This window comes from Schistocerca serialis, chromosome 1 (genome assembly GCF_023864345.2).
Source record: "Schistocerca serialis cubense isolate TAMUIC-IGC-003099 chromosome 1, iqSchSeri2.2, whole genome shotgun sequence".
NCBI lineage: Eukaryota > Metazoa > Arthropoda > Insecta > Orthoptera > Acrididae > Schistocerca > Schistocerca serialis.
In genome coordinates, this window is record NC_064638.1 from 571,594,058 (window position 1) to 571,666,146 (window position 72,089).

Consider the following 72,089-nt stretch of genomic DNA (forward strand, 5'->3'; position numbering starts at 1 on the left):
ACGAATATGTACGATTAATATTTTAAATTTGCCAGGAGATGACGAATATTAAACACATTGTGCCAGAAAAATATGCAAGAATTTTGTCGCTAAAAAAATTTCACTGTCTGACAAATCGTTAATTTGCTGCGTATTATAGCTGGAAATTCGACTTTGTTTGGGACACTTTCACATTGGCGAACGGGGAAGGAATTTCGCAATGTCGCTGGAGCATACTTAATTAAAACAGAGACGCTAATATAATCACGTGTGTTACAAATACCTACAAAATAGCGGTGGCTGTCCCTCAATACAAGAAATAGCGGCATCTGAACTGTGACACTTCTCTTTAACAAGTGGAATGCCCATTTATTTCTTGAGCCAAGTCCATTCCGTGTAGTAAAAGCAAAATATTTTGACATTTACGAAACGTGAGTGCAAAATCCACAGTACTTTTGAACGGGATCTGTCTGTGCTAGCGATAGAATGACGTCCGAAATCCGTAACGCATTTACGGGCGAACCTTGCATTGTGTCAATGTCACATTACTCTGGAGGCACAGTTCTGTTCGGAGCATCTGAATGCTTACTCAGGGCTGTTAGCATAGGCTAGATCGGCCCTAAAACTGCGACAGATTAATTACGGTTACTTTCGTTTTTTGCTTCCCATGGATTTGCTGAAGAGATGTCGTAATACTGTTAACTGCTCATTGATGTTTAATGTTACTGAAACGGACTATCGAAAATCTACTTCTGTTATCCACGAATCGCCGCGCGGGGTTGCCGCGTGGTCTCAGGCGTCTTGTCACGGGACGCGCGGCTCCCCCCGTCGGAGGTTCGAGTCCTCCCTCGGGCATGGGTGTATGTGTCGTCCGTAGCGTAAGTTAATTTAAGTTAGATTAAGTCGTGTGTCAGCTTAGGGACCGATGACCTCCGCAGTTTGGTCCCATAAGACCTCACCACAAATTTCCAAGATTTATTAACGATCACTTACCTATAAAACCACCCATCCTCATCTTACGGTCCCAATTTTCGGCGTACTCTGCGTAGTCTTCTTGTGACATATTACACTCACTCCACGTATCCTCCGTTCCTGAAACATAAGACAGTACAAAAACCTCAACAACAGCTGACTAAATTGTACATCACATATAAACAATGGCGAATTTCGCAACTGTTGTTGTAACGTAAACCAGCAGTTCACAACCCTGTCCAAAAAATGAGCAAGATGTGTGAAAATCACACTGCTGTATTCGAAATAATCAAATTCGTAACAGCATTATTTGAATGATACACGCTAAACTAAATAATCGATTATCCGATGCGACGAAAGCAGCCTTTCTCTGATTCTGATCACCATCCGAGCTTGGGTATTCGCAATTGTCTAATAACTATTAGCAATTAGGGTTTCCACTATCAGGATAATTTGAGAGCCACTTCTAGTAAGAGAGTATATGTGCTAGCAGTCTTAGCGGCGTTATTATTGATACAGAAGGAACATCATGCAGTCAACGTGCGGCTAGTCTCAATACTTTGGCCTACATCACCAGCGAATAGGAGTCACCGAACAAACACAACAGTCCCTTTGAACATGTATCTCACTTTGCATTAGCATCTTTCTATAGAGAGCGTATCAACTACCACGGTTCGAGTAACAATAATGCTTAGAAACTAAGGTTATTTCACAGAACACACACTGATACACTGTAGTCTTGCACTGGTAGTTATCGCTTTTCAAGACAGTCACAATGACTGTCCAAGTCTTTGACACAGTGACACATTGAAGTATCGATGCTTATAAAGGAGAAACCTGTCATCAGTTCATGACGCTTTTATGAAATTCATTCGTGAGTTGAGAAGTTTGATAAAAACATTGACCTCCGTGCGTCGATTGAAATTCCATTTTTTTCCCCCTCAGAAAATAAATTCGCGTCCAGTTATGCATAGCAATCGTACTTACAGCTTAGTAAACAGAATTCGAGAATACCAAATATCGCGTCAAATTTGTGACTGGATTCACGAGTTCCTCGCAGGTAGGATTCAACGTAGTTCTTAATGGGACGATATCGTCAGACGTAAAGACAACTTCGGAAACACCACAAATGAGTCTTACGGGGATGTTGCTGTTTACAACAAGCGTAAATGAACTCTAGCGGATAACGTCGGAAGATCTGTGTGGCTGTTTACGGATAATTCTGTTGTCTGTAAAGAAGTTACAAGACCAGAAAACTAGAAAAATGCAGGAAGGTCCGCGCAGGGTCAACGATTGTTGGATAGTTTGGCTCTTGAAACCTCACGGTAAATAAATGTAACGTACTGCGTGTAAACAGGCGAAGAGACCTACATTACAATATTGGTGACAAAATACTACCAAATATGCGCGAATAATCGTCCGGAGTGACCTAAAGTACAATGACCACCTAAAACTAATAGCAGGAGAAAGAGATCCCACGCTGAGATCTACTGGGAAAATACTAAGAGAATGTAGTTCATCCATAAGAGGAGTAGTTTACAAAACACTCGTTCGTCCGCTCCTTGATTATTGCTGTTTAATGAGGGATTCTTACCAGAAGGGTTTAACAGAAACGATCCCGAGAAGTACGGCCCGTTTCTTCACGAATACGTTTAATAACGACAAGAATGTTATGGAGACGTTCATAGAGCTCCAGAGACTGAGACAGAGACCGTGCTTGGCGGAGAAGCAGACTGCTACAATTTCGAGAGAGAAAGTTCCGAGTAGAGGATGATGTTTGGTCTGTGGGGCGCTCAACTGCACGGTCATCAGCGCCCGTACGAAGTCCCAATTTTTACGCAGTCCAATTTTTTTCCCACAGTCCAGTATAGACATTGTCACGAATGATGATGATGATGAAGTGATGAGGACAACACAAACACTCAGTTCCCAGGCAGAGAAACTCCCCAACCCGACCGGGAATCGAGCCAGGACCCCGGGACCCTGAGGCAGCAACGCTAGCCACTAGAGTTCCAAGTAGAGTAAGGCAATAGGTTATTAATTTCTTGCGCATACATCTCGCGAAGTTATTGTGATAGGAAAATCAGAAATTATAACTCGTAGAGAGGCTTACAGAGAGTCGTTCTTTCCACGCAGTATTCGCGAAAGGAACAGGGAAGGGAGGAAGTGAAAGACTCTCCGCCACACACCATTACGTGGCTTGGGGAGCGTGTATATGGACCGTCGTGTCTTCTTCAAAGCTTCTGTACTACAGTCGCCTTATTTCATTTGGGGGAGCACCGGAAAACTTGAACGGGGCTGAGCGGACGGGAATTTGAACGCCGCTCTCTCGAACGAAAGAAGGAAGGAACCAACGAAGACCAGAGTCTTACGCCCCATCTACACTGACCTCATTAGAGACGGAGCACAAGCTCGGAATTGTGCAAAGATGGGAAAGGAGACTGTCAGTGCCTTTTCGATGAAACCATCCTAGCATTCACCTTAATAAATTTAGTAAAATCACGGTGAACCTGATTTGGATTTAGATTGCTGGACTGGAATCCGAGTGCAAGTATTTGCTTTAACCACTTTGTCGTCTCGCTCGGTAAATGCTGTGGTGGCTTCAGGTCTTCCATATTGCTGTCTGATTGTTTCTGTTGTCTTCTAACAAATATGTCATGCAGAACAGCTTCTTTTTTTACCTGCAATTATTGCGAAGCACAACGAAGGGCGAAGGCTCCAATTTCTGCACTTCGTCTTCCCCTATATTTCATTACATGAATACATAAAAGAAGAAAGAAAGTAGTTCAGAATTTAAAGTCCCGTCGACGACAAAATCCTTAGCGGAGTACATGCTCCTATTAGGCAGGAATGGTGACGGAAGTCGGCCATAACCTTTTCGACAGAACCATCCCAGTATTTGTTTTACGCGGCATATGGAAACCAAATATGAGCGTGCGTTCCATTGCTTTACCCAGTAGAACTAACGTATCATCTTATGTAATTCTGGTTCGATCTTTTGATGTCAAGTCGTTATCTTTTAACGACCTTGTCACCGGAGATCTTTATCATACGCTGCGTTACCTTAAAAATGAAAGATCTTAGATAACCGATGGCGTTACGTTTCACGGAATGGTCTGCATTTCCAATTTATTCTCCAACTTTGTACCGAGGTGTTCCTGCGCCCTTGACAGAACTGCCAAAGCGGCCCCTCCCCCCCTCCTCCTTCTCCTCCCCTACTGTAAAACTACCTTTCTGCAAATTTTAGTTTGATATATAACAAAGAACAGACTACATTTCTTCCTCATAAATTTCTAACAATACATAAATTACTAATTAGAAATAAAAGGGTTATAATGAAGAGTTGAGAAATCATTCCTTTTTAGGAACTGTGTTTTTATTACTGCATGATTTTATTTTTATTTCCTTGCTCTGGGGGAAGCAAACTTGTTGATTAAGTGATCGAAATCAAGTTTGGCAGCTATGCCATACTCTATCGACAAGATAGCTAAATGTAACAGTCTGCTGCTCGAACTCAAGTAGTTTTTATCCTCTTTAATTTGCAAAGGCTGCGTTCACTGATACCGTCGTAAATATTCTCAAAGTTATTCCGATGTCTGGGTAAGCATACTACAAAAAAAAAAGGCAAAATGAAAAACGTTCAGTATATTCAAATGGAAATGCTCTTAATTAGCTCTTTCACCTGAAAGTTCAAAGCAGCTGTTTCGGTCCACTAGTTCAGCTGTATCAATAATCTGCTATATTTGGCACGAAAAACAGCCCCACAATTTTCCTAGATAAGATACTCTGTTAAATACTTGGAAGCACACTAGCTCGAACAGTTTCGCGCCAATCCTCAGTTGGCATAAATCGGCTAAGATCGGAAGCCTTCGGTCAAACAGCATGTTTGCTTTAACACCCACGCGCCGACTCTACAGATTTCTATACAGTAGCGAAACAGCAGATAGAACTTTATGACCGAGTAGTGTAGGTAGATGTATGTAACAAGCGCACTGTTGTCACGTAAACGATAAGCTACGTTAGCGATAGACGTCTGTTCGGTAGTAATTGTTTCTTTATTGTGGTACTTGGATGAAACGGCACTGTGGCAACAGAGTGCATTTACAGTCTCTGACCGAGGAAAAGGCTTCTTTTTGTAGGTTGAAAAGAAAAATACCTCTTCCTCTTAATTATTAAGAGTCCTTCTGTATTCCTTTTTTTCTGGTCAGTTTTTGTGCCCCCTCTGTGCCTGCACCGTTACCGAGGACCAATCTTGTCACACCCTCCGTAGACCACACCCTCCATCTCCATCATCAGGGCAATTTCCAGTACCTCCCCCTCCCGGATGTTGAACTTCGCCATGGCATATACCCTTCCCACCAAATGTAACCTGGCCTTGTTCCCCCTCTCTCCAGGGCCCCTTTTTCCTCACCCCTCCTTCTCCCAGAGCGGATTTTCCTCCTTTCCTCCCTGAGTCCTTGCACCCCCTCGTCGGTTGTTTTCCTCTTCTGTCCCTTTCCTTCCCAGCCCTCCTTCGGCACGGCCCCCACCTCATCCCCCTTTCTCACCCCTCCTCCTCGCCTCCTTTTTCCCTTTCATCTTGTCCCCCCCCCCCCCCCCCCGGCAGATCCCCATAGGTTTTTATTCGTTATCAGTGTGCTGCGTTAGTGTTGCGTTTCAGTGGCGTTATACAGTGTCATCTAGTGATGTTGTTTTAATTGTGTGCACAACCTGTTTATTGTCCATGACTGTTCCATGCTATGCCGTCCATCATGTGGCTGTTTTCATCGTTCTACGACTTTTATGCTCTGGCCGTACTTTGCCTGGTGCCTTTTAATCTAGTGTGTTTTTCTCCGATTTACAGTCACCGCTTTGCATGCTTTCTTTTCTTCTGTTCCGCCTTTTTTGTTTCTATATTCGGCCATGTTTTCTTCTTTATATTGTTTTGCATGTCTTCCTGTCTATTTATATCTCTCAGCTGAAGAGCAGCGCTTATGCTGCTACCAGCCCGCACCTGATGGGGAATGGAAATTGCAATAAAGGAAAAAAACAGTGTGTCGTCGATACCAATTATCTGTTATCTTCCACGATTTATGTGACGCCTTTCTTTGCTCATCTGGTTTATCTCCACAGTGTGAGAAGTGGCGGATGAGGGATTTGAAAATTGCAATGTCCTCCTGTGTTAGCTGTGTGACATTGGCTGAGGTCTGTTGCAGGTAGAAGATAAAAGAAATATGAATTTGAGACTTGACACTGTTCCGAGTTAATGATCAGTGATAAAGGTACTAATATTACGTCTGTTTGATAACGTCAAATCCCAAGATAAACGCCAATAATGGCTTCTAAATTATTAGCGTGGGAACAGTTATGATCTGAGCTTATAAATTCTCCAGCAATAAAGTTGAAACAATCATATTCAAGATGTCACGTAGAACTGTCATAGTGTTATCCGTAAACTTGCTTCTACATCTACATCTATGTGTATATGATTATTCTGCAATTCATAATTAAGTGTTCATTGAACCACCTTCAAGTTATTTCCCTGCCGTTCCATTCTCGACTAGCGCGCGGGGAAAACGAATACTTAAATCTTTCCGTACGAGCTCTGATTTTTCATATTTTATGATGATGGTCATTTCTCCCCGTGTAGGTGGCATCAAAAAAATATTTTCATGCTTTGAGGAGAAAGTCGCTGATTTAAATTTAATGATAAGATCCTGCCGCAACGAAAAAAAACCTTTGTTTTAATGATTGCAGTCCCAATTCGCGTATCACATCTGTGGCACTTCCTCCCTTATATCGTGATAATACGAAATGAGCTACCCTTCTTTGTACTATTTCTCTGTCAGTCGCCTTTGACGCGGATGCCATACCGCACAGCAAGGGGGCGGTGAAGCGTAATGTAGGCAGTCTCTTTTGTAGGCTTGTTGCATTTTCTAAGTGTTCTGCCATGAAATAGCAATCTTTGGCTTCCAGAATGAGATTTTCACTCTGCAGCGGAGTGTGCGCTGATATGAAACTTCCTGGCAGATTAAAACTGTGTGCCCGACCGAGACTCGAACTTGGGACCTTTGCCTTTCGCGGGCAAGTGCTCTATCAACTGAGCTACCGAAGCACGACTCACGCCCGGTACTCACAGCTTTACTTCTGCCAGTACCTCGTCTCCTACCTTCCAAACTTTACAGAAGCTCTCCTGCGAACCTTGCAGAACTAGCACTCCTGAAAGAGAGGATATTGCGGAGACATGGCTTAGCCACAGCCTGGGGGATGTTTCCAGAATGAGATTTTCACTCTGCAGCGGAGTGTGCGCTGATATGAAACTCTTTTTCAGGAGTGCTAATTCTGCAAGGTTCGCAGGAGAGCTTCTGTAAAGTTTGGAAGGTAGGAGACGAGGTACCGGCAGAAGTAAAGCTGTGAGTACCGCGCGTGAGTCGTGCTTCGGTAGCTCAGTTGATAGAGCACTTGCCCGCGAAAGGCAAAGGTCCCGAGTTCGAGTCTCGGTCGGGCACACAGTTTTAATCTGCCAGGAAGTTTCATATCAGCGCACACTCCGCTGCAGAGTGAAAATCTCATTCTGGAAACATCCCCAGGCTGTGGCTAAGCCATGTCTCCGCAATATCCTCTCTTTCAGGAGTGCTAGTTCTGCAAGGTTCGCTGGAGAGCTTCTGTAAAGTTTGGAAGGTAGGAGACGAGGTACTGGCAGAAGTAAAGCTGTGAGTACCGGGCGTGAGTCGTGCTTCGGTAGCTCAGTTGATAGAGCACTTGCCCGCGAAAGGCAAAGGTCCCGAGTTCGAGTCTCGGTCGGGCACACAGTTTTAATCTGCCAGGAAGTTTCATATCAGCGCACACTCCGCTGCAGAGTGAAAATCTCATTCTGGAAACATCCCCAGGCTGTGGCTAAGCCATGTCTCCTCCATATCCTCTCTTTCAGGAGTGCTAGTTCTGCAAGGTTCGCGGGAGAGCTTCTGTAAAGTTTGGAAGGTAGGAGACGAGGTACTGGCAGAAGTAAAGCTGTGAGTATCGGGCGTGAGTCGTGCTTCGGTAGCTCAGTTGATAGAGCACTTGCCCGCGAAAAGCAAAGGTCCCGAGTTCGAGTCTCGGTCGGGCACACAGTTTTAACCTGCCAGGAAGTTTCAATCTTTGGCTTGCTTTCTCCATAGTATTATCTATGTGACCGTTCCAATGTAAGTTATTCGTTATTGTAATCCCTGACTATATAGTTGAATTACAGCCATTAGATTTGTGTGATTTATCGTGTAACCGAAATTTAGCGGATTTCATTTAGTACTTATGTTGACGACTTTTCATTATTTAGAGTTATTTGTCATTTTCGGCACCATACAGATACCTTGCCTAAATCATTTTGCAGTTGGTTTTGATCATCTGAAGACTTTACCGGACGGTAAATGACAGCATCGTCTGCAAAAAATCGAAGAGGGCTGCTCAGATAGTCTCCTAAATCGTTTATATAGTTTATTAATGGCAGAGGGCCAACAACACTTCCTTGAGGAACGCTAGATATTACTTCCGTTTTGCTCGATGACTGTCTGTCAGTTACTACGAATGTGACATTTCCGACAGGAAATCATCTATCTAGTCGCATAAACTGAGACGGCACTCCATAGGCATGCATTGTGGTTTTAAGTTGCCCGTGGGGAACGGTGTCACAAGCCATCTGGAAATCTAAAAATATGGAATTCATTGGACATCCCATGTCGGTAGCACTCATTATTTCGGGTGGATAAAGAGCTAGTTGTATTTGCAAGAACGATATTTTCTGAATCCGTGACTGTTTGTCAGTAAATCGTTTTCTTTGAGGTAATTCATAACGTTCGAACAGAGTATATGCTCTAAAATCCTTCTGCAAAAAGACACTAGCGATGTGGACCTGTAATTCAGCGGATTACTTCTACGTCCTTTCTTGGTTATTGGTGTGACTTGTACAACATTCCAATCCTTACGTGCAGTTCTTTCGACGAGCGGGCGGTTGTATATGATTGCTTAGTATGCAGCTATTGCATCAGCATTCTCTGAAAGAAACCTGACTGGTACACAATCTGGACCGGAGGCCGTGCCTTTATTCAGTGCTTCCATGAGCTTGTCTACACTTGTTTCCAAGGGCCTTCAGAAGCTGCTCCCAAAGTGAAGCCGTAATTGCGTTCTTATTAGCGTCATTAGAAGGACTGTTTGAAGCACTAAACGTTTCGCTATTGCTTCAGAAGCTGGTAAAACATACCGCAAAGTCAGCCGCTGAAGTTCAGCTCAGCGCTTTAACAGATACGCGCCGGTATTGCACAACTTTTACACAGTATTCAGCGCAAAAACATACAACCACGTTCGAAATGTTCCAGGCGCTAGAGGCAAAAATGTTCGCGTATGGCTGTAAGTCGAGTCAACGATGGCACATGCTACTGCAAGATTATTGTAAAGATACTGCTACTTTTTTTAATTTTTTTTCCATCTATCGCTCCTGTTACTATTGCAATCTTCATCCCCGTGAACAGTAGATACGCATTGATTGATGTGTATTTCAATATGAAACGTATCCTTGTTTTCGTTGTTGGTCACGTTGCAGACATACGAAAGGGAAGTAAAAAGGTCTTTTATTAGTAATATACTTCGTTCGAGAAAATACGTTTGAGGATTGGTTTCAACGCCATCCAGTAAAACAGTACATACTGTGCATACGGCTTAAAATACACCTTTTTAAACGCTATCAGCTTATTATTAAAAGAGAAATTTATTTGTTAGATAACACAGGTTTCAGTGGTGATAAAAGGAGCACCGAGTGTACGGGAGAAAAAATCCATGCGGTCATAACCTTGATGCGGTACATAGCGACAGCTTGTTTGCCCCTCTGCGCTCGCAGCACTTGTGCCTGATGGTGTGTTAGGGCGCTCGAACGGTCGAACGACGAGGCACGGAGAACAATTCGCTACTAAGGGGGTACGTTAATACTGAGCGACCACTGGGACTTAAGCGCTGTTCTTACTTTGCAAATATGTTCGAAGGAACACTGCATCGTACATCTGAACGATACATGCACTGCACGCCGACACTGGGCAAGCGGCTTTCGATTAAAATATCTCCCCTGTTACGGAATGTACATAATGGATGTACGAGTGCAGGTTGTCGACACATGGTTGACGACAAATGGAAGTTTGTATCTGGCCTTGAAGGGTGCACGGATGGCCTAAGGTAAGGCATCGCTCGCGATGTGAACCTGTTAATTCAACGGATTACGCCTATTTCCTTCCTTGGTTAAGCGGTATAAGCGGGAAATCCGAGTTCGAATCCCGTTGGGGCAGAAATTTTCATTGTCGTCATTCCCTTACACAGCTGATGATTGTCCATATTCGCAACCGAGAATACATTTCTTTTGGTTCATAACGGCTGAAGCCGCTGCAGCGCCAGTTCCTTCAGACGTGTTTGCATGACCGAAGAAACTTCGTATCGCCCTTCTGAACGACACAGGGACTGCAATATCGTACCTTTTGGGCAAGTTATAATTTGGCATAGCATACAAGGACGCTCCATACTGATGGTACAGTCAGAGGCGTATCGAGGGGATGGTGAGGTAGGCTCCCTCGAAGAACGTAGTCGCTGAGGGTGCGCTGAAACTGATCGAAAAAAAACAACAAAAAAGACTGTTTTGAAGCCAACCGAGGGAGGTACATGAGTTCTCCTGCCACTCATGCCTACGGTAAGAAGTTTTCCTCTCGGCTCGAGTCTGTAAACGTACATTGTCATCACAATGCCATTTCTGTAGTGCCATTTCGTCTGAAGTGGCCCAACAGACAAACAACTAGGCTTATTTACATGCAGACGTCTATAACTAATATGGTTTATGTAGCAACAGTACGCTTGGTTTCTCACACGTTTAGTCCATGTAGTTCCTGTATCAAATCTCATTGGGTAGTTATTATTCAATAATGCTTCACACTTATTAAACCAGCTTACAAAATCATAAACTTGCTTAAATACGCCAAAAATTGGTTTTAAATAATTAACCTGGGAACTGTTGTGTTCCGATCTTATAAATTCTCTGGGAAGAAAGTAGAAATAGTCATGTGTCAAGGGTCATGGAAAATTATCGTGGAATCATTATGCAAACCCCATCCATTCCGAGCTCGTTTTTTCCGCTAGTTCCCAAGGAACGTGGAGTAGAAGCTGACATAAATGGCAGAAATGTAGTTTTACTAGAAAAGGGGATGTGGGGGCCTTAGTAAGAATGCTAGACCCAGAGGACCATGTATGGTTCTTGATACAGTAGTGAATGCGGCCTTCTCTGAGCTTAAAAGTGGATCGGGAAAACAAGATGATGTCGCCATTGATTCGAATAGTGGTTAGATGTGGCTCTCCAAGATTTTTGAAAGTCTTGGTATTTGCATGACTACTGCACTTTACATCCATTTGAGTCTGCTTGTCTTGTTCCTGCTCTACAATTTCTGCGCCTACATCCCTTCGATTAACACATTAACTGTTTCTTTATGGGAGGTGTACCTGAAAACACTTTACTCCCCGATTCGATTACATTGCTCTTCATTAGTTGCTCGATCTGTCCAACTAATCTTCAACATTCTTTTGTAGCACTACATTTAAAACGCTACTATTCTCTTCTTATCTTTACTATTTATCGTCCGTATTCTGATTCCAAAAAAGGCCTCTCTTCAAACAAATACCTCCAGAAAAGACTTCCTAACATCTAAATTTTTATTCGACATCAGCAGTTTCCTCGTTTTAGAAAAAGATTTTGTTGCTGTTGTCAGTCTGTATTCCCTTTACTTCCGTTAGACGCTATCCGTTTCTCTGTCAGTTGATCTCCCAAAGTCCTTTGTCCTTTTTGGTGGAATTATTAGCAAACGTTAAAGTTTCCATTTTTTTCTCCCTGAACTTTAATTGGCTCTCAAATTTCTCCTCAATTTACTTTTCTGCTTGCTGATTGTACAGACTGAATAACGAGGAGAATAGACTACACCCGTGCATCATCTACTCTCGACTACCGCCTCCTTTTCGTGTCTCTCGACTTACAGTTGCAGACTGATTTTTGTTCAAGATATAAATCATATTCCATTACATGTGTTTTATGACTGGGAACTTCAGAATTCCAGAGCAGGAAAATAACTATTAGTTTCATAAGAGAGTGAACTGGTTTTCTTCGTTTCATTAGCACTGATACTTCACTGTGGCCACGGGATCAGTGGCGAAGTTGTTAGAACTGCCAGTGGTTGCCTGCATCCGCTCCGGCCCAACCTGCCTCCGATCAGCTCTGGACCACGTTGTGCTGCCGCGGCCTTGATATGACGGCGTTACTACACGGGGCCCGCTGTTCACGCCGCCAGCTGGGAAGTGGCCACCCGCACTTTCTCTGTTCCCGGCACAGGCCGATAAGCACAGGTTTCCCTCTCACCGAGCTTCTGGCGGAAAAGTGTGTCGCGCTTGTGGATAACAGTCGGGAGGAATCGCCTCTCACACAGCAGGATACCTTTTGAAAATCATGTTCCAGTAACAGGCTTTTATTTAGCAGGCAGCAAGGGGGCGCAGAGTTACCGCAGTGTCACATCATTAACTGTTTGGAGCAAAGCAATGACGGGGCCACCTACTCTAAGAGTTTGTCCACGACACTAGCAGCTAATCGTCAGCTCTCTATCGTTATCAGATTCCTCAATAATAAACTAGATTACTATTACGTATCATCAGAATTTCTCAAAAGACTTCGACAGCGCTGCGCAGCAGGGTGAAGCACCCATATTTCGGGGTGGCTAGAAGTTAAGTCCCATAGTGCTCAGAGGCATTTGAACCATTTTTCGGGGTGGTTGCCTAATTCTGGGTAGTCTGGATAGCCCCCTTGCTTGGCGTAGCACTCTGTAGCTCTCTCTGACAATCAGCATCGAAGGTCATTCTGAAACGCCATTGTGAGTTTAGTGCCGGTGCTGTTCACGTTTCGTTCATCACAGCTATTTTTGGATAGTGGTCAACATAAAAATTTTGTACAGAATTCAGTGGGAAGTCCTTCCTCCAGCCAGACGTACTTTCAAAGCATTTCATATGAGACAGTAGTTTGAAGCATGCTCTCACTTAGATAGTCTATAAAAGTGTCGTCTGCAGTTCGCTTAAGGGCCAGGTTGTGCCTAAATGGACTTAAGGGATGGTCCCTAATACCGTGTAGTAAAAGGTTGCACTATTTCGCTTACACGAAATTTGGGATGAGTTTATACAAACTCATGTTCTGAATTTTATTCCACATGCCACCTTTCCTGTGTTTCAGATACAAAGACATTGAGCCATTGATGGGTTGGGCATATTGCAGAGCTGCAGCAATAGAAGAGGCTGCAAATAGTTTCAAAATATGTGGGCTCTATCCTTGTGACTCCCTGCTTTTTTCGTCTATGGATTTTCCTCCTCAGCAATCTCCAACATATGGTGATGAGACCTTAGAAGCTGCAGCAGGGCCACTGTCGACAACAGTTGGTGGAATGGAAGAGACAGTAGTTTCCACTTTTGAAATCAACACGCTTCCCCTGTTCCACCATCAAACCCATCATAAAGAGCAGGTAAAAAAGCTGGTTTGACGTAATCTCCTTTTAAATACGCTTTCGAGGAGTCCCTGGGTAAAGGAAAAAAGAAGGCAAGTACACCACCTTCAACATAATTTACGCCAAGAGCTTCATGTGGTGCATCTGATAGTCGTTCGACATCTGGGACTATCAAAAGGAAGCTCCTCGTAAGAAAGAACCAGACGGTCACGAAGCAGCAGGATCACTCCGATTCAAGTGTTGATGAAATTATACTAAAAGACTCGCAATCTGAATATGAAGAGGACGAGGGGTGCTTTTACTGCGACCAATTGTACATCTAAAGAGTCGTGGGTTAAAAGCATCGGTTGCTTTCGCTGGTGTTATGAGCTTTGTGCAGGTGTCGACGATGATGCTTGGAAAGATTTTAAACGCATCATCTACGAGTATATCAAAAAGTACAAGGACTAAACATTTTTCTTGTTGTGGCTCAAACGTCTGCGGTGCAACCGACAACTATGCAGCACGATTTACTTCCGAAACAAACATTTCGTCGTTAAATTTTAGTGTTTAGTTACCACCAGTAATAAGGAAACTCAAAATCTCGAAATTAGGAACCATATTTTCCGGAGGAAAAGATTACACATTTTATTTCTTTGTTCTGTTATTACAGAACAAGAAAATATCCAGAAGATTTTTTGCATAGGTAGTATTTAAATATTCGCTAGTAAAAGTATAGCACATTTTCCTTAATTTAAAGAAAGCTAATTTATTGGCAGTCTTAAATTTAAAAACAGTACACGATAAAAGGCCACTTTCCCCGGTATCTCGTTTCACACGTCGACATGCAACCTTAGAAGTTCAGGGGTTCAGTGTGGAGACCAACCTGTGTGAAACGCTCCTTTTCCTTCCCCCTCGCCGATGGCTAAGGCACCTGAAAATAAAAGGAAAAAATACTGTTAACTTTTCTGCTGAACACAGTTCTTAAAAATAAAGGAGAAATCGCAAAAGCATTTGTCGTTACATCGTACTTCATACCCCTCCCATTTTCACTGTGAGGAACACTGCACACACAGAGCGACTCATCGACTTTACTCCCTTACACGAATAAACAGATATTCAAAGAAAGGGTATAACACAGGGATGTGATCTTTCATACCTACTGATCAATCTATATATCGAAAAGAAATGATGGAATTTAAGGAGAAGGTCAGGGGTAGCATTACAAACCAGGGTGAAAGAATGTCAACTACGAAAGTCGCTGATTACATTGCTGTCATCAGTGAAAGAGAGAAATTATTGCAGGACGTGTCGAATGGAATAAACAGCCTAATGAGCACACATTGTGGTTGAGAGTAAACCGAAGACGGACGAAAGCAATGAGGATTAGCAGAAATGAGATTAGCGATAAATTTAATATTCAAATTGGCAGGCCGCGAAACAGACAAATTGAAGGAATTCTGGTGCTTTGGAAGCAAAATAATACATGATGGACGAAGCAAGTGGCACATAAAAAGCGGACTGACACAGGCAAAGAGGTCTTTTCTGACCAACGAAATTATACTAATATCAAAAATCGGCCTTACTTTGAGAGAGGAATTTCTGAGAATGTACGTGAAAACCACAGCATTGAATGCAAATGGACTGTGCGAAAATCTGAAAAGAACAGACTCGAAACGTTTGAGAGGTGGTGCTGTAGAAGTATGTTGGAAATTTGGTGGACTGGTAAGATAAGAAACGAGTTTGTTCTCCGCAGAATCAACGGGAAATGGAACATGTGGAAAAGATTGACGAGATGAAAGGACAGGATGATAGGAGATGTGTTAAGACACCAGGAAATAACTTCCATGGTACTAGAGGGAGCTGTCAAGCGCAAAAACTGTTGTGGAAGACAGATTGGAGTACATCCAATAAATAATGGAGGACATATGTGTTCAAATGCTACGCTGAGATGAAGGGTTTGCCACAGGACAGGAATTCGTGGTGGGCCGGAACAACCCAGTCGCAAAACTGATGACAAAAAAAGACAAAAACCCGGCGCTCTGTGTCTTTATATTTTAGTCTGAGACTATTTTTCCAGAAATTATTTTTAATCACTCAGTTCGGACAGAGGTTTTCAGCAGGTTTACCATTGTTGTAGGCAAAAGGCGAAACAGGAAATCCCTTACTGATTTTCTCAATTGGGACCAGATCTACCAACCAGCAACCGAATCCAGAAATGTCAACTAACGTTAAGAGCTTCTTGAGAGTGACAAATGAGTTATTCAAAACCTCCATATATTTACGCCAGATATAGTTACTGATGCAGAGCCGGCTTCGCAGATAGACTGGAGGCCAGGTAAATTCTGCATTTTCGTTGAATCATACGCAGTTGATACCTTTTGTTATTAACATGCTATCTCATTACCCGTCAGAGGCAAGATCCCTATTGATTTAGAGTATATTAAAATACTCAGTCACACCATTACTATCAGTTCCTCAAAAATGGAAGAATCTGCCGAATTACTATGTTTTCAAAACATAAAGAAACGTGAGAAACAATGTGGTTACAGCGATCTGATAAATGACGTCTGCACTTGAATACGGAACTCGTACCGTACACATGGCAAGACAGTTTGTATCAAAAGGTATCATCAAGTTAGTATGCTATGTCTTTATTTCTTCCATGTACTTTATGTTTCGCTTGGCAGATCAGTGTATTTAGCAGCCTAATTATATACATTATGTGCTCACAAGCTTTCGGACACCTATTAGTGGACATTAATATGCTGTGTTTCCACCTTTCACCCTTATGACGCTTGAACCCTGCTGGGGATACTTCCAACCGCATGACTGAAGGTCTGTGGAGGAATGGCAGCTCCATCTTCCCCAAGACCCAAAACCAGAGAAGTTAATGATGTTGGACGGCGGGGTCTGGAGGGAAGTCGACATTGTGGCTCATTACAAAACTTTTCCTTTGGGTTCAGGTCGCGAATCAGGCCTGGCCAGTCCATTTCCTGTCCACAACCATTGCTTCACAGATGCTGCTTTATGACAGGATGCGTTGTCGGCCTGAGACAAACAACCATCTTCTCTGATCTGTTCCTCTACTGTACCAGTTCACAACACTGTCAAACGTATTTATATCTTTCTGCACTTAACCATTTTAATCAGCGCAATAAGGGGACCGCATCGTAACCACGAAAAACATCCCCATACCGTAACACCACATCATCCGCACTTCAATGTTGTCGCTATACGTGACGGCAGGTAACGTTCTGCAGACATTCGCCGAACCCAAATTTTCCATCGGATTCATCACTACAAATCATCCGTTTCCAGTCCTCTACTGTCCAGGACCGTCGCGCTTTACTCCACATCAGACATCGTTTAGCGTTGACTACAGAATGTGTGGATTACGAGAAGCTGTCCGACTATCGTACCCAATTCTTCTTTACTCCTTACGCACAGTCACTGTGTTAACTGTTAGCACTTTGTAACTCAGGGGCGATACCTTCTGCCGATTTGATGCGATTTTTTACAACCACCTTTCGCAAAGCTCGACTATTCCCGACTATGTCCGTCAGCACATGAGATGAGCATGGTCTTGGTTTCGCAGTGGTTGTTTCTTCGCGTTTCCACTTCACAGTCACGTCACTAAAAGTGGACTTGGGCAACTTCGAAAGGGTGGAAAAATGTCCCCGGTGGATTTGTTTCTCACGTGATATCCAATGACTACTCCACGTTCGACACCACTGAACGATTCTGTTGCTAATGCTTCTCTATTGCCAGCACATTAGCCTATTTTCATATTGCTGGGTCACATTGCTAGTGGTCAGTTCCGCATGACATAGGGGTGTTCGGATATTTGTGATAAGAGAGTGTACGTCTTGTCAATATTAGAAACACATTTTGTTCTTATTGTGTTAGGTTAAACGATTATTTGTTATTCTGTATTCAACCTTGTTTGAATAGCCACTCATACAGTACAATTATACAAAAAAATGGGATTGCGTCGTTCAAAGGATTGAGTTGAATGCAACGAATACGATAAAATTGAATGTCAGACTGCCATTCCAAATATTTAGAGTTCGATTTCCAGTCTATCATAGCATGTTTCCTGTCATTTACCACTTCTTACACTCTGACAATGACTTTCTACTGTGAAAAACGGCGCGTTACACTGTAGTTCGTGATCCACATCAAACTAAGGGTCCTCCTCTAGCTGGCCGGATAATGTGGGTGTACAACGTCGACTGTGCTATTAAAATAATCTTCTACGCTTATACAGGCGTTGTGACTTGAATTGATCGTTTACCAATAGCCTTGATAAGATGTGAGATTTTTATATTGACAAATTTCGCGTTAATAGGAATGTTGCTTACAAAAGGCCTTAGTTTACTTGTAAAAAGTGTGCTACAACATTTATTTGTAACGATTTGCGTGAACGATGTTAACATTCGCAATATTTCACGATGTACAGAGCTCCGCACTGGTCTGATGTTACTGTATTTCTACGGCGAAAAGCCCTATTTTTGACGATGACATATAAACATGTCGGAGAATTTTAAAGTCTCATATGTGCTGAAGTAAAATCTTTTGCTGTACCACCTGAAAATGGCCGAAAGACCGAAACTGCAATTGCGAAATAAATAATTTCTGCAGTCAACAGCGAATTCGATGTCTTTAAAAAAATGTATTTAGTATCTGCTCGGGTCGCTCGGTATGTCTAATCAGTGAGAACACTATGAGAACGTCACGCATTTTTAATTCACTTTCTGTTAAAAGACGAGACTGTTACGTTTCTTTCACTGCTCTCCCCTGACAAAGGACGGTGGTGCTCTGAGGGCTCAATATAATGAGTTCGAGTAATAGGAATATAGAACGTATATTGCGGCAATAAAGTGATGCTGTTTATTTGTGGTTAATAATAGGGCTGATTTTAGAATGTATTGTGGAATTCACAATCACAGCACTAGCAGTTACTACAGTTTCCACATAGGCTATGCATGATTGTCTCATGTTCAAAATCGAATTTTATATTCTGATACAGTACCGATAAACATCCGACAGGTGACGTGAAAACTCCACATATTTAAACGCGAAAACTCCACATATTTAAACAGAAAGAAAAAGACAACCATTTCAATGCTCCTTCCGTAATTTGTCAGAATATTTGGACTCAGATATGAAATTTCGGGTAACTATAATGTTGGTATTAAACGGAATTTGACTATCCCAGTACACTGATAACTGATAAGTGTTCTGTCTTGTTGCATAAAAGCGTCGTTTGGAATAGGAGATAAAAACAGCAGCCAGGTGTTTTATTACGATGAGTAATGACATTCCTTAAAATAGCTGCTTACTTCCTAACATGTGTATTGTATGTATATAGAAGTAATTCCCAGAATGATCCTTGGTAGCAGAGTAGCACTAATTAGAATTTTTTGATAGTATACTTTAGAGAAGCAGCCTGCCCGGACTGCTTCTGCCTGTTCGTGTGTGATTTGTCTCGGTCTGTATCCTTGAAGACCCTCCATCAAAGTGTTTTTTTTTTTTTTTTTTTTTGTTTGTTTGTTCTTAAGTTATTGGTTTTATGTCGATATGAACTTAAGGACAACACAACATCCAGTCCCCGAAGGGAGAAACGCTTCGGCCCGGCCGGGAATCGAATCCGTGCCCCTTCGGTTAGCAATCTGCCGCGCTGACGGCGCAACTACCAACACGACGTGTGAACAAATGCAGCCTCGTGAATGGTGCCAGAGAAGTTCTGCCAGTCAGCTGACTGCTGTGACGTTGCGCGCAGTTTCCGCTTTCGTGGTATCTGCCACACGGGAACGCAGCGCATTGCACAACGTGAGTCATCGGCTGTCCCCAGTTACGTCACAAGTGTACACGCATCAGACCGCACGAGCGCGTGGGCGTTCCTGCAGGAACACAGCTCTCTACACGGACTACATTCACTATAGTTGCGGAAATGAAATGAACAAAAATGACTGATCCGTTTTTCGTTCAGCGTCCCACTCATTACCTACGAGGAATAGTCATAAAGTTTTAATTACCATCTCGAAAAACTAAAGCTCCATAATCAATTTTTTTTAGTTTGCAACTACACGTCTACACTACTACTACTACACATTGAAATTCCCGCTCCATAGTACCGCAACACATCGTCAGGGGCGCCAAAACAATAAGGGAGAAGAAGACTGATTAAGCGGAGACGAGCTGCTGGTTTGTCACCCCTAGCGATGTGTTGAGGTAGTGTGGAGCGGGAATTTCCATGTGTTCTAGCCATTTAGACGCGTGTCTGAAAATAACAAAAAAAATAATCATTCCATAAGGCTCTTCGGTGACGATGTTGTCTATACATACACAAACTGAAACAATATCCAACTGGCAACTGTGCAGTTTCTTTCTCTCTTGCTCTATCTTGTACGTGGTGTGTGAGAAAAGTAATGAGAATGATTTTTTATCTACCACCGTTTTTATTTTTCTCAAACAATAGTATTATCCCCGTCAAAGAAACTTGTGCTCTTGATAAGGAATGTTCCCGTTTGGCCTGTTTCAACTTTTCAAATGTCACACTCGCAGGTTCCCTAAGTTTCACATAAAGCTTGATTGCATACCATTGCTTTAAATTCTGCTGTTCCATTTTCGTAACACACGACAAAAACATAACTTCACTGATGGCTCTCTCAAAACTCACGCGACGGCTGTGCAGGTCTGAAACTCGGACTGAGCATCTGGAAGAGATGAACATATCGGTCGACACAAGCAGAACAACACAGTGTTGGCAGATCGCTCGGAGTTTTGTCAACCTCATTACTTTTCTCGCACACCTAGCGTATTAGCAAGTCTTCTGTGGAGCAGACCACATATGAGAAGTCATTTGCAAAAGGTAAAAGGTGCCGTATCCACAAAATGTTAACAGGAGAGACAAAAAGTTTTACAACTACAGTAGCATCAGAATATGTTTTGTAGCTTTGTTGTTATATTCAGACAGATGTTGGGACACATTACGCCAAGTCTAAATTGATTTGGTGCCTTCTGACAGAAAATTGCGTTACTTTTGGTAACTGTTGTTCTGGAGTTACTTTATATTACTACAAACAGTAGAATATAGTTGAGTATTTAATTTGCAGAGTTCTGTACTGCAGTTTACACTCTTCAAGGCTTACTTTGAACTTTTACTGACTTCAAAGTTTCGAAATATTGCAAGGCAAATTAATGAGTATATATTTATTTCGCAAAATACTTTACTCGTTATTTTCTCTTACACACAATCTGAACAATGGACTAAATGGCATTCCTTTGCTCTTTTGCAGCAATGTCATCACCACGCGGAACAATGTTAAAGACCTACAACAAAGTCTGCAGGTGAGAAGGAGGTAATCCACGAACATCTATCATCCATAAGGAGACTGACATTATCACAACATCCGTTTCCTACATGAATGCTTTGACTTTCGTTCCTGTGCAAATTTTTGAAAGATATTGATATTATAAACATGAAAATTAAAACTCTCTTGAAATTCAGTTGGTAACAAACGGGCAGCATTGCAGAAACCACTGACATGTTCACAACTAATTTGAGGCCTAACACTAGCATTTTTTGCATGCTTATTTTGTCTCGCGACAATTTTCTAATGGACTTTCAGTTTCTGTTGGTGAATCACAGTATTCAAATGGGTCTGAGCTCTATGGGACTTAACATCTGAGGTCATCATAGAACTCAGAACTACTTAAACCTAACTAACCTAAGGACATCACACACATCCATGCCCGAGGCAGGATTCGAACCTGCGACTGTAGCCGTCGCGCGGTACCAGACTGAAGCGCCTACAACCGCTCGGCCACACTGGCCGGCAATCACAGCATTCATCTGATATATCAAACTCTATAATTTAATTAAAAACTCACAATAAAAAAACGCCAGATACGTCCTTACCACATACATTGACATGTAAACAAATGTCGGCCATGTTGTGTGTGACGTCATTACCAAGAAGAGCAACGATACTCTTTATTATGAACCGCGAGTCTTAAGGGGAAATGTACAACAGATACGATAAGTTTTGGCAAACACAACGGTTCTTATTCCATAGGTGATGGTTTTAGGCAGCACTGGCATCTGTTACCTTGTTTTTCAGTTTTTTGTGAACTGAGTGTATATTATAAACGGAGCTACTCCGTAGAGGACTTTCTAATGTATATCAACGGAATGGTGTGTGTGTGTGTATCTGTATATGTAGGTGCGCGCGCGAGCGCGTTTGCATGTGTGTGTGTGTAAGCGCGAGAGAGAGAGAGAGAGAGAGATGTTGAACACATTAAGTGTGTAAAACACTGTATGCCAAAAAGTAACTTCAGAGAATAACTTAGATGCTCAGCATGTTTTTTCACTAAGAAAATGTACTATAATTCTAAACAAACCCTATGCGTAACATAACGCTAAAGCGCAGTTATGGCTCATGGAACATACAGGCAACTAAACTGACAGGAAGCTGTCACATCGTCAGGTGACTGCAGCGCGTTGGAGAATGGTCTGCAGAGGATTGCTGTTTGCTGCAGGGCCCTGCAGTTGAGATTCATCGTAAATGAGTGTAAAGTAATGCACTTAAATGGGCAGGGAGATCCATTAATGTGCCATTGTGCAGTTGGCTATAAATCACAAGGAATAGCACCTGCCGTAAAATATCTAGTAGTAAGCGTCCGGAATGACCTTAAGCAAAATGACCAGGGACTGGAAAAGCAGATTCCAGGCAGAGATTAATTAGAAGAGTCCTAAGTCCTGAGAAACGTAACTGATCACAAAACGGGTGGCTTAGAAAACACTCGTTTGACCGGTTGTTAAGGGTTACTACTCATTCTGGGACACTTACTCGGCAGGACTAATAGAAAAGATGAAGAAAGAACGGGGCGTTTCGTCAGGATTCTTCCAATAAGCGCGATTTTAATACTGAAATATCAAAACACACAGGCAGAGTCATAATAGAGCTGCATTAATGAATCACTGAAAATCAGTGAGAAAATTTTGAATTCTGTGCTATGGTATTCCAAACTGAACATGAAAAACGTTTTACAAACAAACTGTTTTAGCAATTCATACTTTTTATGTACGTTATCAGCGATTCTTAAAATGCCGTTCAGCTCATGAATCTCTTTGTTCAGCTAGAATCTGTGGCAGCAATAAAAAGAAGATATAGCACATAGTTGTAAGTGATATTTCGTAAATCCCGATCTGGCCTTTTCAAAAGTGACGTAGCTTATTAGTAGGGTGTGTGCAAATCTCGCCAAGTCTTTAGAACAACGCTTATCACAATTCATTGTTTCTCAACAGCTCGCGTAAGAAATTTTTCGGTGAATAGCGGACGTAGCTTGCTTATCGCGCACTTTGTCTGAGATGTCATTACGTGCAAGGCAAAATATGTTTCTGAAGCTCACTGTACTCTGTGACGTTGATTTCGTCTATCTCTTTGTTGATAACATTCACGGAGTTCCTGAATGCACATATCAGTGGAGGTTATCTTGCGACTTGTTTACGTGTATTTAGCAGAACTTGACATTGCTATTTCTGAAATTTTGGAAATTTGTGGTAAGTACCTATGGGACCAAACTGCTGAGGTCATCGGTCCCTAGGCTTACACACCACTTAATCTACCTTAAACTAGCTTAACGCTAAGGACAAGACACACACCCATGCCCGTGGAAGGATTCGAACCTCCGACAAGGGGAGCCGCGCGAACCGTGTCAAGGCGCAGCCGCGCGCGGCGCTATTTCTGAAGTGAGCTGTAGCAACAATTTCTTAGCGACGTCGAAGTGGCCGAAATTGCTAACCTGCTGTCGCCTATGCGAGAAGAGACGCTTCTATTGTTGCAGGGATTTCTGTTGCCGGAATTTGGGAACTAAGGCGAAGAGAAGGTTTGGAACCCATTTTATGAACACGAGGTTGTACAACAATCTCCAGTATTAAATTCCGAACGCCTCAGGAATTTATATAGAGTACAGTCAATGGACGATTTGGTTGCTGACTCGTTCTTCGGGCAGCGGCTATAGGAAGTGCTTTGTTGGCTCGTAGTTCCTTCCTCGCGGAGCAACGTCAGTCACTTGCAAAATCGCAGACACTATACTGCACCACGTAACCGCTGATTACCGTTAGACTACTGATCCCCGAAAGCTAGGGCGGTCAATGGCCTAGTACATTCACTAGAAACTGGCAGTGAGGGCAAATGAAGGTTCTGGCAGAATAGCCAAGATTCGTGACATATTACGGTGACTGAATTCCTTTTTTCTCTTTTTGCTCCATAGCAGACACCGAAGGTATAGGTGCTCAACATGCATAATGATATATCCCTTAATGGTAACTGCCAACATAGCACAAAAGCTTTATCGTAACTGCATAGGATATGCGACCAGGATGGATACGAATCCAGTAGCTGATATATGGCATAGTGAAAAGGGGTTACAGACTAACGTCTCGTCAACTTCGATGTCTTTAGAACAGATCACTTGCTTAGCCTAATAAGAATATGCCGAGACGTTTCATATTCAACTTAACACTAGCCTGAACTAATCTGAGGTAAGGGAAACACAGAAGGACTAAGCCAGGATTTCGAATCAAACTTCTCGCGGATGCAGGTCCGGTGCTTTACACACTACACAAGCTCTGTGTGACGACGAACAACGCAAAAACTTTGATTTTGCTTTAAGGTTGCAGTAGTCTCGTAATTGGGTTCGAGTTGTTTGGGGGAGGAGACCAGACAGCGAGATCATCGGTTTCATCGGATTGGGGAAGGAAGTCGGCTGTGCCCTTTCAAAGCAACCATCTCGGCATTTGCCTGGAGCGATTTAGGGAAATCACGGAAAACCTAAATCAGGATTGAACCGTCGTCCTCCCGAATGTGGGTCCAGTGGGCTAACAACTGCGCCACCTCGCTCGGTGTTCTCGTACTTATGTAGACTTGGACGAGACTATCGTGGAGAGTTAGATCAAACCAGTCTTCAGAGTGATGACAGCAACAACAAAAACTCATTTCAGCAAGTGGATCATTGAATTCCGTGATGCGATGAAAACATGAATGCTTTCATAAAAGGATTGCAACAGTAGTCACGCTAACTCATTTGTGAAACTTAATTATGTTCCACTGCAGCTGATTTCAGGTAGCGCCTGATTATTATTCAAGCCAAGGTCGTATGGCTTCTCCTACTGAAAACGAACTTGAAGAGACAGCAAAGGACTTGGAAGAGCAGTTGAACGGAATGGACAGTGTCTTGAAAGGAGGATAGAAGATGAACACCAACAATAGCAAAACGAGGATAATGCAATGTAGTCGAATTAAATCGGGTGATGCTGAGGGAATTAGATTAGGAAATGAGACACTTAAAGTAGTAAAGGAGTTTTGCTATTTGGGGAGCAAAATAACTGATGATGGTCGAAGTAGAGAGAATATATAATGTAAACTGGCAATGGCAAGGAAAGCGTTTCTGAAGAAGAGAAATTTGTTAACATCGAGTATTGATTTAAGTGTCAGGAAGTCGTTTCTGAACGTATTTGTATGGAGTGTAGCCATGTATGGAAGTGAAACATGGACGATAAGTAGTTCGGACAAGAAGAGAATAGAAACTTTCGAAATGTGGTGCTACAGAAGAATGCTGAAGATTAAATGGGTAGATCACATAACTAATGAGGAGGCATTGAACAGAATTGGGGAGAAGAGGAGTTTGTGGCACAACTTGACTAGAAGAAGGGATCGGTTGGTAGGACATGTTCTCAGGCATCAAGAGATCACCAATTTAGTATTCGAGGGCAGCGTGGAGGGTCAAAACCGTAGAGGGAGACCAAGAGATGAATACACTATGCAGATTCAGAAGGATGTAGGTTGCAATAGGTACTGGGAGATGAAGAAGCTTGCACAGGATAGAGTAGCAATGAGAGCTGCATCAAACCAGTCTCAGGAGTGAACACCACAACAACAACAATATGATTGTAAAAAGAACGAAAGATGCGTAATTTTCGCAATATTTGTATGTTGTTTGTTTATCGGTAATAATAACAAGGTAGCGAACTTCTATGACCAGTTTAAGCGATGCACTGTCACAGTCTTCAGATCTAAACATGATTAAAATGCGACTGACATGTAAATAAGAAAATGGAAATGTCATGTAAACAAAACAAAATTTAATTGTCATCCGACACCTTGTTTTCGTGTAAACAAGAAAATATATGACAGTTATATTTCAATTAAGTTTAGAATATATTTTCCTCTCTGTTTTAGATCTGAAGACGGATGCAATCTACAGCCGAAGCGGTGATAGCGTGTGGTGTTTGTGTCTGTAGCTGTTAAGAAAACACTGTACTGGAACGGGAAGGTAATAGAAAGCTTTTGATTTGTGCTCGAATCAATTCAGGGCAGCGCTGTAGTCAAAGGAGAGTCCTTAAACATAGGTGGACTGATAGTCGTTGTCAACGGAAACACGACTCACAAAAGCGAGACATGTGAACAAAAGCGAAAGCACTTAAACTCCATAGCCAGCCTGTGAAATCGATATTAGAAGATAACGCGGAAGTCGAAGTTCGCTGCGCGCTATATTGCAAAACTGACTGCAGAAGCAGGCATACGTAACAATTCCGACTATGCGAGTCTGGCCTAACAAATCATAACAGCAAGTCGCGCCATGAACCGCCTAGCCTAGGCAGTGGAGAGCTGCGACACGGCTGTCCTCCGGTGGGAGTGAGCGATCCTTACAATTAGGTTACGGATGCAGAGCCGGCTTGGCGGACTTACGGTTCTTGCGGCGTCGTTGACGCTGCTGTTGACGGGGCACGTATATCCATCCCATTGCTGACCGGGCTGCGGCGCTGGGGCTCCTCTCCAAGTGCTGAGAGAGGAATGGGTACCGTTACCGGCGGCGTCCGTATCTATATATCCGGACAGAAGTTGCATGACTCAGGTGATGCTTTCCGCAAGAGCGCCGCAACCTGTTGCGCAACTCGCCGAAATTTGATGGGCATCGTCTCACAGTCTTGGCCGTGACCTCTACTGCAGAATGTATTGACCTTCTATGCGCTGACCCACTTATACGGTATTTACTTCCGGATTTGGCACAAAGGCCTCATTTCCGGCTACTTGTTCCGGACGTACATTCAACAGAGACAGTGGAAACAGTCGTATTTGATCTGTGTACCAGCAAACGTGTCATTTAAGAATTACTCCCTCAAAACAATGTTGAACAAAACTTTGAAGAACATTTTAATCATGTTAACCTACTTTTACAAAGTATTACGCGTTTGACAATGTAAATCGAAATGTCGTTCTTTTGGTGCTCAAAAACCTTAAGTGAACAACAGAGACCAAAGACTAACTCAATAGCGTATGGGTAGATCAGATTAGTAATGATGTGTTTCTGAATTGTATTGAAGATAAAAAAATTTGCTGCACAACTCGCCTAAAAGAAGTGATCAATTGATCGGACACATCCTGGGGCATCAAGGAATGTGAATCTGGTAATGGAGGGAAGTTTGGGGGTAAAATTCTGGAGGGAGACCAATCCTTGATTACAGAAAGCAGGGTGAAGTGGGTGTAGGTTGCAATAATTACTCAGAAATAGAGGCCTAGACTAGCGTAGAGAGCTGCAACATAACAGTTTTTGGGCTGAAGGCAACAAGAGCCATTCAAATGAAAACGAGACAGGTGGAAAAAGTAAATTAAGTGTCTTATTATTTCAAAAACAATTGTCATAACCGGTAACATGTTAATGCCACTGTAAGAGAATTCCGCAGCGTAGTCGAAACAACAGGCGCGCCAGATCCGGGAAGGTCAGGATGACCTTCTTCTTCGACTGCAAGGGACCGCTGCTCACTGAATTTCTGGATCACGCCGCGACAATTAACGCAGTAAGTGGGAACCGTGCAAAGACTGAAGCGCGCTATCAAGTCCAAACACCCAGGAATGCTGACAGACGGCATCAAAAATGGTTCAAATGGCTCTGACCGCTATGGGACTTAACACCTGAGGTCATCAGTCCACTAGAACTTAGAACTACTTAAACCTAACTAACCTAAGGAGATCACACACATCCGTGCCCGAGGGAGGATTCGAACCTGCGACCGTAGCGGTCGCTCGGTTCCAGACTGAAGCGCCTCGGCCACAACGGCCGGCACAGACGGCATCATTCTGTTCCAGGATCATGCCCGCACCCATTCTGCCAAGGTTGTTTCGCTGCGCTGCAATGTTTCGCTGGGGAGCCCTTACACATCCTCCATACAGTCTCCATGCGATTTCCGTATTTATGGAACCCAGAAAAAGAGACATTCGTGGCTGTCGACTTGCTTCGGATGATGAGGTGCACGACTGGATGCTATCATGGTTTCATAGTGTAATAAAACTGGTTATGGTGAGATAAATGTACTAACCGATTCTGGGTCATATGAAACGACTGATACCATATTGTAAACGTAAAAAACCATAAACCGCTACTACATAGGTAAGCGACAATGTTTAAATGCCCCCTACCACACATCTATGCGAAAATGTTTAAATGTCACCTTTTATAGACATTTAATATAGTTACAACAATGATTTTGGTCATCTTAAAAAAGATAAACAATTATTTGTATTTTATGTATGAAACGTATTTTCCAAAGATGATTTTGCATAAATAATCAATATATGATAGTAATTTCTTTGCTACCTGTTAGAAGCAAGTTTTTAGTTCAGTTGGTTGTACGAGTTTGAAGTGAGAGAATGGAGTACAAGTTGTGTATGTTTTAATCATTGGTATTGTGAAGTGAAATGACTGAAAATATATGTGTAATTCTCCAGGAAGTCCACTAGTGTACACATAATTTTCGTAGAAGCAACCCAATCATCCTCTAGACGATCATAAAATCTAAACCAAAGAAAGGAAATGGATATCGAGCCATCAACTCACAACAAAGAAGAGCAAAAAAAAAAGATGAATATTCTTAAGGAAACTGATTACTTAAATTCGACCGTCACTAACTCTCGCTGCAGTGTGGCAGAGTGGCAAGTGCTGTGAAAATGTGGTCAGCCGCCCAAAGTAGTAACGTACTGCAAAAATTAATAAATCAACTTTGGATGACAAGAGGGTGGTGACGGTCAGAGTAGATGGTTTTTCCATGAAGGCACTGACCTCTTGTCGCACACTGTGATCATATATTAACAACTGTGGCGATTACTTTCAAAGGAATAAGCAGTTTATTTGCTTTTTTCCATCGGTCTCGTTTTCATTTGATTACCCTTTGTATAAAAATAAACCAAACAGCAATTAAGACAAATAAAAATAAATGCAAAGGTTCTCACCACTCCCATTCTGCATATCAGAGACAATTAAAGAGTTCCAGACGACACGCTTATGGAAAAAAATTGCACAACGTTAGCAAATTCGCATATGATATTGTGGTTACAGTCGAATGAAGAATTATACGGCTCACCGAAAAAATTGAATGAATTACTACAAGTCAAATTAAAGTTGAAAGTAAACGAGACTAATAGAACATTATGTGATTCTCTAGAGACAGATTTTGAAAAAAAAAAACTACAGATCACTCTGGGATATACACTCTAAGGAAAAAATGAAAAAAAACCGCAACGCACCACGAAGAAATTATCCGAATGATACGAAAATCGGTAGATGTGTTGTACATGTACAGATAAACAAATGATTACAATTTCAGAAAAATTGGTAATTTGTTGAAGAGAAAGACCTTCACGAACTGAACAAGTTAGTAAAGCGGTCGTCAACCTCTGGCCCTTACAAAAGCAGTTATTCGGCTTGGCATTGAATGACAAAACTGTTCGATGTTCTCCTGAGGGATACCGTGCCAAGTTCTGTCCAACTGGCGGGTTAGATAGTTAAAATCCCCAGCTGGATGGAGGGCTCTGCCCATAATGCTCCGAACGTTTTCAGTTGGGGACAGATTCATCGAGCTTGATGACTAGGGTTTGGAAAACACGAAGACATGCAGGAGAAATTCTCACATTGTGAGGGCGGGCATTATCTTGCTGAAATGTAAGCCCAGAATGGCTCGCCATGAAGGGCAACAACGCAGGAGCTGGAATGTCGTCGACATACCGCCGTGTTGAATCGGTGCCGTGGATGACGATCAAAGGGGTCCTGCTATGAAAAGAAATGACACCCCAGACCATCCCTCCTTGTTGTCGAATCATATGACGGACGACAGCCAGGTTGGTATCCCACCGCTGTCGGGGCGTCTCCAGACATGTCTTCGCCGGTAATCTGGGCTCATTTAGAAGCAGTACTCGTCACTGAAAACCATTCTACTCAATTCCAAGCCGAAGCTCTTTCTGGAGACGCTCCGCACAGAGGTAGGACACCAGCATAACTGTACCCACCGTACGGCCTGGTAACCAGGAATGATGGTCTGGGCTGTATTTCTATTCATAGCTGGACCCCTTTGGTCGTCATCCGCGGCACCCATTCAGCACGGCGGTAAGTCGACGATATTCTACGCCCCGTTTCTTGCCCTTCACGCAAGCCATCGCATGCTTAAATTTCAGCATGATTATGCCCGCCCGCATACGGCGAGAGTTTCTACTGCTTGTCTACGTGCCTGTCAAATCCTAACTCGGCCAGCACCGTTGACGGATCTCTTTCCATCTGAGAAAGAATGGGGTATTTTGGGCAAGGCCCTCCATCAGTTCGTTATTGTGACGATCTAACGCGCCAGTTGGCCAGAATTTAGCCGATATCCGTCAGAATGAGGTCCAATAACTCTATTAATCAATGCCAAGCCGAGTAACTGTCTGCATAGGGGCCAGAGATGGACCAGTCCATTATCGATTTCCTCAGTTTTTCTGAAATTGTAATCATTTGTTTGTCTGTACATGTAATATGTGTGTGTGTGTGTGTGTGTGTGTGTGTGTGTGTGTGTGTGAATTCCTAAGCGACAAAACTGCTGTCATCGGTCCCTAGACTTACTCACTACTTACGCTAACTGAAACTAACCTATGCTAAGAACAACACACACACCCATGCCCGAGGGAGGACACGAACCTCTGGCGGGAGGGGCCCCGCCGTCCGTGACATGGCGCCAAAAAACCGAGCGGCCACTCCGCGAGGTGTCTGTACACGTACAGTACATCACGTCTACCGATTTCCGTCCCATTCATGGTGTTCAAATGGCTCTGAGCACTATGGGACTTGAGGTCATCAGTCCCCTAGTACTTAGAACTACTTAAACCTAACTAACCTAAGGACATCACACACATCCATGCCCAAGGCAGGATTCGAACCTGCGACCGTAGCGGTCGCGCGGTTCCAGACTGTAGCGCCTAGAACGGCTCGGCCAACTCGGCCGGCCCTTCATGGTGTGTCGTTTTCTTTGTCTTGGAGTGTATAAAACTCACCCAAGTAATGGATTTCAGATCGCTGTGGAGCATTATCTCCTCATGTGAAAGATGCAAGCGAGAGATAACATCAGGAACTGGTAAAGCCATTGAAGCACTTAATAGCCGGCCGGAGTGGCCGAGCGGTTCTAGGCGCTACAGTCTGGAGCCGCGCGACCGCTACGGTCGCAGGTTCGAATCCTGCCTCGGGCATGGGTGTGTGTGATGTCCTTAGGTTAGTTAGGTTTAAGTAGTTCTAAGTTCTAGGGGACTGATGACCGCAGAAGTTGAGTCCCATAGTGCTCAGAGCCTTCGAAGCACTTAATAAGAAGAGACTCTTTCCTGTTAACATCCAATGCAACATAAACAGGAGTGCGGAAGCCGTGTGTAATAATCTTTGCGTGGAGTATAGTGAGCTACTGCTCAGAGTCATGGACCAGATGGAATATAAAATAACTGAATTGGAAGCTTTTGAAATGCGAGCACTGCGGATATCATGAACGGACACCATGGGAAATAAAGAGGTTTTAGAAAGAATTAAAAAGTTTTGCGGGAAGATTAAAGGAAGCAAAAGATGACTTCATTAGTAACGTTCTGCATCGCTCCGAGTGCAGCACTGAAATTATTGAATGGAAAATTGAAGGAAAAAGAGTAAGAGGAAGACCTCGAGACCAATTTATGGACGCCATGAAAGAAACACGGTCATACAATCAACCTAAGAAGATTCAACTGCAAAGAAAGCGTCTGAAATGCTATCATGCTTTTCGCTAACCTCGGGATTGAAGAATAGGAGAAGAAAAACAATTTGGGTAAGTGGTCAAGAGTCAACTGTGGTGTAGTCATTTTATCCATTGCAGACAGAAAAAGACGGGGAGTTAGTATTAAAATAGGTCTGTGTCAGATGTGCAAGGGAATTGGCCGTTAACTTCACAGAGCAACCATCTCAGATTTGCCTTAAGCGATGTATGGAAATCCTGAGACTTTTAATGTAGATGGACCGGCAGGGATTTGAAACGCGGTCCTCCCAAATGAGGATCCAGCGTGTGACCACTGTGTCACCTTTATTGTTCGACTGTGTTCAAGTATATCTCACTGGAGCGTGGCACTACCACAGGTTGAAATTCATGCCCTTTTATTCGTTTAATGAAAGTTTCATTGTGGTACACTCCTATAATAAAATTATATGATTATCTCTCAGTACGCAGATTACATTTACTGTCAATGTTCCGCAAGTAGTAGTCTTACGTCTACGCTACGTGCAAAGATTATATGGCAAAATGCCTTCAGGTTAAAAATAAAGAGAGTAAACAGAGAAAAATTGTTTTTTGTGTTTTGTTGCGCCTCTGAAGTTATTGCAGCTTCTTCTAGGATAGATATATAAGCGAGGAAGAATCTAGAACTTTTTAATACTGTTGTCAAGTGGAACTTCAAAACCGGCAGCAACGTTCTACATCAGCAAGTCCTTATATAACACAAGAATCAGTCAATTTAGAATGAAATAAATGGCCGTATTTTTTCCACTATCATCCTACACGCGGAATCTTTGTAATGCGACCACCGCTGTTCTATGAATTCTTGCTAGAAATTGTTTTCCTGTTCTGCAGTCGTTGAGTCGTTGGGTCAAACTGGACGTTGCATCACAGCAATGTTGCTTGTCACGTTGCAGTCTCCGTTACCGAACGATTTTGTTCAAATGCACATTTAAATGAATTTCCTTTTTTGAGATCAGGCACATCGCATGTACTTCTTTTACCGCACTCAAAAGCAATTTGAAATGTCACGTGTTCGACAATGAGAACATGATATTAATTTTTTTTTAAATTTTATTCTGTGAACGTTTGGCATACGCACAATGCAGTCAGCGTCGTAATTTGTACGTGGAACACCGCACGAATAAAGTTAATTTGCTTTGCAAGTAGTTACAGAGCATAAAGTAGCTGATGGCGTATCGCAGTAACACAGTTTGGTAGCAGATAATATCTTTTAACCCACTGTTGAATCGTCTCAGTAGTTGTACTTCAGGTACTCTCGCTACCCTGTCTTTACGAGTGAAAGATTAGACTTGTCGGTCTTTGATTCTGTGACGATTCTGTCTTGGAATACTTTGCGCTTACGTCAACACCTTTAATTCGTATAATGCAATATACAACCGTTCACTACTTTTTTGTCAGGCAAAGTGCCTCGGTCGTGGAGCACACTGTCTTCCCCTAATACACTATGAGGGGAACAAGAAGTAATCGTTTTGCAGAGCAGTAAACTGCAGACAAAAGCATACCGCCGTACACTTTTAGAGAGACTGTGATGTAACAGTTGCAACAGGACTGCCCCACTGTGTGCGTAGTAGGACCGAGCCTGGCACGTACTGCATCGAGAGTTACGCAACTGTTACGCTAAAGTGATTGCGCAATGCTGGGTTCTGAATGGAAACAGCCGAAGCGACTAGCGGGCAACTTTTGTCTGATGGCTCACGAGCGCACGCCTTTGAAGGATTTCACGGCCTATAGAGTCCATTTTACAAGGTGATCAGTTGTTTGTTTTTCAATGTTTATCCACTGTAACACCGTTCACAAAATTACAGTAGAGGAAGATGTCTTTCAACAACGACCATTGATGAACGTCATGTCACGTGCCATTGGCTCCCTCCACCCGAGAACAGTTTCCCTTGCATGCGTTTCAATGTAGAAAGCGAAGCATTTTTCCGCATAAAAATTTTCACCTCTGAAACTTTGGTTACGTGCCAGAAAAGACTTTTTATGGACCACACCATGACAAACACATGGATTGCAAGTGGAAAATATGGTTTCTTTACACGAAAAATATGTCAAATGTGATTTCCGTAGTGGTGGAACTGAACAATAGCATCTGTTCTATGATATGAGGATGGCAAAAAAAAAAAATGGTTCAAATGGCTCTGAGCACTATGGGACTTAACTTCTGAGGTCATCAGTCCCCTAGAACTTAGAACTACTTAAACCTAACTAACCTAAGGACATCACACACATCCATGCCCGAGGCAGGATTCGAACCTGCGACCGTAGCGTGAGGATGGCAGATGATGGCCGAAACCAGTCATCATTTCGACGTCGTTGCGATTGTGGAGGACAGTACATTATTTTCAAAACAAGCAATAACCACTTTGTATCTCCAATGCAACTGAAGTGTCGTTCTTTTAGAAATATTTAAAGCCGATCTTTGTCTGAGTCTCTTGAGCCCGGAATTTCATGTTAATACACTGTCAGATCAAAAGTTTCCGGACACCTACTAGTTAAAATTCATAAGGGACGTGCCCAACCTTCGCCTTTTTACGACGGCTTGCTGAGGGATGAGGACACTTTCAGTGAGGTGTCTCGCTGTCTGTGGAGGAATGAAAGCCCGTTCTTCCTCACGAGCCGAAACCTGAGAAGACAGTGATGTTAGACGCTGGGATTTGGAGTGAAATCGACGTCCTAGCCGTCCGGTGTGGCCGAGTGGTTCTAGGCGCTTCAGTCTGAAACCACGCAACCGCCACGGTCGCAGGTTCGAATCCTGCCTCGGGCATGGATGTGTGTGATGTCCTTAGGTTAGTTGGGTTTAAGTAGTTCTAAGTTCTAGGGGACTGACGACCTCAGATGTTAAGTCCCATAGTGCTCAGAGCCATTTGAACCATTTGAACCATCGACGTCCTGACTCAATCCAAAAGCGTTCCATTAGTTTCAGATCGGCACTCAGGACAGGCCACTGCACTTCAGGGACGTTATTGTCCACAAACAATTGCTCCACAGATGTTGCCTCATCAAAGGGTGCATTGTCGTGCTTATATAAATAATCGTCGCCTCCAATCAGTTTGTCTACTATACGCAGGTGCTGTCAGATACGTTCATATCCTTCTGCATTTAGCGTTTCATTAACCACAGTAATGGTACGATGCCCCAACCACGAAAAACAGCCCTACACCGTAAGAGCAGCTTCTCTGCACTTCAGTGTTGGCACTATGCAGATAGCAGGTAACGCTCTTCAGGCGTTCGCCAAATTCAAATCCTCTGATCGGACTGACACAGTGTACAACGTGATCCATCGCTCCAAATCATTCGTTTCTAACTGTCGAGTGGCGTCCATAGTTACGTCACCTCAAGCATCGCTCATCACTGATTACAAAAATGTGTGGTTTATGCGGAGCTGGCCGACCAGTATTACCTACGCACAGACACTGTGCTAGCCGAACTGCTGGCAGAACTTTGCAACTCTCTATAGCGATTCCTTCTGGTGATTTCATGCTGTTTTTTACAACCATTCTACGCAATGCTCAACGGTCCCTGTGCGTCAGTACGTAAGGTACGCCTGTATAGCACTATTTGTTTATGGTTTATATAAATTTTTAAAAATTTTTGCTTTAAAAATTTCGAATATTGGTACTATAGTTTCTGTATATGGAAAGTAAAAGGTTGAAGTTCTTTGCGTTGTATGGGAGTAATATATGTAAAATACTACGTAAATTGTTTATTACGTTAAATAATTTTCTGATGACATTTTGTATTTCAAAATATTTGTGTGTATAAACTGTTCATGTTGATGCAGATTTGACAATTGTAAGAAATGGTCACGCTAAGGAACAATGTAAGAAATAGATGTTATGTAAAAGCCAGTGTGCTTTTGTTTGAAACGAAAGTGACTCTGGGGAGGGGAAAAGGTGGCAAGGGCGAACTGGCGCGCAACCTAGAGCAAGTGCAGGAAGTAAGTCACACAACCTATAGGAAGCAGTGACTGAGGCAACGCCGTTGTAGAGCATGAGAAAGCTTTCCCTGCAAATTTGCACAGAAATGTCTCGGATGAAGACTGCAAACGGCACAGCTGCGAGTTGTTGGGGTACTGTATGTAAAAATTGAACGACACCAAGAACAGAAATTGAGCCCACATAGCAAATTACTGGTAGGCCGTACTGTGGGTAGTGTAGCCGTCATGACTGTTGGCCACACGCAAACCTACAGCCACCAGATAAGATTTTATTTTCGTATTTTACTTTTGTACACCGTGAGCCATTAATTTAAACTGTGTTTTATTAGTGAATAACCATTCTTGAACTTTAAAGAAACTCGTTCACCCTATTATTTCATCCGAATCATACACCTACGTATGGTTCCTTCCTGGTATTAGATTAATCCGAGTATACTGTTTTACAGACTTACGAAGTGCCAAGTTAATAGAAAGAGGCACCATTTAAATTGTTCTTGTGTAAATAATGAGATATATGTTTGAGGGACTAAATTCTGTAGTGATGAAATTACGTCTCAGTAGCGGAAGAGTCTAAACTGAATACAGTCGATTTAAATGCAATTTTGCATCATAAAGCTAAAGAGTTCATAAATATTTTCATCTATAGCATTAGTTAAAAGTTCTCGTAGAGGTTTCACTGAAATGCACAATGAAAATTTTAGTTAGAGTAATAACACGTCCAAGCTTTAGTACATTACAGGGGAATAAAGTCAAAGTATTCTTCTTTTAATAGTTTTCTTAACTATTGCAAAGTGTTATAGTAAAAGCTTGCTAACGTAAAACACAGTCAGAGTGAAGCAGAGTTACTAGAATCTGTTAAATGACTGTACAGAGTCAGTTCAAAGTTGAAAATACATTCCAGTAAGAAACAGGTTTTCTTGAAGTGAAATGTTCAATATAAAAAGTGTGTGCTGTACTAAGTAAGTGTTGTTGTATTTAAGTTGGTCTGTTACGGCCAATTTTTTTTAGCTTCCTTGAAGTTACCTACTGAGCTTTTTCTCTTTTAAAAACGTAATGTGTAAGGGTGTAGTAGTCAATTAATTCGAGTGTCTGCACCAACATTGTTTATGCGGAGTAACATTTATTTGAAGAAGCAACTTAAACAGTAGCAAGAAAGTAGCAAAATTCATACTTCTGCTATTCCCATACTTGTTTCATTGCCTAGATAGGCTGGCGGCTGTTAGTACATATTTAAACCACTAAATGGACTTGGAACTGAACTGTCCAAGCTTCAATATAATACCATTCATACTGGGTTTCTTTCTAACCGCTGGGTAAGATCTTAGTAAAAGAATTGGATAGTCTGATGTATTTATCCATTGAACACAACATAGGGTTAAATCCTGTAAAAAGGTTAACTGTATTGATTACCTTTTCCAATTAACAAGACTATCCTCCCATAGTGTACTTTATTTGGAAACTAAACTAAATTTAGCAAGAAGGTTATACGTGGCAACATAGAGACTGGGTTTTCTGTTATTTAGGTAGAAGTATACTAAATTACAATAGTAGTGGAAAGGTTATACCTGGGCTTGGTTTAGCTGTGGTTGTTCCTTCGCATTTCGACTTCCCAGTCTATCACCAACAGTCGACTTGGCCAGCTTTAGAAGGGTTGAAATGTCCCTGTTGGATATGTTACTCTGCTGACATCCATGACTAGCCCACGTTCGAAGTCACCGAGCTCTCGTGACTGACCCATTCTGCTGCTACTGCTGCCCTACTGACAACACAATATTCCCCGCCTGGTTTTATACTGGAGGGTCCGCACCTCGTGACATCTAGTGGTCAATTCCACGTTACATACGGGTGTCTGGACACTTTTGATCAGACAGTATAATTTACCGCGACTGCAGCAATAATGGTGGGCATATACGTTCAGCGAGCGCATTCCCTCCGTGGCAACGCCGAGTTCAAACTTCCAGAGATAACTTGCATCCTCTTCGCTAGAGACTGCTGATACTGTTACGCACGTTCAGAGCCGTGCTGAAATACAAAGAAAGGAGGGGTTGCTTCCATTTGCAAGTTAAGGCAGTGCCAATCACGAAGAAAAAATAATTGAAGCAGTAGCTTTCACGGAGCACAGTGTCTCGTCGACGTTCAGTTACGCTTGAATACCTCACCAGAAAATCCAAAAGGACGCTACGGGGAACACGAAGGATGAAATGCAAGAGTAGCATATCAGATGTCCCTCGAAGATGTCCACTGTTGCGTTCATTATACAGGGTCCGGCAAAAGTTTTTGGAGAGGTCGTTGTGTGGGTTGTGTTGGGGATAGTAATATGGAAGGGGTATACCTGCCATTTTCAACAGGCGCAATGGCTTTGCCAGTCGACTATCACGCGAATTTTGTGCAAGACTATATTCATAACGGTGGATCTGTGATTACTATGCAGCGGGTATTTCGCATTCGCTTCGAACTTGGCCGGCATGATTCTGTTTCTGACAGAAAAACGATTCGCGTTTGACAGAAAAACGGTTCGCGTTTGGGTACCAAATTTTAGACACAAGGTTCCGCACTAACAAGAAAATCGCAGACTGGAACAACGTCGGAAAATGTGGCGCATGTAAGAGAGAGTCCGTCCAGCAATATCTCTAAGGCGTTCAGCTGCCCTGGGATTGCCTGACAGGAGTGTATGAAGAATATTCACACATGAAATACAAAATCATAGCTACCCAAGAATGAAGTGAGAGAAATTTTGAAACTCACAGAGCTGAGTATGAGGAAATTCTTTAAAACATTCCCTCTGGCTCCGTTTTGATTTCTTCTGATGAGAACCACTTTCACTTATCAGATACCGTAAATAACAGAACTTCTGTTACTGGGCAGCAGAAAACCCACGGAAACTTCACTAACAACGCTTCGCAGCCGTGTGACAGTTTGGTGTTGGGGTCCGTACTTTTTCGTAAGAAGATGGCGTATTGGTAATGGTTATTTCAGATCGCTACTGTCACATTATAGAGACCATCCTCCGATCTAAGTTAAACCAGATTATTGGTGTCCATGACGAGGGAGAAGTCTGGTTCCAACAAGACAGAGCCACCGCTAACACTGTTCGGCATTATCTAGAAACTTTGAGAAAGTTGTTTCCCAGACGTTTCTCTCTTTACGAGGATACATCGCCTAGCCTCAAAAGTCACCCAGTTTGTCACCTTGTAATTTTTTTCTTTCGGAGCACTTAAACGCTCAAGTGTACAAACACTGCCCCGCAACCCTCCAAGCACTTCACCCAGGAAGTGGCTGCCATTCCACCGGCACTAGGACAATTGCCAGGAAAGAGTCTGTCAATACGTCAACGATGGAGGACGCCATTTACCGGACATAATTTTTAAAAATAGGTTACGTAAAACGGCATACTGTGTCTTCTTCATAAGTAAAAATACTTTCTCTATATCTTTGTTTGTTTGTTTGTTTGTAATCACTTTTTGAAAAATGGAAGGACTTTTCGTTGGACCCTGTACAAGGTACATAAAAACAGGCCTGATATTGATGTTAGACCAGGGTGCGGAACGACGAATCGAGCGAAAATTGACAGATAACTACGCGTCCGGAAAAACACGGTTGTATAACCACAGCCGTAGAAAGGCTACTAATCATCAACGAACACACGAAAATGTGTTCGTCTCACTTAACTTTCCCCTACGCTAATGAGCGGTGTTATCGGTTAAATCAGCTCTAGATAATTGCTTAACCTGAACACTCAGAAGTAAGCAAATTCTTTCCGCGGGAGGTCTTGTTGAGCGCGATTTTCCCGCCATGTTTAATGATCAGAGTTTAACTATTAAATCAACTAAGCTAGAGTTACTGTAGTAATTCTATTAATCTGTCAAGAAAACAAGCTGCACTACAGAAACGGCGTTGTAGTGACGCTATCAACATCTGATGCCGTAAGGTTTTAGTAATAGAGTCTAAAATGCCAGCTGCTTTAATTTTTCCTATTGTGCGGATAACATGAGAGTACTTCTATTATATATATAAAAAATGGGAACGGTTACTGAGGGCTAAGATGCTGATGAAACATGAAATACAAATTTACATTTGAAACATTCTTCTTTTCTCAACTCACGAGGATAGCATTTTTAGAATTCAGAAGTTTGTTATAAGTATCATGTCATGATAATTCTAGAACATCCTACAGAGCCCAACTCAAAATACATGGTATTCTGGCAGCTGTTCCACAACACATACATTCGTTAATGCATTTTGTCCTTACCAATAGTTCTCTTTTCTAAAAAAATATAGTGAAAGCATGAATATTATGACACTAAAAGAACCTCTACAGGGACTTGAATGAAGTGAACATAGTTACTGGCAGGTTTCAATAGCTAGCCAGAGCATATTAATTAATGCCATCTGTAAGACCGAATTGAAGAACTTTCTGTTAGACAGTCCCTTCCCCTCCATACAAGAGTATCTTCTCATAAACTCATAAAATTAATGGTTTATGTTAATTAGTTACTTAGCACTGTAGTATCACAACATCTCACAAATTTAAGTTATTCCACTGTATTGCTCATAAGTAAAATGTATATTCTTGACTTCTCCCCATACGTTAGAGACGCCTTTCTATAGCATCCAGGGAATAGCAATTTAATGTGTTACTGTTGTAAGTCTTTTAAAAAATCACCTCTTTTTTCCTCGCTTTCGTCTTTTCTTTCAATTATTTCCGTTTTTTTTTCTCTTTTCGCATTATACTTATTGTAATACAGTATAAAGTGACTGAACATCATCACATATACAGAAACTGAACAAGTAAATAACTATACACACACTGTTCAGCCATAGAGCCAAGTTGTCAACAAGGCACTTTGCAAGCTGGTGGTGGCTCGATATTGTTGTGGTCTGTGTTTACATGGAAAGGAGTCGGTCCTCTGGTCGAACCGAAATGGTTATGTTCGTCTACTTGGAGAACAGATGGATTTTTATGAATGACAATGTGGCATGTCACCGGACCACAGTTGTTCGGGATTGACTGAAGAACATTCTGGACAATTCGATTGGAAGATTAGGCCACCCAGATCGCTCGACATGAATCCTATCGAACATTTATGGGACATGATCGAGAGGTCCGTCCTTGCATAAAATCCTGCACCAGCAACACTTTCGCAGTTAAGGGCGGCTATAGAGGCAGCAAGATTCAGTATTTCTGGAGAGTACTTTCAACGACTTGTTGAGTCCATGCCACACTGAGATGCTGCACTGACCGGGCAAAAGGAGGACCAGCTCATGACTTTTGTCAGCTCAATGTATTATACACGTATCTGTATATAATACAATAAATCAACAGCGAAATTTTTTTCTATCCAGTGGCAATACTAACTACATAAATAATATGGTTTACGTGGAAAGTGAAAATATGGAATCATGCAGATGCGCTGAAAAGGAATAGTGTAGAGGAAAAAGAAATAATTTATTTTCACGAGTAGTTCAGGATCTACATGGAGTATTTTTGCACAATGTAACAAAACTTTTTTCTCAGAGAAAAGAAAAGAGTAAACTCTGCAGTGCACGCACCAGGTCATAGAAATTTGCCGTGGTTCAAATTAGGCTACAAGTAATGAGTCTCCAATTAAAAGGAAATATACTTTATTCTAAACCCGGAAGGTCAATGTGGCTTACGCCCTCGCGGGAAAAATCGTTCTGCGAGCGATCGAGTTACCAGTTCTTCGAAACCAGATCATAACGCCACATATGTCGACACTATCATAGGACTTATAAAGAAGAAACAGAGATTCAGGAATCAAGAAAAGCGGGCGCATGTTGAAGTTTACCTCGCCTCAGCATGCCTCATTCGTACAGATCCTAGAGCAGAGGGACAGAGGGACGGAAATTTCCGTTGGAAAGTAACAGTCATTTGTCAAATCGTTCCCCTTGCTTTAGACTGGAAAGGAACCCACACACTGTTATCGCTCTTAAAATCTTTGTAAGTTTTTTCCTGTTACAAGAAAGCGCTGTAAAATGAAAAGTAAGCGGCTCTTTTACTTTGCTAAATAGGCCTATGTTTAACATTGTTGTTCAGACTCGGAAAACTTTTAGAAACGAAATAAAAGACAGTGCGTATTATGACATGGAAGCACACTAGTGTCAAAATTCGATACTTTCGATAACCAAATTTAATAATTTTCTGTTATTTTATAGTTAGTGTCACTTGGTTTGTAGATTTGTGCAATGAGGAATGAGGTAACAGTGAATGTCCTATTCCCAGATGATCGATGTAAACTCGCTCAGCCACGCGGAGTGGCCGCGTGGTTAGAGCCGCCATGTCACGAATTGCGCGGCAGCTCCGGCCGGAGGGTGGAGTCCTCCCTCGGGCCTGGGTGTGAGTGTTGTTCTTAGCATAAGTTAGTTTAAGTTAGCGTAAGTAGTGTGTAAGTCTAGGGACCGATGACCTGAGCAGTTTGGTCCCTTAGGAATTCACATATATTTGAACATTTTTGGAAACTCGCTCAGAACTGTGATCGTGCACAATATGTAAAATATCTAGGTGCTTTACGTTCGACAGGTGTACGGATAGTTTGGTGTGTTGATATGCATTAACAGGAAATTATATTCTGTTATTTCGAGAATATGACTAGAATGGTAAGAGCAGTGCTAGATGCGTCTAAGAGTAAGGTCTGGCACGCAAGTTAAGTGACAATAGTAAACCAAAATATTCAAAGAATTTTGAGACATCCAGTAATCAGCGAGAGCCCACATCCTAAAACCTTATTGTTGGAAGACCCTGTTATTGGATTCATTAAAAGATTATACAGCTCTGACCGTATGAAACAGTTTTGTAGATCAAGTACGCTAAATGTAACGCAAACAAGCGTGATTTTCGTAAATCTTCTCTTATTTTTTGTGAATGCTTTAGTGACTAGTAGACTGATAGTGTAATAGTAATCCTTTTTCTCTAGAGAAGGTATTCTTGATTTAGAGCTATACTGATCGTTATTTAAAACATTGAATTGATGAACAGAAGCCATTATGAAAATAATGCTATCGTCTAGATGCGGACGTCAAATTATGCACTCACAGGAATTTGAATGAATTGCACGGACATTGGTTACGTAAAATGGTGGGGTTGGGACCACTTTTCCGAGTTGGGATCCACGTAACCCGCTCTGCACGATCGACGACCATCTCTGTCCCTGGGGACACAAAGCCCTGGGGTGCTGGGTGGGTTGGGTTCTCTGTCTGGGAGGACAGCCATCTTTCAATTCTTCGCTTTTAACTTTTTGGTCTGTCTTCTTTCCTTTTCTTGCGAGTCTGAGCAAACCGGACTCATGCCCCAATATCCATCCATACGTTCCCATTTAGTTTTCATCATTACACCTTATAAAGAGTCGTTTTACGTACAACCATTCAAAGACCAGGTTACAGAGAGAGCGAAACGTCACTCGCCGATCACATTAAGCGTAGCTTTTTTTTTAAACTCGGTGTTTATCGGGATGGGCAACGTTCGTCTGTTGCCACACTAAAGACTCGCTAATTCGACCCTAAGTAGCCCGTCCTCTCAGTAATCCGACCACATCCAGTCTCAAACAGAAATAACGCATACAAAATGAAATCCTGTGTGCAACAATATTGATAGTTAATCACAATCTTAAACAGTGCTATGTTGTTATTGCGGTTTTCAGTCCGAAGACTGGTTTGATGCAGCTCTCCATGCTACTCTACCTTGTGCGAGCCTTTTCATCTCCAAATAACTACTGTAACATATATCTTCCTGAATCTGTGTTCATCTCTTGGTCTCCCTCTACAATTTTTACCTCCCACACTTCCCTCCAATGTTAAATTGGTGATTCCTTGACGTCTCAAAATGTGTCATATCAACCGATCCCTTCTTTTTGTCAAGGTGTGTCAAAAATTTCTTGCCTCGCCAATTCTGTTCAGTATTTCCTCATTAGTTACGTGATCTACACATCTAATTTTCAGTATTCTTCTGTAGAACCACATTGTGAAAGCTTCTATTCTCTTTTTATCTAAACTGTTTAACGTCCATGTTTTGTTTCCATACATGGCTACACTCCAGACAAATACCTTCAGAAAAGACTTTCTAACACTTTAACCTATATTCGATGTTTACAAATTTTTCTTCGTCAGAAATGCTTTTTCTTGTCATTGCCTATCTACATTTTATATCCTCTCTACTTCAACCATTATCAGTTATTTTGCTGCCCAAATAGCAACACTTCCAGTATCTCGTTTCCTAATCTGATTCCCTTAGCATCACCTGATTTAATTCGATTGCATTCCATTATCCTTAATTTGCTTTTGTTGATGTTCATCTTATATCCTCCTTTCGCAACACTGTCCATTACGTTCAACTGCTCTTTCAAGTCCTATGCTGTCTCTGACAGAATTACAATGTAATCGGCAGACATCAACGTTTTCAATTCTTCTCTCTGTACTATAATTCCTACTCCAATTTTTTCTTTGGTTTGCTTTACTGCTTGTTCAGTGAACACATTGAATAACATCGGGGATATGGTACAAGCCTGTTCCACTCCATTTTCAACCACTGGCTCCGTTTCATATCCCTCGATCTTATAACTGCCATTTGGTTTTTACCCCAGCTACCTTGAGAATTTGAAAGAGAGTATTCCAGTCAACATTGTCAAAAGCTTTCTCTAAATCTACAAATACTGTAAACATAGGTTTGCTTTTTCTTAACCTATCTTCTAAGATAAGACTCAGGGCCAGTACTGCCTCGCGTGCTTCTACATTTCTCCACAATCCAAACCGCTCCTCGCCGAGGATGGCTTCTACCAGTTTCACCACTCTCCTGTAAAGAATTCATGTCAGTATTTTGCAAACCAGACTTATTAAACTGATAGCTCTGGAATTTCCACGCTTGTCAGAAACTGCTTTATTTGGCTACAACAATACTGTTGGAGGAACATCCGCAACTGTACATTATACCAGAGGTTGAAAATAACACTAGTTGTAAGGTACAACTTAGAACTGTAGCGCTATTTTCAACCTCTAGTGCTTTATTTAGAATTGGAGTTACTACATTCTTCTTGAAGTCTGAGGGTATTTCGGCTGTCTCATGCCTCTTGCACACCATGTGGAAGAGTTTTGTCATGGCTGGCTCTCCCAAGGCTATTATTAGTTCTGACGGAATATTATCTACTCCGGGGGCCTTTTTTCGACATAGATATTTAAGAGCTTCGTCAAATTCTTCTCGCAGTATCATATCCTCCATCTCATCTTCATCTACATTCACTTCCCTTTCTGTAATACTGCTTTCAAGTTAATCTCTCTTGCACAGACCTCCTATATACTCCTTCCACCTATCAGCTTTCCCTTATTTGCTTACGACTGGTTTACCACCTGAGCTTTTGATATTCGTTTGGGATTTTCTCTGCCTCGTGATGACTGGGTGTTGTGTGTCTTTCATCATCATTTCATCCCCATCGACACGCAAGTCGCCGAAGTGGCTTCAACTCGAAAGACTTGCACCAGGCGAACGGTCTACCCGACGGGAGGCCCTAGCCACACGGCATTTCCATTTCTGGTTGGTTTATACACTCCTGGAAATTGAAATAAGAACACCGTGAATTCATTGTCCAAGGAAGGGGAAACTTTATTGACACATGCCTGGGGTCAGATACATCACATGATCACACTGACAGAACCACAGGCACATAGACACAGACAACAGAGCATGCACAATGTCGGCACTAGTACAGTGTATATCCACCTTTCGCAGCAATGCAGGCTGCTATTCTCCCATGGAGACGATCGTAGAGATGCTGGATGTAGTCCTGTGGAACGGCTTGCCATGCCATTTCCACCTGGCGCCTCAGTTGGACCAGCGTTCGTGCTGGACGTGCAGACCGCGTGAGACGACGCTTCATCCAGTCCCAAACATGCTCAATGGGGGACAGATCCGGAGATCTTGCTGGCCAGGGTAGTTGACTTACACCTTCTAGAGCACGTTGGGTGGCACGGGATACATGCGGACGTGCACTGTCCTGTTGGAACAGCAAGTTCCCTTGCCGGTCTAGGAATGGTAGAACGATGGGTTCGATGACGGTTTGGATGTACCGTGCACTATTCAGTGTCCCCTCGACGATCACCAGTGGTGTACGGCCAGTGTAGGAGATCGCTCCCCACACCATGATGCCGGATGTTGGCCCTGTGTGCCTCGGTCGTATGCAGTCCTGATTGTGGCGCTCACCTGCACGGCGCCAAACACGCATACGAGCATCATTGGCACCAAGGCAGAAGCGACTCTCATCGCTGAAGACGACACGTCTCCATTCGTCCCTCCATTCACGCCTGTCGCGACACCACTGGAGGCGGGCTGCACGATGTTGGGGCGTGAGCGGAAGACGGCCTAACGGTGTGCGGGACCGTAGCCCAGCTTCATGGAGACGGTTGCGAATGGTCCTCGCCGATACCCCAGGAGCAACAGTGTCCCTAATTTGCTGGGAAGTGGCGGTGCGGTCCCCTACGGCACTGCGTAGTATCCTACGGTCTTGGCGTGCATCCGTGCGTCGCTGCGGTCCGGTCCCAGGTCGACGGGCACGTGCACCTTCCGCCGACCACTGGCGACAACATCGATGTACTGTGGAGACCTCACGCCCCACGTGTTGAGCAATTCGGCGGTACGTCCACCCGGCCTCCCGCATGCCCACTATACGCCCTCGCTCAAAGTCCGTCAACTGCACATACGTTTCACGTCCACGCTGTCGCGGCATGCTACCAGTGTTAAAGACTGCGATGGAGCTCCGTATGCCACGGCAAACTGGCTGACACTGACGGCGGCGGTGCACAAATGCTGCGCAGCTAGCGCCATTCGACGGCCAACACCGCGGCTCCTGGTGTGTCCGCTGTGCCGTGCGTGTGATCATTGCTTGTACAGCCCTCTCGCAGTGTCCGGAGCAAGTATGGTGGGTCTGACACACCGGTGTCAATGTGTTCTTTTTTCCATTTCCAGGAGTGTATATACGGCGCTCACTCGTGTTCTCGTTGCAGTTCGCCGGTTGCCCTCGGGGGACTCCTTCTGCAGTCGAAGGCGAAACGTCAGGCATCTCAGCGCGGAAGTATTAAGTGATGACAACACCTGCCGTGAAAGCCTTCATTCTATGATCCTATAAGTGTTACGTTTTTACCTATTGAGGTACGGAACCCTAAAAGGTGAAAAGAGTGTTCTTCATCACTTGGTGATCAGCTGACCTCAATACTACGAACACACCTGAGTGATGTCTTTGATTAATTTCTCACAAGTGTAGCAACATTACTGCACAGATGAGTGACATTGATATTAGTTTTATTTTGGAACTCACAGACTATTTTTGTACTAAACACCACTCAGCAGTATTTGTTGTTTACTTTATTTGCAATTTATTTCGAAATCTTTGATGACTTCATCTTGAAGCACTTAGACGCAGGTATCGAAACGAACCTGCAAGTATATCTTGTTCCCGTATCGCAGCATCCTCTAATATATTTCAGCATCCTGGACGCAACAAGACATATGTTAATGTCAGTGACGCTGTGAAAAAGAAAGGGAGGCTAAAACTGAATGAAGCCCAGAGCGCCCTTTGGAATCCCTATCAGTTTCTATATGGCATTTGTCCCTCTTTTAACCACAATCTACTATAGTTTCCTGGAAGGCAAAACAGTTACCAGTGCTTGGAAGAAAAGACAGGTCTGCTAGAGGAAACAGCTGAATTTATCCGCAACGGTACTGTCCATTATTGTTGACATCAAACTAATGTAGAATATTAGAACATATTCTGTGATCCAACGGAATAAAGTCTCTCGAGCCGAATGCCCCCTTCCATGCCAATCAGCATGGATTCCGAAAACATCAATCATGCGAAACACAGTTCGCAATTTTGACACATGACATGTTGAAAGACACACATCAAAGTAGTCAGGTAAATTACTGAAAAGTATCTGACTCAGTAGTACATTGACGCTTATTTAACGTAATGCAATTCTATCTGGTATCAAACGAAGTTTGTGGCTGGATCTACAAAGGACATTACGTACAAAACACTCCTATGACCTATCCTGGATTATTGCTCAAATATGTGGGATGCATGTTAAATAGATCTCTCATATGAGATATTGAATATATACATACAAGAGAATCACGAATTTTGACATGTTCCTTTGCACCGTGTGAGGACGTCATAGACGCTTGTAGATAGAGAACTATCCAGCGAAAACCTACTTGCAAAGTTTCAACAACCGGTATTCAGCGAGGAATCTAAAAATCTACTACAGACTCCTGCGCGTTGCTCCGGAAGCGGCTGCGAATAGAAGACTGGACCAATTACAGCGGTCGCAGGAGCATTTAATCAGTCAGTCTTTTCGCTCTCTAGGTGCGAATGGCTCTGAGCACTATGGGACTCAACTGCTGTGGTCATCAGTCCCCTATAACTTAGAACTACTTAAACCTAACTAACCTAAGGACATCACACACATCCATGCCCGAGGCAGGATTCGAACCTGCGACGGTAACAGTCGCACGGTTCCGGACTGCGCGCCTAAAACCGCGAGACCACCGCGGCCGGCTAGGCGCGAATGGAACGAGACGAAAGTCTGCTATGTTGTACATTGAAAGGCACCCTGCGCCATTAACTATACAGTGGTTTGCCGAGTACGGGTGTAGATACGACCACGTAGTTATCATCTTACATAAACACAGTCCAGTCTGTACATTATGTGGATCAAAGGTGGTCTGGAAGCATTGCTTAAGGATGTTCATTTTTCCTTTACCACAATTGCATTTTTAATAGTAAGTGCCAGTTAGTTAGTATCAGGTCCGGAAATAGTCAATGGACTAAGTTAAAATCGGCACTTTGCTGTGCTTTCACTGAAATACACAAAAGGAAAAAAATCGCAACACCAAGAAGGAGTTGTGCGGCATAAACGAAAGTTGGTAGGCGTGTTTCTACGTCTGAAAGGTGATAGCTATTTAAACTTCAGTCGCGCGGGATTAGCCGAGCGGTCCGGGGCGCTGCAGTCATGGACTGTGCGGCTGGTCCGGGCGGAGGTTCGAGTCCTCCCTCGGGCATGGGTGTGTGTGTTTGTCCTTAGGATAATTAAGTTTAAGTAGTGTGTAAGCTTAGGGACTGATGACCTTAGCAGTTAAGTTGGTTTTTGGTTGTTTTTGGGGAAGGAGACCAGACAGCGAGGTCATCGGTCTCATCGGATTAGGGAAGGACGGGGAAGGAAGTCGGCCGTGCCCTTTGAAAGGAACCATCCCGGCATTTGCCTGGAGCGATTTAGGGGAATCAAGCAGTTAAGTCCCATAAGGTTTCACACACATTTGAACAATATTTAAACTTGGCGCCAGTTGCATAAGAGTGGCGCTAGTATCGCCACTATGAGGATACAAATCAGGTATGCTTTAAATACGCGTTGTAGTGGTCGTGAGTGTTAGTTTCTTTTGAGATTAGACAGGGTGAATTGATGGTAGTCAAGAATGCCTTTATGGCGACAATGACGCCATTAGGAACAGCTCACTGAGTTTGAGCGAGGTTGTGAAATAGGGCTAGGAGAAGCTGGATGTTCCTTCTGCGATACTGCAGAAAGACTTGGCAGGAATGCAGCCCTTTGCATGACTGCTGGCAGCGGTGGTGACGGGAACGTATGGTCGCGAGAAGACCGGGCTCCTAACGGCCACGTGGCACTACCGAGAAAGAAGAATATCGTTTTCGGCGTATGGCCCTGGCCAATCATACTGCACCTGCAGCAGCATTTCGAGAAGCACTTGCCACCACAGTGACGCAACCAACTCTTACAAGTAGGTTACTTCAAGGGCAGCTCCGAACCAGACGCCCTATATCGTGCGTTCCACTGCGACTCCGCTCGATCGCCAGATCTGTCTCCAATCTACCACATATGGGATACCAGCGGACGACAACTCCAGCAAAATGCACAAGCAGCATTAACCGTCCCCCGTACTGACAGACCAAGTGCTACTAGCATGGAAATGCAGCCCACAAACTGACAACCGGCATCTGTACTACATAATGCATGCACGTTTGCACGCTTGCATTCAACATTCTGGCTGTTACACCGGTTATTAACGTAACAGCATTTCACATCGCTTAAATATGTTATCTAGACAAACGTATTCACGAAATTTCATTACGCTACATTAATTATTTTTGGGTGCTGCCATTTTTTCCCCTATTAGTATAGTAACGTTTTTCAATTGTACAGCATATTCTGATTTCAGCATCGTTTCTGGTCTTCGTCGAGCTCCTCACCTTGAACAAGACGTACGCCCGCTTGGTATAAGGATCTTCTCCACTGGACAAGGTGTTTCTTTTCATTTCATTTTTCTCGGCATAGTTGTCTTCTGCCAGGTGCTCCGTTCTTCAATCTGAACTCTCTCATTTCCGAAGCATATGAACAGAGCTGGCGAATATCAGGCGAGCGTTGGATGGAGCAACATGCTGACAGTAAGATAAATGGAGAAGAGATATCAGTGAGCAGAAATATTTGCCACAGTGATACGAAGCAATAGCAGATGATCAGTAATTTAGTCCGGAACTAAAGCTAAGAGTGGAAGGCTGACAGGTGGCTGGAATGCACAGAAGTGCTGTATAAAGTAAAAAAGCTTTGAAAAATGGAATGGTAGTATGGCATTATTGGTCGGGAGACTCCACCCGGTCTGGATGGTTCGGCCTCCTGGTGCAAGTCTTTCTACACTGCCGGAAGAAAAAGAATTGGCTCACCTGGAAAGACGACGTCGATTCTGACCCGATGATGGCACATGCCACGTGCAGGATAGTAGCTGTACTGATAATGGGTTCAACGTCTTCCGCCAACAGATGGTGTTGTGCCATAGCTACCACATCATTATCTGTGTCTATCCATTAATAGGGAATGCTCACAGCCAGAGGGCTCTGTGCGGTGCAAACGTGTGAGGCAAGCGGGCAACCATGCCACTGGAACGCACTCGTGCCGCCTACAGCCAGATGAGTGAGTCTGAAAGAGGTCGCATAGTGGGCTTCTGTGTGGCAGCATGGACCTTTCGGAGAACTGTCACACAAATTGGACGTGCTGCGGCAATTGTCCACCGATCCTGGTATCAGTGGTCATTGGAACATTCTCGCACTAGTAGATGAGGTTCTGGACGCAGGACAACTCCCCCGCTCCCTCCCTCCCCGCCCCCCCCCCCCGCCCCCTACATCACAAGAAAACGAAAAAATTAGTATAATTAACTACTTCTGTTTCCAGAAAATGATTTCAAATTCGGTATTACGCAGGTTTTTAACATGGTCAGAAATGAACTTTTTTTATGGCTATTTACAAGTCGCTATTCGTCTTCCAATACACTAAAAATACTCCATACCCCAGTATAGTCCCCCATTCCCATACAAACTACCGTATGGGAGCCCTTGGCTTGGCACCAGTCGTAAGTTGCCGGTTCATATGGCTGACACTAGTGGTGTCCCTGGTGCAGACAACTGCCTTGCTCGTTCATAGCGCAATGTGCGTCGAGTCGGAATGGTGACAACACAGCAGAAAGTGGCGTTCTGTGTTCCCGTTTCAACAGATGCAGTTCTGTTACAACTGTGCGGCGTGATTTTCGTCCAGAGTACAGCAGTGCATGTCTTGAAGCATTCGACGATGGCACCTGCATTTCGAAGGCTCTGGTTGTTCTTGTCAGGGGAAATCCACAGGTCGCCCCCATGCACTCGTTCAACTTGCAGAGGAGAGTTTTGTAAGTAGTCCACAAAAGTCTACTCGTCGTGAGACCCGAGAGTTAGTCTTCCTCATGTTTCTGTCGTGGTTTGCAGCGACATTTGCGTTTCACATTGAACGGAATTCATTTGCTACATGTAAATCATGATAAACAGCAATGAGTAGTGGTTGGTGAGTTTTCCTTTCGCGTTTAGTATTTGGTGACTAACCGATGTTCCACATAAGTGGAAAAGTGGACTGCCACAACGTAAGAATATAGGGAACACAACAGCCATTTACAGTAGTCGAGCACGAGAGAAACTTTCAAAAGCTTAATCTGTTTTGCGACGTTTCCTAAGATTAGCATTTATTGCCCATTACTTTTTGCGGAAAAGTCTATTAAAGGAATCACATACCTGGATCTACTGGAAATCTAGCTTTTGGCACAACTGCGTGAACACACTTTTTAGCTGGATGGAGTGCAACTGTACCAGCACCTATATGTGAGAGCATTTCTTATCAATGAACTATCTCAACGATGGATGGGCCATAAAGGCATTCGGAACCTGCATTGCACCGCTGGCCCCCAAGATCGTCTCACCTCACGTATGTCATTTTTTTGTGCAGGTTAGTAAAAGAGTCCGTCTATGTGCCTCCGCTTCCAACAGCTTTGGAATAACGGCCACGCCACACGGCACCGGTAGTAAATGGTGTAATTCCAGACACGCTCGCAAAAGTATGGGAGGAGTTTGACAGTCGTCTGGATTCGTGTCATGCGACCAGTGCATGGTACATTGAACATTTGTGAAAAATGAAAACGTTGATCCTAAACGTAACTGCAAAGCGTACCAAAAGGTTTTACATGTATGCACGTAAATGATATATCCAGTCAGTCCAACAGTTTCGAGACTGGAGTAGGCTAATAAAGAATAGAGAAAAGCGAAGATGGTGGTTTTAATGCTTCAGGTGTTCCACATAGGCCTCGCCCACTCTACAACATGCAGAATGATTGTACTGCCGTGTGAAACTCTCAGAAAAGTCCACCTTTGGGATGTTCTTCAGCTCCCGCTTCACGTTAGCTTGAATGTCGGTTATGTCGCCAAAGCGTTGGTCTTTCGTGATTTATTATCTGTTCATATTCATGACACCAAGTCGTGTCCCCAGTGATAATTTTTCCCAGGTAGGAGCTGTCCAGGTTTCGATTCCAATCAAGTCGGGAGTCAAGGTGTGTAGGAAAAACATTGCACACATTTTCTCTTCTCCAAAACATTCTGGAGAATTTCTTGAGCACTTCATTTAGAGATGTTGATTCATTGTGATTTGTGACATAACAAAACTGACACACTATGGACGCATGCCCGCAACTTTGCACTACCTGTGCACAACTGGCTGATCGAATAGCACATCTGTTGTTTACAGTTGTTAGTCCAAATTGCCGCTGCACGTTCTGTGTTGACATCGCTTATGCGTCAGGAACAAAACCTCATAACTTTTTTGATGGATGGTGTATGCTTGTAGAATCAGATGATTCTACAGAAAATAAAAACTGTGATACGGATAGGTTAAAATCCATCCAAAATTTATATCTTATTTCATGTGGAAGATATACGTGGTCTAATCAGGTTTAAATTATCGCCTAGGATAAATGAATCTGTGAACATAAGTATCTACATATTCAACCTTCAGTGGGAAAGAATTTTCCGAGTGATGGATGGCTTTTCGAAGCCCTTGGTTCTATAAGTATGCAACTAGGCTTTCCTGGAAACCTAGAAACTCCTCTCGTCGACATTCTGAAAATGTCTGGAACGCAATGGTGATGATGTTCGGCTTATGGGATGCTCAACTGCGCGATCATCAGCGCCCGTACAATGTCCCAATTTTTACACAGTCCAGTTTCTACACAATCCAATCGAGCCCCTATCACGAATGATGATGATGATGACAACACAAACATCTAGTCCCCGGCAGAGAAAATCCGCAACCCAGCCGGGAATCGAACCCGGAACCCCGTGATCAAGAGGTAGCAACGCTAGCCACTAGACTACGAGCGGCGGACCTGCAACGCAATGAATGAGTCCTTGGGTGCTATGTCAGAAGAATATGAGGGATGAGGCAGAATTTGAAAGTCGAAACAAGCAGCATGCGTGACCTGTTCAGAATGAGGTTTGCGTTGTCGTAAAGCTAAAATACTGCCTTCGACAGCTTACCCTGACGCTTCGTCTTGACACACTCAATAACATGGCCAGATTTGGACAGTATGCCCCTGTGACGGTTCGCCCCTTACGAGCACAATCTGTTAGCGCCACACCACGGCAATTCCAGAACACAGTGTCACTTTGACCGATGATAGATCTTCGCCTCTTACTGAGATAATAAATGCGCACTTCCGGTGCTTTTTTGGTCCTTAGTAACAGGTTCGTGATGATTGGTGGACTAAAGTAGTCGTCTGGATTGGTCTGACACAGCTGCAACTATTCCGCTGCTGCCTCGGGTCGACGGGCTTTTTGAATGGCTGGGAGCATTCGCGGAACCCAGTGGGCGGCTGTCTTTGTCATGTTCAAAAGGTCGAGGATGTTGAACACAGATTTTCACTTTTTCCCACTATCGGTTCGACTGTGATGCACAGGTCTTTGAGCACAAAGCCGTCCACTTATTCTGTGAGTCCCAGTTCCTCAGAGATAGATATTGTCTGCCAGTATAGCGATGGGGAAAAAACGACCGGTTAAAACCGACACCGGGATTTTTGTTCTGAATATCCGGTATTTTTTTGTATTTGTTTGGTCACGGAAATAACAGATATTTTTATTTTTACTGATAAGCAGTTATAAAACCTATATGTCAATGTGCCATTGGCGAGGGCACTCAAATTTCTGGTTTTCAAATGAAACTTTTTCTAACAACGAGTTCGGTAGGAATTTCTGTGGTTTCTGAAAGATTGGTATCGTCTTTTACTTTTCGAGGAAAGCAGCGATTGGTGGAGTGACTAAGTCTTCTGTCAATTACCTGTTTTACTCGATATTTTGAGTCTCTATGTCTTGAAAAGTATAATGTAAAAGTGAGAGGAAATGTTAGCATTTTTCAATCTTTGTTCGATGTGTACTTTTGTTGCTGAAATAATAGCAGTAAAAGAACCCGAAAATCGATTATTTCACAAGCAGGTTATTTTGAATAGTTTTAACGGTCAGGTTACACTGGAGATGGAAATAATCAGCATAATAGAAATCCTATTGTTTCAACCCTATGTGCCACTCTGTTCTTTGACATTTAGACTTGGTTCAAATGGCTCTGAGCACTATGAGACTTAACATCTGAGGTCATCAGTCACCTAGAGCTTAGAACTACTTAAACCTAACTAATCTAAGGACATCACACACATCCATGCCTGAGGCAGGATTCGAACCTGTGACCGTAGTGGTCGCGCGGTTCCGGACTGAAGCGCCTAGAACCGCTCGGCCACACCGGCCGGCCATTTGGACTTGTTTCACCACACTTTAAGCCTGTGTACAGCCTAACCACTATGCCGTACAACAAGTAATTCGGCATTGGTTGATGCAGCGTGATTCCCCTTCAAACGCAGAAAACGAATTACCACATGATATTCCACTCATCAAAGGGTTGTGCTGTTTGCGTTTGTCTCTGTAACGGTGCGCTACGCCGCTGTGGTGTGGGATTTCATTTTGTACCAGGACTGCAGACATGCACCTGCAAACAAACAGAAAAATTATTCGCGTAATTTTTTTATTTTTTGAGATGATTATTTCGAGTGTAAGTCGAAAGTTATCCGCAATGTTGACATAAATCTTGCATTATATGAACGCGTGATGTCTGTTCTTTCGGACATGTCTGAGCACCAGTCAAACGGGGTAGCGTTTGCGGGTAGACCCACATCCACAATCGTGGTGTATATAGTCACAGACGGTGCAGTATGGAACAGAGAAGACGCCTCTGCGGTGGAGGGCCATAAGAACAATGAATGCAGGTCAGGCTCAATGTGAATCGTTCTGTTGTTTCTGGAATGTGGCGGAATTTATAGAGAGCGAAACAGTATCCCGAAGACCAGGGCAGGGCCGACCATGTGTGATATCAAAAAGAGAGGACCGTTATTGGCCGTAAGGGCACGACGGTAACTCCTTAGTACTGCACGGCAACTGACATCTGACCTAGCAGCCTCCACTGGACGGCGGGGCCTGCTCGCTCTCCCTGTTTGAATCCCATAGAGCATGTCTAGGATGGATTAGGGAGACGGGTTGCATCAAGTCAGCATCCATCAGACTTGCGAGCAGCTCTGCAGGGAGAATGGGCGTTATTGCCTCAACATGAGACTGATGACATCACTACAGCATGCTCCGTTGTTGTCAGGCCTGTATTGCAGGCAGACGTGGTGACACCCCATGCTGAGCACATTAACCAGTTGTCAGAATGTGTGTATAAATCTGTTAAGTTGAAAAAAAAACAAAGAACATTTTTGTCTATCGTTATTCATGTTGCAGTTGTTTATGTTCTGTTTTCTTTACATTGTTTGTACTTTGCTATCACCTGTTTACATTTTTTTGGGGCGAAATAAACGCTACCTTGTAAAATTTCCGTATGTTGTTGGACGGCAGTGTATGTAAACTGCAGGTGGAGAGGGGAAGAAAGGAAAGGAATTGTTCATAAGTATCTCTGTCCTCGTTTATTTTATCGTTATGCTGTTGTGGTCCTAATTATTCCATTTGTCTTACTTTTGTTGCCGATAGACCATAGCGCTTCGATTAGAAGTGTGCATGAAAAAGGAACAACGAGCGGTGGTACGGATTTTGTGGTCGGTAGATGAATCGGGGGTCGCAATCCATAGAATATTTTCGACAGAATACTGGAACAGTGTCTTGCTGCAACGTAGTGTCTACGAATGGACTGCAAAATTCAGCCGGCCAGAGTGGCCGAGCGGTTCTAGACGCTACAGTCTGGAACAACGCGACCGCTACGGTCGCAGGTTCGAATCCTGCCTCGGGCATGGATGTGTGTGATGTCCTTAGGTTAGCTAGGTTTAAGTAGTTCTAAGTACTAGGGGACTGATGACCACAGCAGCTAAGTCCCATAGTGCTCAGAGCCATTTTTTTGCAAAATTTGAAAATAGTGGCACAAGCACTACGCTTGAGGAAGGAGGCGGGCGGCCATGCGTGGCCACAAACGATGGCAGCAATGAACGTGCACGTGGCATGGTTCTGATAGACAGAAGACCTGAGTGTTGACAAAGTGGCACATCGTCTGCAAATTAGTCATGGTTCTGTCTTCGAAATCATCCACAACAGACTTGGGTTTCATAAAGTCCATGCAAGATGGGTCCCGAATCAATTCGATTCACATTTCTGCTTAAACAAACGCGCTTGGACATCGCCCAAAAACATTTGGATCGCTACTGTAACGAAGGTGACGACTCCTTAAGCGAAATCGTCACTGGTGACGAAACATGGATCCGCCACTACGAGCCAGAGAGTAAAGGGCACAGTATAGAACGCAGACATTCACAGTCGCCCAGCAGGAAGAATTTCAAAGCACAGCCATCTACAGGAAAACTGATGCTTATCGTTTTGTGGGACGCAGAAGGCCCTGCACAGAACCATTATCAGGTGAGTGATACAAGACTAAACAGTGCCCCTTACAGTTACATGCTTGGTTCAAATGGCTCTGAGCACTATGGGACTCAACTTCTGAGGTCATTAGTCCCCTAGAACTTAGAACTAGTTAAACCTTACTAGCCTAAGGACATCACAAACATCCATGCCCGAGGCAGGATTCGAACCTGTGACCGTAGCGGTCTTGCGGTTCCAGACTGCAGCGCCTTTAACCGCACGGCCACTTCGGCCGGCGTTACATGCTTGCTGACAGGCTGAAGCCAGCACGTCTTGTCACGGTTCGCGGGGCTCCTCCCGTTGGAGGTTCTAGTGCACGATCGGGCAAGGGTGTGTGTGCTGTCCTTAGTGTACGTTAAAGTTAGATTAAGTAGTGTGTAAGCTTAGGGACCGATGACCTCTGCAGTTTGGTGCCATAGTACTTACCACAAATTTAATTTTTAAAGCCAGAAATGCAGAGCAAAGGCAGAGGACTACTGTCGGTAGATGTGGTGTTGTTGCACGACAATGATCGTCCACGTACCGCTGCCCAACTGCTGAAACACTCCGGAAACTTAAGTTTGAAATACGACACGACACAGCCAGGGAAATAGCACCACAGGCGCAAAGATGCGAGCTGGTGTCAGGGCCATAGAGACTCGCCACTTACGCGAGCTACACCAGCGTCATGGGCGGCGCTGAGGATACAGATATCGGCTTCGCCTCGGCCATTTGCTGGCCGAGTACAATCCGCCAATGACTGGACAACAACGGGCAGAAGCCTACTCGGAAGACAGAAGAGCAGCTCTTGCTCACTTGGTTATAGATCGTCGTCCAAAGCTGATTAGACAGGGAACGCCGTTTAGTGACCTCTCAGAAGTGAACAGGCAGTTGTAAATTGCATTTGCTATCTATTGTGAAGTTTATCTAAGATTTTATTCACTTAGCCATTGAGGGCATTTTTTTGTTATATTACATGCAGTCTTACAGACTTAATCATTAGAAGAGTCACAAAGATAAGTAAACCTATTTAACTCATTTGAGTGACTTTGTTACTAATTTGTTGGAGTGTTGTGGAACCTTTGTTCGCCTAACCTGTTACCTGACCCTGCGGCATAGATGCGTAATAGTGGCAGGGACAAACTGTCTTAGCGGTGTACTGCACCAGAGCCGTTTCACGAATTGACTAACTCGGCGTCTACAGCAATACCAACGAGGCTTTACAAAACTGGTGACGAGGGTGTGCAAAAAAGGGCTCATCCTCCGTATACTCCAGATCTTGCCCCTTCCAACTGCCATTTGTTTGGCCCAATCGAAGAGGCAGTAAGGGGCCGTCGATTCACCTCGGAAGAAGTGAAGGAAGCGGAGCATGCGTGGCTCGCTGCCCAGCCGAAAACCTTATTTTTCGAGGGCATCAGGTAGCTTGTGCAACGACGGACCAAGCACGTTGAAAAGCGAGGGGACTTTACTGGAAAACGATGTTAACATACGTGTCGTATCTGTATTGGAGGACGACGGTTCAATCCCGTCTCCGGCCAACCTGATTTAGGTTTCCCGTGATTTCCCTAAATCGCTTCAGGCAAATGCCGGGATGGTTCCTTTGAAAGGGCACGGCCGATTTCCTTCCCCATCCTCCCCTAACCCGAGCTTGCGCTCCGTCTCTAATGACCTCGTTGTCGACGGGACGTTAAACACTAATCTCCTCCTCCTCCTCCTCCTCCTCTGTATTGGAAGGAAAGGTATAATTAAATCGCGGATAATTTTTTAAATACGTTCGTAACAGTTCATCACTACCCTTCGTAGTCTTGTGAAATCGGACGAGTGTTTTTGAAGCATCCCGCGCTGCCGACAGTACCTGTCCCACAACACTCCCTGGCAGTACTAATGGTTAGCGTTCTCGGCGGTCAGAACAGGCGGCTTTTCCACTGGCTGCGTGCGAAGCGAACGAGAGGCGCCCGCACGCGAGGCCAACCTGTGCCAGTAACTGGAAATGTTTCGCGGCGTTACGTAAGGACTGGCGGGCTGGCAAACGTCACAGACGCGGAAGGCGGCGCCGCTCGCCGAAGGTGGCAACTGCCGGGGCTCGGGGCGCGGGAATGTGCGTCCACCGCGGACCGATCGGGTACTGCACTCGACGCACACTGAACCCCAAGTTCGCCTTAAAACTTCAAGTCCCTTGGTACAAGATGTACTGATAAGTCTCAGTAGTGCAAAGGTGCTGCGCCAGTTGATTCATGTACAATGGATTCCCGGTCATGTTACTATTAGGAGCAAAGAACGTGCAGACCAGCTATAGAAAATGCTACAGCTTTACTTCCAACTGGTACATCCCTACCAGACACTGATTTACCTAACATACTCGTCAGTCAAGCGAAATCGGAATGGTCAATGATAGTGGACAGGAACCGTAACATCAAAGGCACATCGTATTCGGCGGTACGGCTGAAAAATTTCACGTTGCCCTCGGTTTCTGATCTCGGCGCTCACGAGAATAGAAAAAAGTTACACAGATTTTTGTTTATTTCAAATTAGTTTTCGGCTTATTGGGCCATTTTCATGAAGATGGTTCAATAAGCCGAAACTAGTTTGAAACAAAGAAAAATCAGTAGAACAAACACAGTAGGTACTTGCTATTCAGTTTAAATTTGAAGTTGTTCTACCAAGAAGTAATGGAAGAACCCACACATTAGAAATAGTTCCGATAAACAGACTAAGAGCAGACCACACAAGTACTAGTAAAGCGAAGCAGTTGTTAAAATTAATACCCTCTGCTAGCTGTGATTCCTGCCTCGTCGAACAGGACATTGTACATATACTAATAGAATGCGATAAATACAATCATCCAAGAACAATTACGCCGCATATACCGCTTTATAACCAGTACTCCAGCATCGACAGCACGGCTCTGGCCCGCACTGACTGCTACCGTCATGCAGGAGCGTTTTCAGTTGCTGCTAGATAGAGTAATGGTTACTCCTTGCGTTTCCCTCTCACTTTTGATACGCATCGCCGGCCGGTGTGGCCTTGCGGTTCTAGCGCTTCAGTTTGGAACCGCGTGACCGCTACGGTCGCAGGTTCGAATCCTGCTTCGGGCATGGATGTGTGTGATGTCCTTAGGTTAGTTAGGTTTAATTAGTTCTAAGTTCTAGGCGACTGATGACCTCAGCAGTTAAGTCGCATAGTGCTCAGAGCCATTTGAACCATTTTTTGATACACATCGGCAACATAGATATCGCATTATATTAATTTGGGACAGCTCTGTCGTATGGACGCGTAAAATTCCGCTCTAAAATCATTTTATTTGCAACTTGAAATAAACAGACGCTTTCCGTCAACAGGATGTCGTATGAAAGATGAGATAAGCAGCATTTGTTTGAGCTGTCGCTACACATTGAAAAATCATATTTCTAATATCTGCTGAGTCAGAAAAGATGCGCCTGACTACTCTCCCGCTATATATAGTAAAAGCAAGGTAGATAATATAATATATGATGTACTTTGTTGACTAAATATTTCTCTCAATTGTTTGCTTATCTTCATACACACATCAAAAAACGTTTTGCATCACCTCGGTTCCGAGAGTTCCGGAACCTGTACAGAAAATTGGAATAGAGATCAACGTAAACATCATTTCCGCCCTTTTTGTTGCTCATGGCTCTGAGCGCTATGGGACTTAACATCTGAGGTCATCAGTCCCCTAGAACATAGAACTACTTAAACCTAGGTAACCTAAGGACTTCACACACATCCATGCCCGAGGCAGGATTCGAACCTGCGACCGCAGCAGTCGCGCGGTTCCGGACAAGCAACTAGAACCGCTCGGCCACCGCGGCCGACTATTGCTCATGAAAACCACACATTGCATGTTGTAGCACCATACAGCGAGAACTTCAGAGGTGGTGGTGCAGATTGCTGTACCTACCGGTACCTCTAGTACGGCACGTCCTCTTACATTGATGCATGCCTGTGTTCGTAGTGGCATACTATGCACAAGTTCATCAAGGCACTGTTGGTCCAGATTGTCCCACTCCGCAACGGCGATTTCGCGTAGATCCTTCAGAGTGGTCGGCGGGTCACGTCGTCCATAAACAGCCCTTTTCAATCCAACCCAGGCATGTTCGATAGGGTTCATGTCTGGAGAACACGCTGGCCACTCCAGTCGAGTTATGTCGTTATTCTTAAGGACGCCACTCACAAGATGTGCACGATGGGGGCGCGAGTTGTCGTCCATGAAGATGAATGCCTCGCCAATATGCTGCCGATATGGTTGCACTATCGGTCGGAGGATGCCATTCACGTATCGTACAGCTGTTACGGCGCCTTCCATCACCATCAGTGGCGGACGTCGGCTTCACATAATGCCACCCCAAAACAGCAGGGAATCTCCACCTTGCTGCATTCGCAGGACAGTGTGTTTAAGGCGTTCAGCCTCACCGGATTGCCTCCAAACACTTCTCCGACCATTGTCTGGTTGATGGCATATGCGACACTCATCGGTGAAGAGAGCGTGATGCCAATTTTGAGCGGTCCATTCGGCATGTTGTTGGGCCCATCTGTACCGCGCTGCATGGTGTCGTGGTTGCAAAGATGGACCACGCCATGGACGTCGGGAGTGAAGTTGCGCATCATGCAGCCTATTGCGCACAGTTTGGGTTGTAATACGACGTCCTGTGGCTGCACGAAATGCACTATTCAACATGGTGGCGTTGCTGTCAGGGTTCCTCCGAGCCATAATCCGTAGATAGCGGTCATCCACTGCAGTAGTAGCCCTTGGGCGGCCTGAGCGAGGCATGTCATCCGTAGTTCCTGTCTCTCTGTATCTCCTCCATGTCTGAACAACATCGCTTTGGTTCACTCCGAAACGCCTGGAAACTTCCCTTGTTGAGAGCCCTTCCTGGCGGTAACAATGCGGACGCGATCGAACCGCAGTATTGACCGTATAGGCACGGTTGAACTACAGACAACACGAGCCGTGTACCTCCTTCATGGTGGAATGACTGGAACTGATCGGCTATCGGACACCCTCCGTGTAATAGGCGCTGCTCCCGCATGGTTGTTTACTTCTTTGGGCGGGTTTAGTGACACCTCTGAACAATCAAAGGGACTGTGTCTGTGATACAATATCCACAGTCAATATCTATCTTCAGTTCTGGGAACCGAGTTAAAGCAAAACAATTTTTGATGTGTGTACAATTTGGTTACGTAATACATTGTGTTTTGTGTATTCTAATCAAATCAGACAAAAACCTATTTCGTTGGTTATATAACATAATTGCATCTGGTGAAATTGGCTTTACCTGAAACCAGTAATCAAATAAAGGAATAGTTCGCTTTAAAGTTATAACGTGTTATCCGAAAGGTTGCAAGTTCGAGTTCCAACGAACTTGAGCTATTGCTTGAGCAGAAATTGTCATTATTTACGAGTTATCAGAGAATAGACTCCGTGGTACTGGAGGGAGCATTAGAGAGTAAAAACTGTGCGGTAGAACAGAGACTGGAATACATCCAACAAATAATTGAGGGTGTGGGTTGCAAGCCGTACTCTGAGATGAAGAGGTTAGAGGAGGAGAGGAATTCGTGGTGGGCCGCATCAAACCAGTCAGAAGACTGATCACTCAACACAAAAAAAAATCCTAATTATATATTGCAGCTATATTTGAGAAAAGACTGCTCGTGTTACTACGCAAGGATCGCAGTAAGTTGACCTTCATACGACGAATCGCTGCCAACGGCAGCTGATTATTTCTCTCATTTTCCACATTTTCCCGTCCGAACACCTCACCCTGCCTGCTTTCGCGAGCGATACTCATTTATTGCTGGAATTTGCGTTTTTCTACACGTTTTGCTGTCCTCGTCGTTACACGCTGTTGAACTGAATATTGCGCTAGATTAGTCTGGGTGCACTCTATCGAATTGGTACATTAAACTTCAATGTGAGAAACATTTCATTTGTAACGAGTAATAAACCGGCGCTATCCATTGAAACTGGTCGTCGCATGAAACACGTGACGAGCAGCATTTTTTTGGGATTATTCCGTCTACGCACAGTAAAAACGATTTTGCAAAAATTTTCAGCCCAAAGACTGGATGCTGCAGCTCTCCACACTAGCCTGTTCTGTTCAAGCCTCTTCATCTCTGTGTAAACAGTGCAAACTACGTCCATGCCAGCACGCCTTTATCTCCCTCTGCAATTCTTATCCCCCCTTTCTTATTTTTACAGTTATCTCCATTGCTGAATTGGCGTTTACTTGATGCTTCACGATCCACGATGAATCCTATCAACAGATCCGTTCTTTTAGTCAAATTGTGCCTTAATTTCTTTTCTACGCAATTAGATCCAGTTCCTCCTCGTTACCCAACTGTTCTTCAGGACTCAAGTGTAGCACAGTACTGCAAAAGCTCCTGTTCTGTTCTGGTCTTTTCTGCTTATCGTCCACGTCTCGCTTTCATTCGATGCTACACTCCAGACAAATACTTTAGGGAAAGGCTGAAGACGGAAAGTCATGTTAAACATTATGCACTACGGGACTCAACATCTGTGGTCATCAGTCCCCTAGAACTTAGAACTACTTAAACCTAACTAACCTAAGGACATCACACACATCCATGCCCGAAGCAGGATTCGAACCTGCCACCGTAGCAGTCGCGCGGTTCCGGACTGAGCGGCTAGAAACGCGAGACCACCGCGGCCGGCCAAAGATTTGAGAAAATATTATTATTTTACTAAACAAGATTCTATAGTGGATAATGTATTTGAATACAAGAGACGAAATTTGTACTCCATATTGTGCGATCAAAGGATTTAGGGGAACAAATTATATTTACAGACAGATTCTAGAGAAAGTGTGTATTTTGACTATATCCGCTCATTGCCATTACTACGAGATGTCAAATGAAGTCTCGACACCTAGACGAGTCAATGGCACTGTGCAACACAACTATAAGATCACTTTTTCTAAACCCTAAAACTGTCTCCCACTGCGAAGCATCAGAGTGAAATTTGCCTCAAAGGTACCTAAAATAGTCTTCTGCAACGGTGCAAAAGTGTGGCGTCCTGCGACGTCACCCACTGGCTCGATGACCTTCAAACAGCAAGGTGCCGACACAAGCGAAGAAAAGGCCAGAAATCATAAGTTCCTGACGGTGTAAGGTGGGTTGAGGATGTCACATTGGTACCAGATTTCACCACGATTGTGCCCAGCGCCACCGTCGACGTGACACACGGTGGGAAGATTGTCTTAGCCCATATTACCCTCAGTTCACCTCTTCTTTTGACGGCTCGGCGATGGAGGTCAGAGCAGCGACACCCAGCGTTGAAATCACACGGGTTTCTTAAGTGTGACCGAAAAAAAAAAAAACATTTCAGACGCACCGCCGCCAGGATTCGACACGGAAAGTCCTCAGGGGCGCACATAAAGGGCGTCAAATAAAATACCCGTCGGCCGCGGTGGCCGAGTGGTTCTAGGCGCTTTAGTGTGGAACCGCGCGACTGCTACGGTCGCAGGTTCGAATCCTGCCTCGGGCATGGATGTGTGTGATGTCCTTAGGTTAGTTAGGTTTAAGTAGTTCTAACAAGGGAACATCCCCATCGCACCCCCCTCAGATTTAGTTATAAGTTGGCACAGTGGATAGGCCTTGAAAAACTGAACACAGATCGATCGAGAAAACAGGAAGAAGTTGTGTGGAACTATGAAAAAATAAGCAAAATATACAAACTGGGTCGTCCATGTGTAATATAGGCAATGTTAAGGGCAGTGTGAGACGAGGAGCGCCGTGGTCCCGTGGTTAGTGTGAACAGCTGCAGAATGAGAGGTCTTCACCAAAACGACGATGTCACCGCAAAGTCCTCCACCAGGGGAAGCAGTGACAAACCGAAAAAACAACACAGTACAGACGACGAACAGACACAAACGACGAAAACGGTAAACAAACCCGCAAAGAAAAACAAGAAAAGACGCAGCTCCAACTCGTCACAGGACCGAAGAGAAAACAGCCAGAGAGATGTCCGCATGGACACAGACTACAGCACCGACTGATAAACTAAATGAGCAGGCAGGCAAATACAATCTATAAAGTTGTCACAGTTAACATAAATAGAATGAGCACATCTTTAAAAATTCGAGCCCTCGCAGACTTCCTACGCCATAGAAGAACAGACGTTGCACTATTGCAAGAAGTGGTTACGACTAAAATAAACCAGATACCAGGATATGCGGCAATCACAAATATAGACCCAGAATCCCAATGCGGTACGGCAATAATGGTACGGAACGGGATCGACTTTGGCGGGACTAAAATGTTGTCAAGCGGCCGAGGGATAGCGCTAAGCATAGAAAAGACGCTCTTTATCAACATATACGCACCTTCTGGCACAGACAACAAGCGAGCAAGAAGCACCTTCTATAATGAAGAAGTAGCCGAACTGCTGATGCAGAACAATAACAACATCATCATTGGAGGAGATTTTAACTGTGTCGCCGCAGCTGAAGACCAAATACCTGTAGCAAACATGTGCCCAGAACTGCAAGAACTGATCCGACGACTGAAAATAGAAGATTCGTGGCGCCTTCTCCATCCAACACACACTGAATTTACATACCACCACAAAAATGCTATAAAGCAGACTGGACCGTATATATATCAGTAGAGCAGCAACTAAAAATGTTGCGCACGTCGAAGTATATCCTGTCATCTTTTCGGACCACTGCAGCTACGAATGCAGCCTGCATCTCCAAAAAGGAAAGAACGTCAGCAAAAGAAGCACGTGGAAGCTAAATACGGAACACCTGCAGGACGCGGAACTGCGCAAGCAAATAGTGGAAATGTGGCAAGAATTCCTGGCACAGCGCGCACGCTACAGCAGCACGACCGAGTGGTGGCTGGCACGAGCGAAGCCGACAATGCGCAGCCTGTTGATAAGATACAGCGCGGAAAAGTCATTCTGGAGGCCAACCACGGCCGAATTCTACCAGCAGTGCCTGAAAGACGCACTCGGCGCACCAGCAGACGACCAGCAATACCTGCCGCGAGTGAGGAGAATCAAGGCAAAACTCCTTCAAATAAAGAAACAGCAAATAAGAGGCGTCCTCACAAGAAGTAAAACATATGGCGATGTGGATGAAGAGCCACTCACCATGCACCACCTAAATAGGGAAAGGGAGAGAGGCGCAGGAAAGTGCGTAAATGAGCTTCAGGACAAGCAAGGGAAGACGCTCACGACGAAAACGGAGTTAACAAAACACATCGAGGACTATTTCCGAGACATGTTCCGTCGAGAAGCGACAGACGACGCGGCAACTGCTGAAATCCTCCAGCAGACGAGGAGCGTGCTCACAGACGCAGACAGGGCGTTGCTGACAGAAAATGTCGACGTGGATGACATCAAAGAAACGATGAGGACCAGCGCAAGAGGAAGAGCACCCGGCGCCGACGGCATCCCGCTCGAGTTCTACCTCGCATATTGGGACGTGCTAGGAGAGCAATTCACGGAAATGGTGAACGAGATACTCGATGGGGCGGAAATTCCACCTGGGCTGACCGAAGGGACCATAACACTCATCCCTAAGAAGAGAGCCGCCCGCCGCATTGAAGAGTTTCGTCCGATTACGCTACTCAACGCCGACTATAAAATAATAGCGAAATGCATCGCAAACAACCTGAAATCGGCGATGAGGAAAGTCATCAGTCCGTGGCAAACATGTGCGGTACCAGGGAAAAATATATTTGACGCCACATGCACCTACAGGGACATAATGGCACAGGCAGCCACCACCAGAAGCGCAGGTGCCATAATTTCGGTGGACTTCAACAAAGCCTTCGACAGGATCGACCACAAATAGCTCGTAGAGACACTAAATAGACTCGGGTTTGGGCAAAAATTCATCGCAATCATCCATAAGATAGTAATTACTGCAAGATCGACAGTAATAATCAATAGTTGGGAAACAAAACTGATAAAACTGGACAGATCCGTGAGGCAAGGCTGTCCATTGTCAATGGCTCTATTCGCTATAGCACTGGACCCACTGCTGCGGAAACTCACAAACGACATCAGAGGCTTCTCCGTAGGAGGCAAAGCAGTAGCATGTATAGCCTACGCTGACGACCTAGGCATCTTTATTGAAGACTAGGAAGATATTGGGAGAGTAGAAACCGTCATGAATACATTCCAAAAAGCGTCAGGCGCCCAAACCAACCCCAGAAAAACAGTGCTACTGCCGATAGGGAATCAACGACTCAAACCAGACAGCCAATGGTATAAAATAGCAGAAAGCCATAAAGTTCTTGGAATATATACACAGTCTTGTCCACTTAGAATGGCCGCATACAACTGGAGGGACGTGCTACACACCATAAGAGGTCTCTCCAGACAGCACGCGAACCGGAAGCTAACAATCCACCAGAAAACAGAACTGATAAACACGACGATCCTGTCGAAAGCTTGGTACCTGGCGCAAATCTTAAGCATCCCGACAGAAATTGCGCGAGCACTAACGAGCGCAGTGTACTACCTGTTGTGGCGTCGAAATATATTCAAAGTGGCGCAAGCAACGTGCTCGCTGCCAACAAAAGAAGGGGGACTAGGTCTAGTTGATATAAAAACCAAATGTGCAGCCCTTCTACTGAAACGAAAGCTCGCCATCCAGGACAAAAACCCTGACAGCGTCACAGCCAAGATAATTGGAAGATACAAGCCCGCATCACAAGAAGCGCCGGTCGACACCAGACACATTCCCTGCAGAATGCGACACGTCAGGCTGCACTACGCCAACAAAAGTTACGTTCTGGACACCGTGGCGAACCCCAGCCACAGAACAGCCAAGAGAATATACTGGGCCCTCAGGGGGAAGCCGGCAAAAAACAAAATTGAACAAAAACTCCCGCAATACAATTGGAAACAAATGTGGGGGAACGTCTCAGAAAACGTGTTACCTAAACATGCGAAGGAGACATGGTACAAAATAATTAACAGAACGGTACCAACCAACCAAAGACTGGCGGAGATAAAACTCGTCGCAAGTGACAAGTGTGAAGTATGTGGCATGACCGACACCCTCGAGCACCGATTCACGTGCGGGAATGCCATCAACATCTGGGAAGCGTGCCAGCAGATGGTGGCCCACATCAACAGAACGGCGCCGGGAAGCATCACAGTGGAAGCAATCACCGCCCCCAGACTGCAACCCATTTCCACGACCCAAGCGACTGGCGACTCTCTGGATCCTCGCCATGACGGCACACGCCATCGTAGCGCGGAGGCAGACCGACCGGCTGGCCTTCCTGATGGACCTCTGGGAGGAGAACAAGACGGCCCAGCAGCACAGGCGATACCACGAGAACTTCAAAAACTTCCTGCAGATTCCACTGCAGACAGCAATCGCCAGAGTCCTCCCCAGCCTGTGACCCTCAGCACCGCCACCAGCCACCTCACCACACTCACCACAAGAATAACGTGTGCAGTGATAGTGAACAAGTGCAACACAAAAGATAAAGAGCTTTCTCTTCTCGCATCAAATAGTGAAGTATAGTAGTATAAAGTGTTTCTTCCTAGTGGAATCAGTGACACAAAGTGCTCCTTAGTGGAAAGTGCCAACTACTCATTATTATTAGATATTTTGATTTCCTTTACTTTGTGCCTATAAAATTCTATTGATTACTCACACTATCCTTTCTGCTTCTCTTATGTAATATGACAAAATTTTCTCTCTTCTTCAATTAGGTGTATTCTGTAGTATATGTAAAAAAAAAAAAAGTTTCTTCCACTTCTGCTCCACCTATCATGGTGACGTTCCTTCATACTGTCCCACTAAACAGTGTAACTAGAGGAAGAGATCAAACCAGAATACACAATGTGCCTGTTCATCACAAGTGCATCACATACAGAAACATAAACTCAAATCAATGCAACGATGCCAAATATAAACTGTTATGCCTGTCCTGCAATGTCTACCCCCCTCAAAAAAAAAGAAAAAAAAAAAAAAAAAGACGACAAATGGCCATGTAAAAGGGTTTAAGGAACAAACAATAAGAGAAAAACGAAAAAGGAAAATATAAAAACGAAATCATATAAAATGACAATAATATTAACCATCACTAGGATAATAGATTAATAGAATAAATTTTTTTTTAAATGTATCGTTGTTAAAATATTTAAATAAATATATATGGTTACAAAAAAAAAAGTTCAAATCTTCCCTCGACCGAAAATTTTAACTTTTTATTTTCAGTTTATGTGAAAAACTCTTATGTTTTGGAGTGATTATTACATCCACAAGAAAACCTAAATCGGGCAAGGTAGAAGAATCTTTTCACCCATTCGCCAAGTGTACCAGTTAGGTGGGTCGACAACATATTCCTGTCATGTGACGCACATGCTGTCACCAGTGTCGTATACAAAATATCAGGCGTGTTTTCCTGTGGAGGAATCGGTTGACCTATGACCTTGCGATCAAATGTTTTCGGTTCCCATTGGAGAGGCACGTCTTTTCCTCAACTAATCACGCGGTTTTGCGGTGCGGTCGCAAAACACAGACACTAAACTTATTACAGTGAACAGAGACGTCAATGAACGAACGGACAGATCAAAACTTTGCGAAAATAAAGAAAGCAAAATTTTCAGTCGAGGGTAGGTTTGAACCAAGGACCTCTCGTTCCGCAGCTGTTCGCGCTAACCACGGGACCACGGCGCTCCTCGCTTCACATTCCCCTTAATATTGCCTATCTTACGCATGGACGACCCAGTTTGTATATTTTGCTTATTTTTTCATAGTTCCACACAACTTCTTCCTGTTTTCTCGATTGATCTGTGTTCAGTTTTTCAAGGCCTATCCACTGTGCCAACTTATAACTAAATCTGAGGGGGGTGCGATGGGGATGTTCCCTTGTAAGTTCTAGGGGACTGATGACCTTAGATGTTAAGTCCCATAGTGCTCAGAGCCATATGAACCATTTTTTAAAAAATAACCATACAACGAAACATCATCGATATGGGCTTTCGGGGCCGAAGGCCCACTCATGAACCCTTGCTGACTGCAGGACACAAAGCTTTACGCCTCGTCTGGGCCCGTCAACACCGACATTGGACTGTTGGTGACTAGAAAGATGTTGCCTTGTCGGACTAGTCTCGTTTCAAATTGCATCGAGCGGATGGACGTGCACGGGTATGGAGACAACCTCACGAATCCGTCGACCTTGCATGTCAGCAGTGGACTCTTCAAGCTGGTGGAGGCTCTGTAATGCTGTGGGGCGTGAGCAGTTGGAGTGGTATGGCACCCTTGATACGTATAGATATGACTCTGACAGGTGACACGTACGTAAGCAACCTCTCTGATCACCTGCATCCATTAATGCCCATTGTGCATTCCGACGGGAAATTCCGGCGGGGCAATGTGACACCTCACACGTCCAAAATTGCTACAGAGTGGCCCCAGGAACACTATTCCGAGTTTAAACACTTCCGCTGGCCACCAAACTCCCCAGACATGAACTTTATTGAGCATATCTGGGATGCCTTGCAACGTGCTAGTCGGAAGAGATCTCCACCCTCTGGTACTGTTACGGACTTATGAACAGCCCTGCAGGATTCATGGTGTCAGTTCCCTCCAGCACTGCTTCAGACATTCGTTGAGTCCATGCCACCTTGTGTAGCGGCTCTTCTTCGTGCTCACGGGGGCCCCACGCGATATTAGGCAGGTGTACCAGTTTCCTTGGCTTTTCAGTGTACAATGCTTTTTTTCTATCTAACCGAACTTGTTTCGACACTCATTTGCCATCTTCTGAGGCTCTCGATTTGTTTGTCCATAAACACTATAAAAAGTTCTTTGTATAGCAGTTAACGTTTCTTTAAACTTTTTTGTAAGAAAAACGAGTTTCGTTCATTCAGTATTTAGTATTATTTTCGACTCACAAGACTTTCATTCTTTTATTGTCAGTTCTATCTTTATTAATGAAGCTTTGTGAGAGACATTCCCTCTGGAATGGTGCGACATATGCAACAAAACTCTCTCTGAGACAGTATGCAGCTGGAAAAAATCACATTTCCGTTGTTGCTAGCATCCTCGGCGCTAGTCAATCTTCAGGGCCTCATATTTACGAGTATCACTGAGCACGTATGGCCCTACTGCCTTTGCTGTCAGGTAAAAAAGGTTCGCAGTGATAACAAAAAATTCTCATTAATTTTCCTTCAAGGTCGGTGACTTTTGTCTATTCAGCCAGAAATGCTTATTTTGTTATTGTATTCGTAACAGGCCTAGTAGTACGACTACACGAGTCTCTTAACCGATTTCGAGGAGCCCTCATGCATTCGTCGCAGAGAGCTTCACGGCTGCGATAAGTGTGAAACACCATACCCAGTTGGCAGGTATAGCGTAGGAGTTACCGATAACGCTACATACCCTAGGAACAGTACATTACACGGTGTACTTCATAAAAGCAATCTGTGACGCTTGTAAAGCTGTTTCTGCAAACCAGACAATAATAATATCGGCACGTGTTAACTACACTTAAGCCTAAGTCCGAAAGCAGGGTCGTCAAAGAAGTATATCACTTAGCACTTTCATTACGTTCACCAGCATTAACCAGGACAGAACTGAACTCCTGCTATTTTTACATAAATCGAATATTTGATAATATACAAACATTTCGAGAATAAGACATTTCAAGAACCTTCGAGAACCTATAAATACTACTAAATATTTGTGGAGATCGGGTTTTAAGTGGCGACCCACAACATGCCAGCCAGTGACGCTATTCGCTAAGTCTAACTATATGCAGTAAAACTGGCTGCAATATTCTGTAATGATAAGAAATAATCACGATAAGATGATGTCTAGTTGTGACTGGACATGTTTCTGAGTTTTAAAGGTTTTCTAAACTGATGTTTCTTATGAATTTAACATTTATTGCTGTAAAAGTATCGAATGTCTCCAGTTACAGGACACACAGTACACCAGAGAACGTGGTCTGCAATGGAAATAAGACCAAGTCTCGATTCGAAAACAGTAAACTGAATCATGGTTGAATATCAGGTGCGGTTTCTAAGTAGTTTACAAAGGTGTGGAGCAAACACATCAAATATGATTATTACGTAGTAAAAATGTTTTTCTGTCTGAAAAACTGATGGAACACGTAGTGAGACAGCTGCAGATTGGGTGGATAGGTCTGCCAAAAATACCAGGCGCTGGGAAGCAGAGGCCGCGCGGTATGAGGTGAAGGCCGGGAAGAATGGTATTTTTATACGGAAAGTTCCACCAGGGAGAGGCGCGTGACAAGAGGCGCTTATAGAACCGTCACGCAGGTCTGGAGCGTTTCTAAAGCTA

General features: G+C 43.8%; 1 long non-coding RNA gene across 1 annotated transcript; it reads right to left on the reverse strand.

Moving 5' to 3' along the window:
- Positions 1–971: 971 nt before the first annotated feature.
- On the reverse strand, positions 972–26,305 carry LOC126476253 (uncharacterized). Its single transcript, XR_007586817.1, has 3 exons — positions 26,207–26,305; positions 14,332–14,379; positions 972–1,071 (listed from the first exon to the last, which is right to left on the reverse strand). It is a non-coding gene; the product is annotated as an uncharacterized LOC126476253 (long non-coding RNA).
- Positions 26,306–72,089: the final 45,784 nt, after the last annotated feature.